The sequence below is a fragment of the Lepisma saccharinum genome, chromosome 20 (assembly GCF_977018435.1).
Source record: "Lepisma saccharinum chromosome 20, izLepSacc3.1, whole genome shotgun sequence".
In the NCBI taxonomy this organism is placed as follows: domain Eukaryota; kingdom Metazoa; phylum Arthropoda; class Insecta; order Zygentoma; family Lepismatidae; genus Lepisma; species Lepisma saccharinum.
The window spans coordinates 29202540-29263509 of record NC_139248.1 but is presented as its reverse complement, the minus strand read 5'-3'; the positions used below and the strand labels follow the sequence as shown (position 1 = coordinate 29263509).

At 37.6% G+C, this 60970-nt stretch overlaps 1 protein-coding gene across 2 annotated transcripts; it reads right to left on the bottom strand.

Moving 5' to 3' along the window:
- Nucleotides 1–302: 302 nt before the first annotated feature.
- LOC146003842 (elongin-C) lies at nucleotides 303–29315 on the bottom strand. Of its 2 annotated transcripts, none has more exons than XM_083142291.1 (4): nucleotides 29164–29315; nucleotides 18624–18667; nucleotides 14939–15129; nucleotides 303–2097 (listed from the first exon to the last, which is right to left on the bottom strand). In XM_083142291.1, the coding sequence occupies exons 2-4, from the start codon at nucleotides 18651–18653 to the stop codon at nucleotides 1956–1958; spliced, it is 363 nt and encodes a 120-aa protein (XP_082998417.1). In that variant the 5' UTR covers nucleotides 18654–18667; nucleotides 29164–29315; the 3' UTR covers nucleotides 303–1955. The 2 variants fall into 2 exon arrangements, with proteins under 2 accessions (XP_082998417.1, XP_082998418.1); XM_083142292.1 differs by lacking the exon at nucleotides 29164–29315 and adding an exon at nucleotides 28831–29151.
- Nucleotides 29316–60970: the final 31655 nt, after the last annotated feature.

Sequence of the window (60970 nt, the reverse complement as noted above, 5' to 3'; positions counted from 1 at the left end):
GGCTGGTAGTTTAAATGCACCGCATGGAGCTGGGTGTGAATGTGTTAAAGAGATCTCACTGTGGTGAAAATTTCAGATTTTTCCTTAATTCGCATTTGGATTACAGAATGTCAAACTTTTGATTTTTTCAAAATTTTCAATTTTGAGGAACTTGTAGGAAAAAAAAGGGGGCTCCAGACATCTGGCACCGCAAAATAAAAATTCAAAATATGGTTGAGGTATTTTATTCCCTTCATTGTGTCCCAAAGATGAGAAAAAATATCCATCAGATGTATTGTCGTATTGCATGGAAATTACTAATCTGAGAGCAAAAGTAAAGAACATTTATTTCTGAAGAAAATGGTTATTGAACCATTATATTTGGAATTACAAAATACAAGTTACAACAATTTTTATAAATTTCTGAAAATGTTAAAAACACCACATGTGGCTAATTGAAAATGCCTGCCAGATCCAAACACTAGCTCCAAACAATTTTCAATGGTGGTTTGGAACACACAAAGGATCTAGAAATAAGAGGTTCAATTTAAACATAAAGCAACAAGCATTTGTTGATATCTCATAGAATGAGCCAGAAAGGAAGTCTTTCAACTGCTTATGAATTTCACTGGCACAAACCTTATCACACCCCACACTTGGCTGGATTCTCAATTTTGTCGCATGTGTTCAGTACTCAGCTCGATATCATACACATATCCATCTGCACCATCTTGCTAGTCAAATGTTCCTTCCTTCCAGAAAGCACTTTGCCATGGCATTTGAACTCTAAGAGACTGTCACTATACAGTTGAATACATTGGCAGCAACAAACTACAATGACTACCAACAAACTGTTATAACACTATGATAAGTGCTTGAATGGGTATGGTGAATATATGCAAAAATGGAGTATGATGTGTAGTTTGTGTATCATGAATTTTTTTGCACACATCACTTGTATTTTACAACAAAATGTCCCCTTTTTTTCTGGATGACACTCGCATAATGCAGGAAAAATTTAAAATCAGGGTTCCACTGTATCTTTGAGTCTGACGTTTGAATTGTAATTTTAACTAGGAAAAAGAGATCCGTGCTACTTGTTGGATAAGGAAATATCGGAGTCCACAAATCAATGGAGTGGTTTGTTCTGCAGTCTGTATTCTCAACCAGTGGCCCCTCTCTTGACAAGCACAAGCTTGTTTACAAGGGCCATTGTTGTCATAATATTGGTACTGTTGATATTGATATCAGCATCATCAGTCAATATTGATATCAAGATTGGTATTATCAATGCTGATAGTTTTACAATATCAATGCTCTTGATATTTTAAAAATATCAGCTCCATATCGATATATTGGAATTATCACACAGCTCTATCCACTTCAAAATAATTTTACTTGGAAGTGACAAGCAACACATGTTGCATAAGTCTGCATTTGATTGGTTTTCTCCATTTGACATGACTCCATGTCCCTAAAAATGGAAAATTTGATCTGCTCACCTATGTTCTTAGGTTTTTATACAGAATAGTTATTTGCCTGCATATCCTCCAGGAACAATAAGTACTACATTATTTATGTTTTGAATTAGCCTTTACTATAATAAAATAATCACAAACATTCAAAATATTAAGTTATTGCATAACACATTACTTCAAATACACATACACATTTGTAAACCATAACAGTTTTTTGTTGTTGTTGAAAAGGCATTCTTCAAACTATTCAACAAACTCATTGAAAATTAGTTATTTGAACATACTCTTTTAAACTGAGATACAAGAAGGGGAAACAAAGACATCTACATTTGTCGTGTTACGCTTTTGTAACTGAACCAAGCCAAACAGAAATATTATCAGAGTAGAACGTCTGGCTTTTCCCATTCTCTCTCATAAAAGAACCAGATCAGTTTTTCTGTTGCTGCCAACCGGCAGCAATTAGTTGAACCCATTTTAACATTCCACAAATTCAATAAATTAACAATCCAAAAAGTTAGCTGCCATCAGCAATTCTAAAGCAATCTCCGGAGCAATTGGAAATTCTGGAATTTCTGTTGAGCTGTTAGTGTACCTGACTTTATACGTGAAGTACATGCAGACCTTTTGAAGTACATGAGAGCTGAAAAAAGACAAAAAGCATTTAATTGTTTCAACAACAATGCAGTATCTTCTAGGGTGTTCCATTCACACCTACAATAGCGGAAAACAAATTGCAAGTATTGATTGGATTGCAACCTGTGCCAGAAGGAAAAAATTAAGTTTAGTTCACGACTTTCAGTGGTGGTCATATTTGAAGTATTCCTACTCAGCGCCCTCTGAAGCCCGTTCGAAGCATCGGGTTGCACTGAAACTTGGTATAGAGGTGATGGAAAAATAGTTCAAATTTTCACCACCAGGTGTAAACGTGGTGTTGAAATCCGGGGCACAGTTTATTAATCACACTGTCATATGCTTCCAAAGGGTCATTCACATTGATGGCACTCATATTGAAGACTTATGCACTGACAAACTAAAACTGGCATGTCTGATTTCTGGTGGTTGTTATTCCAGTGCCACATTTCCAACTGGTGGTGAAAATTTGAATCCTTTTATGATCAGTATTTGCTTCCCCATGATCTCCAAAGTTTCACAGCAATCTGATGTTTTGAACATGCTGTAGAGGGTTCTGAGTAATTCTACAACCTGGTACTTACTAAGTGGCACCAAGAGCTTGTGAAACAAACAGTGTCAACCTTAAGTATTAAAAGTAAGTGGCTGAGTGAGGTGGAAGTGAATAGTTTAATGCCATTTCTCTCAATTAAAACAATTTCTTTGCATCATACATCATTGGAGTGCCCAGAGTAAATTAATGTAAATTTGAAACGGTGAATTACAACTCTCTCTCTCTCGAAATTGCAAGCTATTATTTATTGACACTTGTGCAATGATAGATTTGAGTGCTATGAATGGAACAACCTATATCACTTACTCATAACTTAACAATAACCAGGTACCAATTATTGTATTTGCCTTCCACACGTAAACAGGGTGGCTACAAACAAGCAGAAATGAAATTCCCTGACTTTTCCAGGTTTTCCAGGACAAAATTTACATTTTTCCCTGACAATTACAAACTAAACTAAATCGATGTTTTTGCGAATGGAAATAATAAACTCATACAGATCCACGTATGGTTTTGTTAAGTACCAATATTATCTTCTATGAAATTGACTTAATTTCTCTATTCTCTATGATTTCAATTCAAACTGCAAAATAGTGAATTTGGAAAATTATTACAATTCACAAGCTACGGAAGGATTACGGAATTTTGTCATATGCAGTAAGTTTAAAATAAAATACTTGATTATTTTTAAAGTTACGACTAAATGAGATAAGAGTGAAGAGTGATTGATTAATAAATACAATTTGTAATTTATCAGTCTCTTGATACATTCTCGGTATTATATGTTGATATTTCCACTGAGGTTTGGAACCCTCTGCTTGCAAAAACTATGAGTGCGGACTCATTTTTCAATGCATAATGCTACTTCTCTCTTCTCTGTAAAGCACGTTCGTCGAAGGTAACAAACTGTACATGTTGCATCCTTATCATCCGTACTACAAGTTTCTCCTCGATGGCACGATTCAGATAAACGAATTTTCGTACTGGTCTCACGGCAGAAAAGCTAGCGTTCCCACCATGAACTTGATATCGAATCGTGGTGTCCAGAAAGCAGGAAACATTCCTCTGGCACGTTGGAACGAAACGCGCAACATATATGAAATACACGAAGACGAAGATCTTACCGTTTTCGACGTGAGTGCCGGCGATAAGCTGATCATTCAAAACACGAGCGAGGTGCCACCCTCTTTGAATCCCATCACGCTGGTGCTTCTCTTCAAACGTAATCTCTAAAAAAAAAAAAAAATGTCTAGGCAAGTCATCGTCGAAGAATTGCATAAACCTGCACGCCGCAACTACGAACGTTTAGCTGTGGTAACCATGGGCATCGACGACCTCTGGGAAAGCAACCTCGTCGAGATGAGTAGCGGCAAGTTAAAAAATGTACATAAATTGAACAAGGGCAACAAGTACCTCCTCACCGTCATAGACACATTTTCGAAATTCGCATGGGCTCTACCTTTGAAGGCGAAAACAGGAACATGCGTCACGGAAGCATTCAAGACAATTTTTCGCGAAAGCGGCGGCAGACGACCTCGATTTCTGCACACGGACAAGGGGAAGGAATTTTACAATGCCGTATTCCAAAAGTTTATTCGGAAACACGACGTTCAACATTACTCGACCTTCAGTGACGTCAAAGCCAGCATCGTGGAAAGATTCAATCGGACTCTGAAATCGCGCATGTGGTCACGCTTTACGCTTCAGGGAAGCTACAAGTGGGTCACCATTCTTCCGGAACTCGTCAACGACTATAATCACACGGTGCACAGAACGATAGGCATGAAGCCAGCTGACGTTACCAAGTCCGACGAACAGCGATTAATTTCTACCGTTTACTGTCCAAAGTACACACCCACGACAAAAAAAGCTAAATACAAAATTGGAGACCAGGTGAGGGTCAGTAAATTGAAGCGAACGTTCGACAGGGGTTTCACACGAAACTGGAGTACGGAACTTTTTACCGTGGTTCGAGTTTTACCTGGGAACCGTCACACGTATATAATAAAGGACAGTGGCGGTGAAATTTTATTGGGGCGCTTCTACGAGGAGGAACTCTCTAAAACTAAATACCCCGACACGTACCTTATCGAAAAAGTTTTGCGTAAGAGAGGTGACAAACTTTTGGTGAAATGGCTGGGACTTCCGGGAACGAGTTGGATCGATTCAAACGAAGTGATTCTATGAGTACGTGGAATGTCGTGAAATGTTTACCTGATTCGGAAAGTCAAACGGAGAAAAGGAACGGCGAATTGCTCCCCGACAGCATACGATGTCTGATCGTAGGACCTTCGGGGTGTGGAAAGACGACACTGCTCATTGATAATTTTATCCTCGCACCCAATTGGTTAGACTGGGAAAACAGACACCTCTACGTATTTTCGAAAAGTCTCGAACAACCGAAATACCAGCAACTTATGAAACTGTACGAGGGACTGGGCATTGCAACTTTCGCATCCGAAATCATTCCACTGGACGATTGTCTCGAGAATTCCATTGTGGTGTTCGACGACATGATCTTGGAAAATCAAAACGAGATTCGTAATTTTTTCACTCGAGGACGTCACAAAGGATTGGATTGTTTCTACCTGGCACAAACTTTTTCCAAGGTTCCGAAACAACTGCTACGCGATAACGCTAATTTTATTTGCTTGCTTCGACAAGACCACACCAATTTAAAACACGCACACGATGATTACGTAGGGGCTGACATAAATTACAATCTATTTCCTAAATTCTGCTCCCACTGTTGGAACAGTGACGATTTCGGATTCGTGACAGTAGTGCATATTTATTGTTTCTACGCAGTACTTTGTAGGTATCCTTTTTTTTATCAATTGAAAATCAGTCTTTGACATATTTTGACAATTTTTTTGTCGATGTTTTAGCGTTTAGCGATGTTTTAGTACAAGTTTCAATGCACAACTTTTTTTCCCACCTCGTACTTGTAGGTATATCACGATCTTATGTGATATAACTTAACCTATCCTTTTCTCTTACGATTTTTTTTATTTTTACGATCTTCAGTGATATAACTTAACCTAAACTGCTTCCACTTACCGGCAGTTATTGCAGAAGTAAAGTTTTGCCGTTTACACGTAATGCTACTGTTCGCTCGGAAAAAGCTTCTCTTCTGGTGGTGGCTAGCATCGAAAACGTGAGAGACAGCAAGTGATTCTCTACTCAAAACATTTTCAGTTTTTGTAGTGCGATTTGACCCAAATAACGAAATTGCGATGCACGGAAAAAAAAATGACCAGGATGTATAGACGATAGCCCCGCCTGCTGAATGCAGTATTCAACAAACAATAGAAAAAACGGTACGACAAATCCAAACTTAGTTTTCTGCCGTCAAACAACAGCAGAGGGAAAAAGGCTTGCTCTGCATGTGTTTTCTGGGTCGCGATAATTTTTCGCACCGACAAAGCATCCCGAGGAGAGTCGGTTCAACACGAATGAGCTTCGAGTCCGAGGGGAAGCCGATCTCAAACTCGACCGGCAAGCGACAGCTCTAGCTGCCGGCGAAAGATCCTATCATCTCCGCTCTCCACCCAGCACACATACGAGCTTCCGCGGTGATGTTTTCTAGGTCGAAGCAAATTTCTGCGCCGCGAGAGTTCCACGCGGATGAGCTTCGAGTCCGAGGGGAAGCCGCGACCGGAGAACGAGGTCTCAACTGCCGCCGATTGGACTCCCTCGCACTTTCTCTCTCTGCCTCCCGACCAACAAAGCAGAGCCAGCAAGCAGCTTCCTCTCCTTTTCCAGTTTTTCTAGGTCGAGACAGAACAGCGGTCGGGGACGACATAAATACCGGCAGGCCACAGCACGAACCGCCGCCAATAGATCCCATGAATCTCTCGCACTTTCTGCATCGTGCTTGTTTCTCTGCGACCCAGTGAAACATTTGCACCGACGTGCGCAGTCGAGTCTGGATTGGTGTCAAGTGGACGAGCATCTCGAGCCCAATGCGGGGGAAAACACAACACCGGCGAATGACAGCACGAACCGCCGCCGATAGATCCCATGATTCTCTCGCACTTTCTCTCCGACTCCATGGTGGTTTGAATGTGTTCGAAATCTCGATAAGCCTCCAATTGAATTTTTATGTTCGCGACGCTTTTACAGATGACCTGCAGTTCGTCTGACGATGGTAGGTTCGTCATGGTATCTTCCAAAGTCTGCAACTTGGATTTGATTTCTTCCAACGTGCTGGTGAATTCTTCTTGTAATTTGGAAACGACGACATGCAAGCGTTCCACATCGATATCGTTCACGACGGTTTGAAGTTCAGAGAAATTCTTTTCGATTGCGGAAGTTCGTTCTTCGATTTCGAGTTTCAATTTTTCCAAATCTTCACTTTTCGATTGAAATTGCTGTAATTTGAGCAAATCATTTTGAAGCGAATCCACGCTCAACTGTATATTTTGAACGTTGTCGTAAGAAGGTACGTCGACATAATTTTTTATGAGCGTTTTTAGTTCGGAATCGATTTTCAGAATGGGGTTGAGACATTGCGTTTGGAGCGTAGCGATCTCCGACTCTAAACTTTTGTTTAAGGTCTCCTGCAAAGCGATCAAATCGCTCCTCAACTTTTTGACTCGAACGTCCAACATGAGAATCTCTTCTGCGTGGTCTACACGCTTGGTGTGGCCGAAAATGTCGTTAGGCATTTTGGTTAACGGTTATTTATAATAGGATAGACTATTCGTAATTCTACGAAGAGAGGAACGAGTTTGTCGTAATCTCCGAGGACTTCCACGTAAGGACAATCTCCTGCAGAAACATCGTACGTAATGTTAGAAAGCATCTTGTTGTGCTTGATTCGAAAAATGTTCTTGCCGGTAGATATTTTGATTTCGCCTACGTTTTCCGGATTCACGGTGATCCGAAGTTTCCCGTCGATCGGAATTTCGTAGAAATGTAAATTGTTATTGAAGACGTAAAAAATCTTGCCACGTCCTCATCCAATTTAGTCCAAATGCTGTTGAGGTGAATGATCAACAGACCGTTGAGTTTAGTTAACACGGAAGGTAGAAATTCATGATCTGTCGTGCGGTGTACAGTTTCCATGTTGGTTTGCTTTCGGAAACCAAAAAGATTCATTGTCCTTGCTAGTTACTTATTGTGTATGTGAGACAATTAAAGTTTTTTTTTTCATTTGCATTGCCTACAATTTTTACTAATTTCTAAACGATAGTGTCCCCAAGGCAACGTGTGGATTCCACAAGACAAAATACATCTTTTATCGTCATGCGGATCTAATGCTACTTTCCTAACTTCGTTTGTTGTAATCACATGGTCTACACTTTGGATTCTTTGTTCTATACTTAGTATCGTCGATTGTGAGTAAAGGCAATCGATGTAATCGTGGAAGGTGAGTTTGTTCTCCACCGTATTCTTGCCCACACCTTTTGCTTCCTTCGTGACGCTACTCTCTGTTCTCATGGCATACATCTTCGAACGCAAACCCGCGAACTCGACAATAATATCACCGTTACTTTCATCTTTCAGTTTACCTAGGACTTTTTTGTTGAGGGAAGGAATTCCAAATCTGTTGGGTTGAGGATACGCAGAAGTATCGAAATACTCAAGCATGGAAGGATTTTTTATGTCTTCATAGAGGTTAGGTGCTTGTATGCTGTAAATGAAGCTGTCGGTGTCCGTGTACATAAGTGACATCTTATCATTGAAGAAGGGTTTCATCACGTCGTAATGAAATTCGAACATGTAAAGTTTCGACAAGTCGAGAACCGTTGCGCCAACGTAAATTGGTTTTCTGAATTTCGTCAATTTTATATCTAGATTGAAAAGTGCCAAATTTTCATTGTGAATCTAGGATCGGCCACCCACTTCATGCATTTATTTTTATCCGAAACCAATTTCACGTCTACGTGATTCCGCACGTTTTCCATCGTCTTACCATACACCGCGTTATTCATCAATTTAAAAAAATCTTTGTCTAAATCGGAAGTGGCAACCGTCCTATGTTGCGTGTTTGTTTCAATGTACGGTTTGAGCCACTCGGAATTTTTAAACCTGAGGACTCTTCTAACATTCGCTACCTTAGCACCCTTCCCGATCAAGAATCGGAGATTCGAGTAATGAACAATGTATCTCTTCTTCCCCTCTAGAGTCAATAAAAGCTTGCATTGATTAGAATGAGGCGAAGATTTGAACTCGGATGCCGGTGGTAAATCGCTGAACAGATCGTGTAAATGGTCAGGGAATTTGATATCCACCTCTGCGAAGAAGCCATACTCACTATCATCGAAATTTTCTATGTCTATTGATGCCCATTCGAATCCCCCGTAAGGAAGTTTCTGTACCATGGCATGTCCGTAGAGATTATTAACGTCGGCGTAGAAGATGTAATTCGATGCTTGATTTGAATCATAATCTTCTTTCATGTGCACGTTGTTGGCCTTTGCATATCTCTGTACACATTGTACCATCCCGCCCCGAATCCCCCTCTCGATGAAAAGTAACATGTCCACGTCCGATATCAGTTCCAGCTTGACCTTTGTCTGGAATAACATTGCCGACCACGCTAATCCCGGTAGGCTGTAGAAATACGCTGGATCTAATTTATAAATATTCGTTGCCGTTTTCCTGAACGCTTGAAAAACATCCGCGAGTATCGTCACGTCTAAATGTAAGTAGGCATCGTGGTAGTCACCGAGTGTCCTACATCCTAATTTCTCCCACATGAGTTGCGCGTGTTGGTATTCTTCGTCCGTGATTTCTTTCTCTCTGAGTCTGCTGTAAAATTCTCTTGGAGGTGGGAGAGCGTCGTAGTTAAATTTAGAACCATCACTAACATATTCGTAAGGATAAATCCCTTTACGTCTAACGAGTTCTATGTCTACGTTGGGAAAACTAGCTTTTGTAATTTTGAATTGTTCGTCTAAAAGTTTGCTGGCAAGAGCGTCCAGGCTGGCAGAGAGAAATCTGTACGAATCCAGAAACCTCATCTCGATGGTACTTTTAGTCTCGGGAATCATAACTTTCTTACTTATAGAGATGTATCTTTCTTCGTTTTGAACAAGAATATCTATTTTTTGAGCGTTGTATCCAAGTTTCCTGATCCTCGACCTTCTTTTCGAAGAAGCGTTCGATTGCATCGGGTCCTCGGTATACGTACGGTTCATCTATTTTATCCCGTCGCACGACAACGTAACCGAAACTGTTTGGTTCGTGAAGCTGGTAAGGTGTGGTGGAAGAAACTTCGGGATCCGGATCGCAGCACGAGAGTGGTTTGAGGAACGCCTCGAAATCAGCAACGATGATTGCGGGATGTTCCAACAATGCCTTGTGCATTTTGAATTCTTCCACTTCGTTCTTTTCGGGCATCAACATTCGAACCGGTCTGTTGTTGCCGCAATATATTTTATGTTCGGCAAGTTTATCGATAGCAATCTGACGTCCGGTGTATTTTCGATAATCGGATTGTTGTCCATCGTTGAACGTGGTTAGACATCTCGGGCAAACTTCGATTTTGTTTGCATACTTGGTTGATTCACCTTTTGACCAAGCGTGATAGTGAACGAATTAGTGTGTAGTGATGAACACTGTCGTTTGAAATAAGAAGAAGATTAATCACACGAGCAAAAAATCAATGTACCTACTAATTGGTAATTACTTTCTGGCCACCCCTCGTATAAATCAGTAGATTGAAAGTGAAAATTTAGCAGGGCTGGCAGAGAAAAGTCAATTCTTGAAGTAAGTGATTTGCTGTTATGACTGAATAATTCGAGTAAATATGATATTAAAATATTTACGTATTTATTATTAGTATTTTATTTCATAATATTGGACATTAACTTCACTGAGAGATTTAAGACCATCTCTCACGAGATTAAACAGACAGGACAGAGAGTGGCGTTAATTTCATTGCAATACTAGTGTTGCAGTAAATTTGACGTTGGGAGCATGCACTTGCCAATTTTTAAAACGTTCACCAATGCGGATTTATGTTTCACTTTTTCGTGACAGTATTCAATATATATCCCGTTTGGTTGGATTCTTCTTGATATCTAAGAATATTGCAACGTCATTGTAAACGTATGTTAACTTGTGCGAAACCAGTAATACGTCAGGATGATAAAAGAAAGCCTTCGTAAGGACTGCTACATTCAATAAGGTGAAGTGAACCAGAAGAGTAATAAAATTCCAGCAGCATATTTGCAGTCTAAAGCTCTTCTTGTTTATGCATGCAATTTTTGTTGGATGTTTCAGTCCATGCAATTTCTGTTGCATGCTGTAGCGAGATACTTTGTCGGGTGGTGATATTCGACAAAAATCGTATGTATCAATGGAACATATTTGTTTTGATGTTCCTTCAGTTTGCCCAACAAAATGCCTTACTACGATGTCCGACAACTATCGGATGGCACCACCCGCTCCATCTGTCGACAGGTCCCCTTACTACTCCCATACGGACAAGAAAACATGATAATTCAATGCATTTTCCACATAATATTTAGAGGTTTAACCTTTACTCTTCCGATGATACCAACCATATGGTATCATCAGAGTAAGGTCGTACTGGCCCGATGATACCATATGGTATCATGGTGCTGATTACGAAATGAATGTGCTTTTTGGACCTTCATACTCTTATGTTTGTGTGGAAACTCGGACACAGGTCTGGAGCAAGCCTGGGAAATTCATATTGATGACCAACCAACCTCCTCCCCCCCCCCCCCCCTCGGCAACATATTCATGCCACATTTCCGAACAGAGTTTCTTTCACATTTTGGCTCATTATTCAACTTGTATGGCACCAAAGAACATGAAACATGTTTCATTCTCTTGAGAAATGTTCATTCTTTGAAAAGAATACTAAAGTTCGCACCTTCTTCCCAAATAGCGGGAGATTTTTATGTTGTTGTTTTTTTCATTGAAATTCGGTAGTCGCTCCCCCCAAACCCCCTTTCCTCGGTTCGGCGATCTGAATTGTACACGGTTGCATGCTATGATGTTCTATCTGCAAAACAAAACATATCCGAAGTAGATTGCTCCCTTAGTGCCAGAGTTATAACAATTTTCCTCCAAAAATGCAAGTTACCTATTTTTCGTAAAAAAAAAAAAAAAAAAAGGGCTTATTATTTAACTTGTATGGCACCCGAGAACATGAAACATGTTTCTATCTCTTTGGAAACGTCCATTCTTTGAAGAGAATACTAAGGTTTGTGCCTTCTTCCCAAAATAGCGGGAGAAGAGGAGGTAAACTCCCGATTTTTATGTTGGTTTTTTATTGAAATTTGGAGGTCGCACCCCCAACCCCCCCTTCTTCAGTTCGGTGTTCTGAATTGTACACGGTTGCATGCAATGATATTTTAGCTGAAAACCAAAACTTATCCGAAGTAGATTGCTCCCATAGTACCAGAGTTATAACTAGAGCCCGGAAGTTCAGGCATTTATTTTCGTTACAATAGGCAGGCAAAAAGGCATTTATAATGTGGAAAATAGGCACTAAAAATGAAAAAAAGGCAAAATAAACAAAAAAAGGCACATTTGGAAGTCGCTTACTTTTATCTATAATTTCTGGCAAAATGTTAAAATCTACATTGGGAAGAGCATTTCAATTTTCACCAAATTCACGCACGTAACCATGTAACTTACTACTTAATGGCATACTAAATTTTGGCATGATGACAAATACACGATCGTTTCCCTCCAAAGTGCAGAACTAAACTAAAGATAGAGAACTTGATTTTGGAATGCATGCAAAGACCCTTGGGCATTAGTGCTGTTTCTTGTCAATAACGTCCTGACACGGACGCTGGACGTGATGACGTAATTGTGCAGATGTTCTGCAACAGGTTTTCAGCAGTCAATCATGCACAAGGAAATGTTAACCGAAAGCCAATATCCTAACTCAGAATGAAATACTTTTCTCCTTCAGCAATGTTGAAACATGTGTGAGTTCAATATTACTTAAATAAAGCGAAAATTATTCACATAATAAACGGAAGAAAATTAATGCCAACAACGTTTTTTGGGAGAAAAATAATTTATATACACACTTTTTTTTTAAAAAAATGGTCCAATTTCATTGAAAAAGGAAAAAAAAAGGCATTATAATTAAAAATAGGCAGTGGGGTCCCAAATAGGCAAAATGAAAGGCTTCTAAAACATTCGCAACAACATAAAAAATGTATATCCGGAAAAATGTTATCAATATATCCAGTAGATAAAAAGAGGCATTTTGCCAATCTTCTGGGCTCTAGTTATAACAATTTTCCTCCAAAAATGCAAATATTTATTTTTCGTAAAAAAAATAATCACATTTTGGCTTATTATTCAACTTGTATGGCACCCAAGAACATAAAATATGTTTCATTCTCTTGAGAAGTGTCCATTCTTTGAAAAGAATACTAAAGTTTGCGCCTTCTCCCCAAAATAGCGGGAGAAGAGGGGGCAAACTCCAGATTTTTGTTTTTTCCATTGAAATTCGGGGGACGTGCCCCCAAGCCCCCTTCCTCGGTCCGGTTTTGTAAATTGTACACCGTTGCATGCACTGATGTTTTAGCTGAAAAACAAAAGTTATCCCAAGTAGATTGCTCCCATAGTGCCAGAGTTATAACAATTTTCGTCAAAAGAGTGTTCGAAGTCAATGACGACGAAATTCCCTGACTTTTTTTGACACCTCAAATTCCCCGACTTTTCCCGGTTTTCCAGGTCTGTCGCCACCCTGGTAAATTAATTAGTTACCACACACAATAATATAACCGTACAATTTTAATATTTCAAAATGCTTCACCTCAACAGTCCATAATGTGGGCCAGCACGTGAATACTCCATTTCAGAAGCCTCTCAACTAAAATGAACCTAGTATTTTCGGTAAATGATATCTGGTATAAGGAACTTGGTACATTTCAAAACTTTTGTGGTTCATCTGTGTACAGTTTAAGTACAATTCAATGACACTATTAAAAATGTCAATTTTAAATTGCCATGGATCTATTTTTTGACCAGGACCGAGTAAAATTCAATGACACTATCAGAACCTCAAAATTCGAAAATGTTCCAGTGAAATGATCCTTATTTGTGTCCTTATTATTTGAGACACAGAGTCTATGTGGACTTTTGTGGGGATATTGCAAATTTACCACTTAATGCACTCTGCCATTGAGCCAGACACTTTGCGACTTTCATCACTACAAAAGACAAGAAAAGAAAACAAGTTCCAATATTCTACCAGGATACATTAAAAACACTCTTCAATCCCCTTCCTGGCTGTATACTGCAGTAAAAAATAACCTTTAACAAACAGACAGGATTGGATAAATATATCGCAGCACCACGTGGTAGCAATGAACATGCCTGTCTTCAAAAACGCACACAATATTTTAGTTCTGTATTTTTCATTAGTATACATATGAAGGTATGACATACTTGATTAAAAAAACAATATATCCATTATCATTATTAATAACAAGCAGGGTTCTAAAAAGTATTTTGTTTCCCTCTTGGTATTATTGGATAGATTTTATAAGAAGGGATACACGGACATTACATATTCTAAAAGACTGGTCTTTTGTCGTGCTTCCCTCCAAATTTAATCCACCCATCATCCACAGGGCCGACACTAGAAGCAAAATTCTGAAAGCTGGCTTTACTGTGCTTGAATAACACCCCCTCCCCCCCCCCCCAAGAAGTATTACTCTCTTTTCAATGAAACTCTGCATGGTTGTAGGAATGTACCACCGCTACATACAATTATTTTTTTTGTGGCAAGACGAGCACCGGGTAAAAAAATACCAGAAGAAAAATTACTTCTTAAGTATGAATTTTAATTGTTTAAAGCTTCATTTTTTAATCTAATTTTATTAACTTTTGAACATTTGAATTGAATCACACAATTGATAAAAATTAGAAAAAAAGAACATGTTGAAATACTAAACTGAAATGTATGTGTGTGTATTGGGTGAAATTTGCCCAGGCAGTGTTTCTACAGCCCTGCGAGCACAAACCAACTAACAGCCGATTCAAGGTCCCAACACTCGAAAGAATTCACTGTAAAGTTACTGAGAAGGATGGCCTCAGGCATTCATCGAAAGTTATCAAGAAATGTGCTTCAAAATTGCCTGGGTAAATTTTACCCCCATGTGAATCCTTGCTGGTTAAGAACAAACATTGTTTTCAAGGCTTACTAAACCTAGAACAACCCACAACTTTCAAACCTCTCATATCTTTCTTTCAACTACATTTGTAATACTCTAAGTTTTGAATTGCACTGAAAAGTACAACAGAATAGTATGTCGAACAATATAACATAAGACATGGTACTTACGGTATTTCGCGGAAGTTAACCTCATTGGTTTCATTTTCTGCAAATTGACCTGGCCCACTAAGCATAGCTTTTATCGTCCCTGATGTTAATGCATGCTCTCTTTTTACAATGAACTCATGTCCATCTGACGAGATGAGTTTCACGTACATTGCATCTGGGCCTTCACATCCTCCATACACCTTCTCCTCATCCTACAAAGTCAGAATCATTTTTAAGAATCTGCACACATCTACAACATATGCAAATCACACTACTCTACCACACCCAATACAGTTCAATATAGAATTTAGGCTGAATATTTATTTGTGATGTCTCTATCAAATAATCAAAGTATTACTTTGCCAATTGTAATGAAATCTAGCACACCTAGACATCATATATATAAGGTGTAATTGGACTCCCGGTTTCCCTTCATTCATCCAATCTCTCTCCGTCCACGGGTACCTTGAGAGCAGATTAACAGTAACACCAGAATTTCGGAAAGGGTTATAAATCTAAATTCTATCTATCCCTAGGTTCATTTAACACACTACATTAATGCAGGAAATTAATATATAACTTGTAAATTGGCAGTAATATTCTCTTGGAAGGGTCATCCCATGCCAAATCATCCAGAACTTTGTGAAAATGTCACCCACCATCCCCAATTTTGATGAAATTCGGTATACTTATAGAACTTTTAATGCCGATTACAAAAATGACATTTTTTTTAGATTGGTCAAGGGGTTCAGAAGTTACACGCTTTTTAAAATTTCTGTGTACGCCACTTGCAGCTCCACTTTGAAAGTCATGCATTAGGTTATAAATGGTCATATCGTCTCTCAGGTTTGCCGTAGAAACTTCAAGTTTGTTTTCTTTTGTTCAGAACAGCGTATATAAGCTTTCATTTAAATAAGGTTTCAGATGAGTGTATCAATAACCATGTATTTTTATATATACAGAGGATGTTCAGCATATATGTGACCAAACGCGATTCCTTCCCCCTGCACTCAGAATTAACTCACCCAACCTTGGTCGGGTATGTTTGTCAGTGTAGTGTGTGAGCTGTAAAAGAGTGGTTGTGTTTTCTCACTGGGCCAAAAATCCTGCCCAAACTGAGTCACTTTTGGGAGGAGTACGTTGTATAACTTTTCCAAGTGTTTGAGTTTTCTGGCTGGGCCGAAAATGCTGCCAAAACTGAGTTGCATTTGGGAAGGTTAAGTTGTAGACCTTTATGATGCAAAGTTCAGTGTGTCAATGATCAGGAAGTAGTGTAAGGGCAAGGATTGTGACGTTCGTTTGACTTTATTCAAGAATGTGACCGGCAAGTATAAGGATTGCATGGCCCCAGCATTCAGTTCTCCAACAAAGCGGACGAGAACACAGCCATGCACACAAGCCACCACCAGTATGCAGGCAAAACTTCGCAGAATGGCCATGTAAGAGAATCCACCGACCCAAAGACAGATGGCGAATCATCTAACTATGTCTTTGGAAACTGTTAACCGCATCTTGCACCTGCATACTAAAATCTCATGTACTATGAATTGTGCCGTTCACATTTTAGAAGAATATTTTGGCCATTTCAAAACACACTAAAGTATCTGACCTATCACTATGTACATATGCCATTCCATTTGTGTTGTTAATGTCCACTGGACAGAATACTTTGTGGCCAGTAGGAAGTTGATGGACCAAGTGGATGCAAGAATTTAATTGCTGCATTTCCTTTTTTCACGTGGACTTTTGACTTTTGAAGCAATCCTACAACAGTCAAACCATACAGTTATGCAAAACATATTTCATCAGAATTGACTGTTAAACAACCAGTGTTTCGAAGTAACTGGTTACTTTTAAAAGTAAATAACTATTGTTAACAACGGTAACATAGTTACTTTTTGCAGTAGAGGAAGAGCTAAATTTAACAATTCTGTTCCCAACTATAAAAAATATAGCTATATGTACCTTCTCTGGATGCTATGTAAAAGGATTTTCTTGGAATTGCTGGCCTGGCAAGGAAGCTATGCTTTGTTGCATGTTAACTTTAGAACATGCACACTTTACTTCAATTCATTTCTAATTATGTAAAACTTCAGTGTTTTTGGTGGATTACTGCATTCGTTTGGAATACCATGGTGGTGATTTTAACGTTTTTTCATGAGTTTTAAGGGTTTTTAACAAAGGTAGTTTTAAATTTGTAATGTCGAGCACCATGAAGTGTTTTCACCCCAACTTTTTACCTAGTATCCTCATTTGACACTTCTCAGACATGGTTTGATGTTCCGAGCCTAAAATACGACCACCTGAAGAAGGAAGCAGTAAAGCTTCCGAAACATAGTTTGCAACGAATATATACTCACTTATGTAAGTAGACGAAATTTAATAGTCTTAATGTATTTTTGTTTCTAGATAGTGAGTAATACGCACGTAACCAATATGCAATTTTAAATAATTGAAACTAAAGCATTACATCAATTTACAAGTGAAAATTCCTTGCCTTCCCTTTGCAGCTAATATGCCATGCGTTTATTTGCACATGTTATTTAGTTTTCTCTTGAGGCAAAAAAGTACATGACTCCTAATTCCCTAGTTTCTCTCGTTCAGTATTTGAAACATAAACTCTCAACAGCTCCAATCATATTGTCCGAAGTTTTGTAAGGGTAAAAGATAGATACCTGGTACTGCTTTTGAACGAAATCGGTCAAGGAATTTCACATTGAAGGGCATAAGACTTCAATATGAAATTCCTTGACTGATTTCGTTCAAAAGCAAAGCAATACCAGGTATCTATCAAACGTACATCCCAACTTCCCACTATATTCTAGTCTTCATGGTCATGATCTAAATATATAGAGTTTCACATTTCAGTTTGTGAATCATTGTTTAAACAGATATTTGAAAACACCAGCAGAATTTGGAACTCACTGGCAACATAGAGCTATTAAAATTATATATGTGCATATTTTATAACTGAAGCTAGAGCAGGACATGTGCTGGGTGAAACTGAACGAGCAAAGCAAGATTGTAAAGAGTAAACATTGTGGCATACTGTGAAGTGAAAGTATTGTCGCTATGTTTTATTAATAATATGCATTATCAGTTTGCAAAGAAATAGTTATAAAAATTTTCTTGCTTGCTTCAGTCGCCGGAAACATCTATAAATAAATTGAATTAGGGCGAACATTTTAAAAACTGTCCAAATATGCACTTAACATCCCCATCAGCAGAAAGTGTTGCCTCTTCTTTCGGAACACAGGTTGCAGATTTTCCATATACCTCACGAAGACCTTGATGACACTGTCATGCTATACGGCTGTGGCACATTCAATCTTTATCCAACTCCCCTGTTCCTACTTCGAAACATTGTTGTGACTACACAACTTAGACTGCCAACTCCAACAATACATTATTCCTCTTGTCACTGTGCATGCACCTAGTTTTGGAAGGAAGAGTCCATTTGCTGGGAGGTAGGTTAAGAATCAAACCACAGTGCGGTATAAACAAGAAGCTCCGGTTCAGTTTCATGGCGTATATACACACAGCAGTGTTGCCACTATTAAATCTCCAACACACTTATAATTATTTTAATTATAAAAGGAAGGGAAGGAGATACTTGGTCGGACACCACCCCACAAAAAAAAAATTCTAGGTATGTGTCTGATACACACTGATATTATTTTGCATTTAACAATAAAATTTCACTCACCCTTTTCTCATCACTAATTTCAGTAGACATGGTTGAACGAGTTACTGAAAAAGAAAGGAAGCCAATGTTACATATTTGCACTGCCATTTACATGCAAAAACATAAAAGATAATATTTTACAGTGCCAACAACATTTTATTAAAGTGTGAAGGTGGAGGTAAAAAATAACAGGAATTGTTTATCACATTTCAAGTTTATAATATGCCATTCAGGTCTCCCTTAACCTTCAGTGGATTTTCTGACATGCAGATGCTAATTTGTCATTATTAGGGCAGGAGTGTTAGGTTCAATGGTGTTAGTAATTTGACATTTACGTTACGTTATGAGAGTTCAGTTTGATGATAATGGCATTTTTCTGTGGCCTTTTGCTTCATGGGTGTACTACAAATGGAATTCTGACAGAAAAAAATAGTGAAAGTGGCCTTGAATGGAGTTTTTTTCACTTACACAAGTGATAGTTTCACATCAAATATCTCGGTAATTAATGGTTACCTGACATAAAAACCAACTTTAGGTTACTGAAAACATCAAAATCACATTGAATGTAATTCTGGAGAGGGGTTTGTCGGTGAAGGACCCCATAAAATATGGACTTATGCTTAATACAAAATATGATTTATTTTTCTGTTACCCGGCATTGTCTAAGTAGTGAAACAAATTTCCTCCTGTTCCCCCAATATCAGATATACATGACTGAAAGTGCACTCAATATTGTATGAAGTAATGGGAGCATATTTAAGATATGTAATGCATTTCACCGTGTAAGCTGGAGCTTGCATTCCCTTTTGTCTAAATTTACAATAAAAAGTATAAAACGAACAGACCCTTTGGTATTATCACAAGAAGGGCAATGCGGTAATACCACAAATATGGAATATATGTTGGAAAACATGAAAATTATATACATATAAAAGTTACTAACATGTAAAATTTATGCTAAAAGATAAGACATGTAATACTATGGAAAAAATAGCATTTTTGGAGCTTATATACACCATGATTTGCAAAAATTATACAAAATTGCACTGATTTCAGCATCAGCCATGTATTTACATATAAATCCGTAGGTTTTCTGGAGAATGATTCTCCTCTTCCACATATTCCATCCCAATTTCTTACTGACCAGTGATTTTAAAGTACTTGAAACAATTGTGAATGTAAGTTTGTGAAGCTTGGAGAAACTAATTACCACAGTTGAAAGCTTCACTAGGTTATATTTACAAGAGAAATTATGATTTCAAAACTAGCTCATATGAGCACCCTTGTTTTCCAGCAAGCAGCCTTTCTTGGTTCACAGTCATGCCAGATATACCTGTAGATTTTCACATGATGTTCAAGGAGGTTCTGCTTGAGACCAGATATTACACGATCAGGTCTTGGAGGCATTCAGGGGCATTATTTTAATGCTAAGAATACCTAAACTTGACTATGTAATCTTAACCACACAAACATTTAGGGACATCCCTTTGCACCTTATATCACGTTGAGATAGTAACAAATGGTTGTTAGCAAACAAACATGCAGTAAGTAATTTGTAAGCTAATGAAATGGGTATTAGCAGACATAAATAGAAACTGAACCATGTAAAAATCGTATGCATAACATGATTACTTTGGAATTAAACAATAGGAACTTGTGCTGGTTATTGCCCTTGAGAAAATTTAAGTATATTGAAAACCACAACACTGACAATTTAATGTTTGAATTTCCACTATGAATTCAAATATTAAATTTATGCTTGAGCATTGAATATCTCCAAGTTCAATTTAATGTATCCAACCATTCACTGTAAAACAAATTAAAATTCATGAGAAATAATTTCAGTTTCTAAAACTGCAAACTTTTACAAAAAACTGGGACACTGCTTTTTTACTTATGATTTTTTTTTAATTTATTGCAATGCATCAATTACACTTACATGGCACTTTTGCCTGAAAAAAAAAAGGCTAATATTAACTTTGTGAATTATTTGGAGAACAACCCCACAATGCAGAATTCTTTAACCGTGCAAACAAACTGTGGTAACAGTTTGAACTAGTCAAAACAGATTTCTTAATTTTTACACAAAAAACTACTTACGCAAATCACTTTCTGTAGCATTGTTGAAGTTCACGAATGTATTTTCGGTCATTGTTTCATCTTTTTTAGCCATAATTCATGTTTTCATCTATTAAAATATCGCAATTGCAGTTCCTTCCATGTACTTTCTCTACCTCAACCGGATGTTCCATGCGTTTGATGACGTAACCCCCTGTCACTGTTTCCAACCACTCAGTCTTTTTCCAAAAAGATTATGTGACCCCAAATTTTATCTATGCTTGCCTAACCTAACCGTGAATTGTTTGTGGGGCTACCCGTGCATGGTTCTACGTATTAGCATAATTTAAAACCCGGAAGTAGGTATTTTTTCGTTTACAAGGTTAGAAACACTGCATACCCACTCCAAATCAACAAAACACAAGTACGACAGGCAATGATCCAGAACGCTTGCACCATATTGCATGTCAAGCAAGTGAAAAAAAGGAACAACAATAATTACTCGTAACATGAAAAATTGGAAGTTATCTCGTAAGAAATTCATAATTACACCTTATAGAATGATCCGCAATGCAGAATAAGTAAGTATCAATGTTAAAAAGGACAAAATAAATGAGTTATAGGTGTTTTGACTACATTAAACTACTTGGTGCATACTGAAAGTTGTGATCAACTTTTTATTTCAGACGTAAATGTTCACGTAGAGCGATGCGCTGTATAAGACAGTTAGAACCATCTATTGTGACAACATACACTTGAAAGTGGGGTGATCGGTGCAGTATGTATGCGCAATAGCGAGTAGCGAGTAATGGCTCCGTTTGACACGTCGTTTCGCCAGCGTGCAGTAATTGAATTTGTTGAAGGAAGGTGCATCGGCATCAGATATCCACCGCAGATTGCAGGAAGTGTATGGTGATCAGTGTATGGCTGCCAGTAGCATCAGGCGATGGATAAAACATTTTAGAGGTGGAGACACAGACATCAGTAATCTCCCTCGCACAGGCCACCCGAGAACTGCCTCGAACAACAGGAACGTGGCTCGCGTCCAGGAAATCATCCAGGGGAACAGGCGTGTTTCGGTTAGGGAACTTTGAGAAAACTTCGTCGTGCTATTCGTGAAAAACGTCCTGGCAGGGATAGTATTATCCTCCAACATGAAGTTGCCAGATTTGGGTGGGAACTCCTTCGACATCCTCCCTACAGTCCAGATCTGGCTCCTTCAGACTTTCACTTGTTTTCTTTTCTGAAAGAACACATGCGGGAAAACAGATATGACACCAACAAGGAAGTGGAACTTGCCGTTAGGAGAATACTCAGACGTGCCCGAACGGAGTTCTACAACAGAGGAATTTTCAAACTTCCAGAACGTTGGCAAAAATGTGTTGATTTAGATGGTAATTATGTTGAAGAGTAATAAAGGTATGTACTTTAACAGGCATATATTAGATTCTTTTTTGTACAGTTTACTTCCTTCTTGTAACATGTTGATCACGACTTTCAGTACGCACGATAGTAGTCAAACTGTAAAATGAAAACCTGTCTAGTGTGGCATGTTTTAAAAATTGATACACTCGAATATAAGGAGCATTCACTCTTGACACAAGCCTTTGTATCCTTATGCACCTAGTTTTCAACCTTTAACCCTACAATTCATGATTTTTTTTAATGAAATGAAAAAATATATTCTCTTCTCTAGACAATATATACACATGAAAAAATGTTTAAAAAAATGAAAAATATTAACTTTATGATGAATTTTCGGTAACGGTTCCGATTGTTTTATGATTCTCCTACCACAAACACTAATTATCGTAGAATTTTGAAAATCATTGTCACATGAAATTTGAACCTTCCTTAAAGTAATGAGAACTGTTTGGATTCGAAAAAAGTTATTTATGTTGAAAAAAAGAAAATTGAAAATTACCTTACGCACTTCTCATAGACAAGACTTTTCCTTCGACAAGCGACAGTAAATATCGTAGAAGCGTCTGAATGAATGTAGAAGTAAATCAGAACCTTAGTAAAATGCATTTAGGGACTTTATTTTAATGCTAAGGGAACCAAACGTAACTTGCCTAACCTAACCACGAAAGCATATATTGAACAAAACCTTAAGTAATCAATAAGACTCCGCAGTATGCGTTAATAAACGTACATCAAAATCGAACCCTGTAAAAATTGCATTCCTAGCATGATGAAATCGCAATAAAACAAAAGGAACTTGGGCCTATACAAATTTCAACATAAAACAAATACAAATGAAGTTTCATTCGAAAAATAGTGAAAAATATTAATTTTATGCACAATTTTCATGTGACAAATGACAACATCATGCATTGAGTTACTTCATAACTATTATATAAGATACAAGTTGAAACATTGTACAGGGTTGTCCACAAAAAATTGGCCTGCCTCATATCACTTGGTCTGAAACAAAACTTCCTTCTAAAACCTAAGTTAATGTGCTCTAGAAACAAGTACAAGAGCAGATACGGGGGAGGGGTGACGTGATGGGGAAATTAATGGAATGGGCATATGTAGATGAATTAATAGTTTGTGAATGTCTGACAAGGAAAGGCAGTCCAGTTTTATTGTGCCCAACCCTACACATTTCGGATTAAAAGTTGTGTCCACGTCACTGTCATCGAAATCAAGATCAAATTCACTACCACTGGGGATTTCTAGTATAATGCTTTGTGTCAATGGCCTCACACTCACGTCGTCATCCACAAAGCATATATGAGGAGGTGCTGAGAATTATTGAGACTTACCCAGAAAAAATTGAGCTAGGAGGCTGTAACTTGCAGGGTGTACTCGTCAATTCTTCTATATGTAATGCTGCAAAAATAGACTTTCTATGATTTTGACTTCCCTTTGTTTTTCATGTCCAATGTGAAAATGGCAGCAACTCCAGAAAAGCTCTCCAAAGACGTCACCCTGTTCCATGACCATGCTTCGCCACACACTGCAGGTGAAACAATGGCAACACAGATCTCCTTAGGCTTTCATGTGTTGCCCCATCCACCTTATTCGCTGACCTGGCTCCAACTGACTATTATCTGTTCCCCATCTGAAAAAACACCTAAAGGGACAACGATTTGCAACATGATGATACCCTTGCAGAGCTTTTCTGGAGGTGCTGCCATTTTCACTTTGGACCTGAAAAACAAAGGGAAGTTAAAATCATAGAAAGTCGATTTTTGCACCATTACATATAGAAGAATTGACCAGTACACCCTGCAAATTTCAGCCTCCTAGCTCAATTGTTTCTGGGTAAGGCTCAATACTTATCAGCCTCCCCTCGTATTGTCAACACTTTGCTCTATTGTCCTGGAACACACCTCACACACAGCTAGATAAAGACCCCAATGTTCAATAAACAACTACAAATTTCGTGATGACACCACATTCGATGCTCACAGGAACCAGTACAGATGTGCTACAATGCTTTACTTACTGTGGTTACAGCTGCTACTTCTTGCATCATGTTGCCAATCGGCAACAAGTACATTGGAACTGTAAAAGGTCCTGACCATATAATGTTGCCATTTGGAAACAAGGTTATTATCGTAACAATAGCAACCAAATGAATTGTTGCTACATCCAGTCACATAAAGTGAACTTGAAACCTTCAAATTATTGTTTGTTTTTTTTGTGAACGAAAAAAGTAATTTTATTGTACATAAAAATTACTAAATAATACGTAAAATGACCATGACCTTGACTAACATGGTCATGCTACATTATTTAACATTCATGAGCCCTTAAGTTCAATTCATGACATCTAGTGCTGCAAACACAAATTCATATTTCAGAGAATACAATGAAGCCACACAACTTCCATCTAGCAATTAGTTGACATAAATACGATGCTTCTTCTTCTTCTTCCTGATCCTCACCAGCAGGGAAATGGCAGTCCTGCTCGAAGATCTGAAAGTGTTGACTTGAATAATAAGCACAATATTAACGAAGTTGGAAGCGTACTGAAAACTGTGCACTCCACTTCACATTTACTGTATCGCACTTATAACTTTTTAGAAACTTCAGAATTGCATCTCGCATTGTCGGGCAAAACTATACAATATCCACATTTGAGCAGGTGATGGGGACGATAACGGCTAAGGTAATGACACGGGAAAAGGTACCTTGGCTCTGTGGAGTCTATGAAAAAGGGCGTTTCTATTTTCGTTCCATATCAGGCATTGGAAAAGGAGGTGAGTTGGGGTATCATCGTGGTATTCCTCTTAACCCTAGGAAATGCTGTGGTTTGTTTATCTGTTCCACAAACACAAATGGGGAAGGAAGTTTAATGTACCCTTGCAAGGTGTTCATTCGTGCAAACGAGACCCGTTTGAAGACGAAATGTGAAGTTTATCACTTCTTGTGGAATTTTGAGTTTATGAAACCCAAGGTCGAGTGAGCATTTTTTTGTGTACCATTTATAAGTGGTTGTATTATTGACTTCAGCCACCACCCAATTTCCCACTGGGAATGGAGTTTGATTTTAACTCTGCGTAAAAGGTCTGTGTAGGATAAACGAATAGGTGATTGAGGATAATTACCCTTAGCATTTTTTGCATAGAGATCCATTAAATCTTGATATACATTAAGGTTACTATGAGCTTGGTAACATTATCGTATGGGTAAAACGGATTCCTTCAAATTTCCTTCAAATTTACAGGAGAAAGTACTTACGGAAATCATTTTCTTGAGCGTTTTGGAAGTTCCTGAATGTAGATTTGATCCATTTTAATGTGAATGCGTTTTGTTTTCTGCGAAAATCTCTGTCCGACACGCTGTTTCTGCTCCCGCCATTAGCTTTTTGCATGAGAGTGCAATGTTCCGTGTGTTAAGACGATGCAACCCCGTAGCCAGTGTTTCAGCCTCGCCGTGTTTTCACTAGAACCACCTGTTGAGTTCGGAACAAGCCATTTTTCCCAAATGGGTGTCACTTATCGCACAACATTGTAGCAACATTGTGTTCGGACGTCACAGGAGAGAGCTGTTTTTACAATTTTTCTTTGTATTTATGCTAATGGAACCTAACCTAACAGGCCTAACCTAACCACGTAGGCATTCCTCGTCTGACGTCAATATTCAATGTTGCAAGATTGTTGTGCGTACAGGAAGGAGAATTAACGAATTACGAAAGAAAGATGGTTCCGACCCGAATGGGTGTCACTTATCGCACAACACTGTAGCAACATTGTGTTCTGATGTCACAGGAAAGATCTTTTTCATGTTAGGCAATACAAGCTAACGCGTCTCTTAGCGAAAATAATAATTTTTCTTTGTATCTATGCTAATGGAACCTAACCCAACAGGCCTAACCTAACCACGTAGGCATTCCTCGTCTGACGTCAATATTCAAGGTTGCAAGATGGTTGTGCGTAAAGGAAGAGCATTAACAAATTTCGAAAGAAAGATGGTTCCGACCCGAATGAGTGTCACTTATCGCACAACACTCTAGCAAAATTGTGTTCTGACGTCACAGGAGAGACCTTTTTCATGTTAGGCAATACAAAGGTAACGCGTCTCTTAGCGAAAATATTATTTTTTCTTTGTATTTATGCTAATGGAACCTAACCTAACAGGCCTAACCTAACCACGTAGGCATTCCTCGTCTGACGTCAATATTCAAGGTTGCAAGAGTGTTGTGCGTAAAGGAAGAGCATTAACGAATTGCGAAAGAAAGATGGTTCCGAATTGCTGTGTATGGACAATGAACGTGGTAAATCGCAAGGTTATTTTACAAGTTCTACACGTAAATGCGACGTATTAGCATAATTTCAAATAGGGGCACGAAAGTAGATATTTTCCGGTGAACGAGGTTGCACCACTGCATAAATCGACAAAACACTCTCAGAACGCCCCCTAAACCAGTATGCTATCACGGCCATAATGTGTTACAGATTCGAAACAACAAGTAACAGTAAGTACTCGGGTACTATTATCGTATGGGTGAAACACCTACGAATCATATATTTCGGACTTCTTTACATTGCTAACGCGTTGCGGAACATTTCTTAAGGCGAAATAATGCATTTCTAACTAAGATAATGTTTATTTTCTCTATTTACGAGTACTTACTATTACTTGTTGTTTCGAATCTGTAACACATTATGGCCGTGATAGCATACTGGTTTAGGGGGCGTTCTGAGAGTGTTTCGTCGATTTATGCAGTGGTGCAACCTCGTTCACCGGAAAATATCTACTTTTGTGCCCCTATTTGAAATTATGCTAATACGTCGCATTTACGTGTAGAACTTGTAAAATAACCTTGCGATTTACCATGTTCATTGTCCATAAACAGCAATTCGGAACCATCTTCCTTTCGCAATTCGTTAATGCTCTTCCTTTACGCACAACACTCTTGCAACCTTGAATATTGACGTCAGACGAGGAATGCCTACGTAGTTAGGTTAGGCCTGTTAGGTTAGGCTCCATTAGCATAAATACAAATAAAAAATAATATTTTCGCTAAGAGACGCGTTACCTTTGTATTGCCTAACATGAAAAAGGTCTCTCCTGTGACGTCAGAACACAATGTTGCTAGAGTGTTGTGCGATAAGTGACACCCATTCGGGTGGGAACCATCTTTCTTTCGAAATTTGTTAATGCTCTTCCTTTACGCACAACCATCTTGCAACCTTGAATATTGACGTCAGACGAGGAATGCCTACGTGGTTAGGTTAGGCCTGTTGGGTTAGGTTCCATTAGCATAGATACAAAGAAAAATTATTATTTTCGCTAAGAGACGCGTTAGCTGGTATTGCCTAACATGACAAAGATCTTTCCTGTGACGTCAGAACACAATGTTGCTACAGTGTTGTGCGATAAGTGACACCCATTCGGGTCGGAACCATCTTTCTTTCGTAATTCGTTAATTCTCTTCCTTTACGCACAACAATCTTGCAACCTTGAATATTGACGTCAGACGAGGAATGCCTACATGGTTAGGTTAGGTTCCATTAGCATAAATATAAAGAAAAATTGTAAAAACAGCTCTCTCCTGTGACGTCCGAACACAATGTTGTGCGATAAGTGACACCCATTCGGGAAAAATGGCTTGTTCCGAACTCGACAGGTGGTTCTAGTGAAACCACGGCGAGGCTGAAACACTGGCTACGGGGTTGCATCGTCTTAACACACGGAACATCTCAGTCTCATGCAAAAAGCAAATGGCGGAGCAGAAACAGCGTGTCGGACAGAGATTTTCGCAGAAAACAACACGCATTCACATTAAAATGGATCAAATCTACATTCAGGAACTTCCAAAACGCTCAAGAAAATGATTTCCGTAAGTACTTTCTCCTGTAAATTTGAAGGAAATTTGAAGGAATCCGTTTTACCCATACGATAATGTTACCAGTACTCGTAAATAGAGAAAATAAACATTATCTTAGTTAGAAATGCATTATTTCGCCTTAAGAAATGTTCCGCAACACGTCAGCAATGTAAAGAAGTCCGAAATATATGATTCGTAGGTGTTTCACCCATACGATAATAGTACCTGAGCTTTTACATAGGTGAAGTGTACTCGTTGATCCTGTTTTCAGAGTCTGACAGTTGCCTGTAATATTAAGGTGGGAAGAATGGCCATGCGATACGCTTCTTTTCCACAACAGGCAAGGGTGGACAAGACACTCAATGCATGTCAGAATTAGGGTATTCTCGTAACCTGCTTCAAGGGCATGTATTAGGGCCTGATATATTGCGTAACATTCCACCGAAATAATAGACATGTCCGGTGGTAATGAAAATTGTCGGACTATGTTGAAGCAGGATACGTAAAATGCACAAGCTAAAACGTATATTCTGGTCATTCTTTATAATATTCATGTCGACCCAAGTGGTCATAATTGATATTGACAAGTGGCTCGGTGGGGATTGGTAACTCGTAAATCAAAGGAGATTGAATGGTAAAACTCATGTGGTAAGCATTTCTATCGAGATTGTAACCATAACTACGATGCAGTAAATTTGATGTAGCCAGATCGGAACGCCATGCACTGTAGGGTTAAGTAAATCAAATTGCACATGGTGAAAAGTTCAACACAGAATTGCATAAACTAGAACCTGTAACACATATCCTTATATAATTAAAAATAACTTATTGAAATACATACACAAAAAACAACCATCGTAATCTGAGATTTGTTTATCTTACCACAGGAACTGCCTTCAGAAAGATAATATTCAACTATTCGATGCAATAAGACTTCAAGGGTGTCACGGACGCCAAACAAAAAATATGCTTTACGGTTACACTTCCCGATGTCACTTTCTTTTTCCAGCAGATAAAAGACAGACTATACAGTTGAAGTTTTTCTTATAACATTTGTGCCCATTTGCAATTAGCTGCTTCTTGCTTGAGAGTAAAGTCAAAGCGCCTGGAATTTGGTTATGTAGTGGTAGCAAACGATTCAGTCAAAAAGAATAGATGTAGATTATTTTTTTCCGACGTGTCTCAAAGGAGTTGTGTTACACTCAAAAATAATACCTGATACTCTCTTCTCTTCTGGGAGATTGGCTAATCGTAGTGGCAAATACGATTGTTGCAGCACCCAGGTAGAAATCAATTCCCAGTAGTAGGTCTGCGATGAGCTTTGTGAGTTATTTGGACGCCATGTTTGGTGGTAGTGATGTTAAAAATTTTCCTCCTCTTTCTGACTGACACGGAGCATGCGGAGTGTTTCTTCTTCTTACTGGCCCACACCGCTTTCCCTGCAGTCTCTGGCCAAAGTTGTTATTGTTTTTGGAATGTTTCTTCTACTTCTCACGAAATTCAATGGGGCACGGATTGCGAGGTGAGCGCTAAGACATATTGAAGTTGTAATACACTTATCCTTCCACGCCTCTTCGTAACATTTCACATTTAATTTGTCTACGGATATGCTGCAGGATTGGCATGTTTAAAACAGAAGTGTTTTAAACACACGGCTTTGTTTTTTCACAATTGTTTAAAACGTTTAAAACAATGTGCTTTAAACATGTTTTTTTTAAGACTTGTTTAAAACACATTCTGATACTTGATGTTTCATAGTTTGTGTTTATTTGCGTATTTTGTAACTATGCCTTTTCATCATTCAATCCGTGTCATTTTGTTTATTGTGCATAGATATCTGTTCCGTGGCTGAAAATGTATGTTGAATTAACGAAGAAACATATCGTTATGAATGTCCGTGGACCTAAAACTCCTGGCTGTTTTTTTATGTGCTTAAAACATTTTTAAAATTGAACACTATATGGATAAAACCGTTTTATTCCTCACTTAACAACTGCACATAGTTGTTAATGTCAATATTTAGTTGCATTCACGATAAAATTTATTTATGAAAAAAGCAAAGAAAAAACATTAGCTACCACGTGGGCTAAGTGGGGCCTGGCAACTGTGGATTAGTTGAAGACTCTCGTGGCCGAGTGCACCAACGCCGATTATTTCGAAGTTCAGATGAGCGGGATCAATTTTGATCCACTCTAAATGAACTTGGTTTAAAGATTTGCATTGCACCAACGAAAAACGACGTTCAAGAGATTCCGTTCAAATGATCCGAGATTAATTTGTAAGGCTATACCTGATTGGTTGGCTAAAACAAATGACAATCAAGAACCCCACCGAATAGTGTGATGTGTTAAAGTATCAACGTGTAGGAGAAGAAAGTAATTCGGGCTGCAAACTTATCTGAATTTGAGAAATGTACTGATCAACCTTGTCGACGAGTACAAGGATGTAGTAGGGTGTAAAGAAATAATAATCTTAAAAAAGAACTGACGGCATAAGACAAAAGAATAAGGAGAAAGCATGGAACCTTCTTCTACGGGACTTCAATGACTTACGAAATACATTCGCGAGAGAACAGCGTACGCTGAAACTCGCCCGCTCAATAAAGATATTTTATTATTATTATTACTGTATTGTGGTAAGTATTTGAATTTTTCATTTCTTAATTCTTATATATTTATATTGTCATGTCGTGTAGCAACACCATGTAGCAATATCGTAACATTGCTCTGTTCTAATTTACCTTGCGCTTGCATATGTTTTGTGTTCTGGGATAGAAAGTACAGTATTTAGAAAAATTTCGACTTTGCACCACAGAACCACAAATTATTATTATTATTTTGGCAGTTTTTAGTTTACTTTATACAACTCTCGAATTATCAGCATTGTACATCCAACATCTCTAGCGTTTGCACGCCCTCGATATCACTTTCCGCTTTGTTTATATTCAAAAACAACTGCCTGCAGTCGAAGCGTCAGTATCGTGAACCAGGATCGGCCACCAAAACGGTCTCGAATGGCCGTTCAGAAGATAAACTCGTTTTGATGTTCCTAGATCGCGATCAAGTGTTGAACCGTCTTCTGGCCGAGTGCACCAACGCCGATTATTTCGAAGTTCAGATGAGCGGGATCAATTTTGATCCACTCTAATGGCCGAGTGCACCAACGCCGATTATTTCGAAGTTCGGATGAGCGGGATCAATTTTGATCCACTCTAAATGAACTTGGTTTAAAGATTTGCATTGCACCAACGAAAAACGACGTTCAAGAGATTCCGTTCAAATGATCCGAGATTAATTTGTAAGGCTATACCTGATTGGTTGGCTAAAACAAATGACAATCAAGAACCCCACCGAATAGTGTGATGTGTTAAAGTATCAACGTGTAGGAGAAGAAAGTAATTCGGGCTGCAAACTTATCTGAATTTGAGAAATGTACTGATTAACCTTATCGACGAGTACAAGGATGTAGTAGGGTGTAAAGAAATAATAATCTTAAAAAAGAACTGACGGCATAAGACAAAAGAATAAGGAGAAAGCATGGAACCTTCTTCTACGGGACTTCAATGCCTTACGAAATGCATTCGCGAGAGAACAGCGTACGCTGAAACTCGCCCGCTCAATAAAGATATTTTATTATTATTATTACTGTATTGTGGTAAGTATTTGAATTTTTCATTTCTTAATTCTTATATGTTTATATTGTCATGTCGTGTAGCAACACCATGTAGCAATATCGTAACATTGCTCTGTTCTAATTTACCTTGCACTTGCACATGTTTTGTGTTCTGGGATAGAAAGTACAGTATTTAGAAAAATTTCGACTTTGCACCACAGAACCACAAATTATTATTATTATTTTGGCAGTTTTTAGTTTACTTTACACAACTCTCGAATTATCAGCATTGTACATCCAACATCTCTAGCGTTTGCACGCCCTCGATATCACTTTCCGCTTTGTTTATATTAAAAACAACTGCCTGCAGTCGAAGCGTCAGTATCGTGAACCAGGATCGGCCACCAAAACGGTCTCGAATGGCCGTTCAGAAGATAAACTCGTTTTGATGTTCCTAGATCGCGATCAAGTGTTGAACCGTCTTCGTGCAATGGAATTTTCCAGTGATCCTTTCCCGATCCGAGTTTAAAATTTGATCTTCGTTCGTGCACACGGCCATAAATGAACGTGGTTTAAAGATTTGCATTGCACCAACGAAAAACGACGTTCAAGAGATTCCGTTCAAATGATCCGAGATTAATTTGTAAGGCTATACCTGATTGGTTGGCTAAAACAAATGACAATCAAGAACCCCACCGAATAGTGTGATGTGTTAAAGTATCAACGTGTAGGAGAAGAAAGTAATTCGGGCCGCAAACTTATCTGAATTTGAGAAATGTACTGATCAACCTTGTCGACGAGTACAAGGATGTAGTAGGGTGTAAAGAAATAATAATCTTAAAAAAGAACTGACGGCATAAGACAAAATAATAAGGAGAAAGCATGGAACCTTCTTCTACGGGACTTCAATGTTTACGAAATGCATTCGCGAGAGAACAGCGTACGCTGAAACTCGCCCGCTCAATAAAGATATTTTATTATTATTATTACTGTATTGTGGTAAGTATTTGAATTTTTCATTTCTTAATTCTTATATATTTATATTGTCATGTCGTATTGTCACACCATGTAGCAATATCGTAACATTGCTCTGTTCTAATTTACCTTGCACTTGCACATGTTTTGTGTTCTGGGATAGAGAGTACAGTATTTAGAAACATTTCGACTTTGCACCACCGAACCACAAATTATTATTATTATTTTGGCAGTTTTTAGTTTACTTTACACAACTCTCGAATTATCAGCATTTACATCCAACATCTCTAGCGTTTGCACGCCCTCGATATCACTTTCCGCTCTTTTTATATCCAAAAACAACTGCCTGACGTATCGTGAACCAGGATCGGCCACCAAAACGGTGGCGAATGGCCGTTCAGAAGATAAACTCGTTTTGATGTTCCTAGATCGCGATCAAGTGTTGAACCGTCTTCGTGCAATGGAATTTTCCAGTGATCCTTACCCGATCCGAGTTTAAAATTTGATCTTCGTTCGTGCACACGGCCATTCGTGCAATGGAATTTTCCAGTGATCCTTTCCCGATCCGAGTTTAAAATTTGATCTTCGTTCGTGCACACGGCCATCGAACAGCCTAAAAGCGAGATTTAAGACTAACATAAATATGTATTTAAAAAGGTTAGTCAAGCGTTTATTTTATAACTAGGAACACAGCCCTTTCTTGGATGATTAACAGATCCCTATTATCTAGTCTGTGCCTATTATTATTAGAAAATAAGTCTTCTTGACATTATGTTTTAAACGTTTTATTTGTTTAAAATATCTTTTTTCAGTTTCTGTTAAAGACACTGTTTAAAACATGTATAAAACAAAAGAAAACTGTTTTGTTTCTTTTGAAAAAAAAGAAAGAAAAAATTGGCAACCCTGGAGTGCGGAATCACTAAATGTCGGTACCGGAATCGTCTTTACGAGGCGGAGGAGGTTATGTTTTCGGGCGAACTCGAATAAATACACATGAATTCGAGATTAAAATTGTCCGATATGCCATCTGGTGGGATTTTCCGGAACTACTCTATGTAGGATACTTGTTGTGTTGAAGTCGTTCAAAGCATGGGAAATGTTCGAAAGAGTAACGTCTACTGTTCAGTTTTTTGCTCTAAATCGTTTTGTGGGTCAGGACAAGTGACACGTGTTTCCACCCCGTGGAATCAACAAAATGAAATTTGAAAATAAATCAGGGAAGACAGAATTGATTGAGAGAAAATTGGCGTAGGGGATAACATTGAAATGCCGAAAGGAAATTACGAAGAATGCACGAGTCTGTTCACTAGTAAAGTTCACTCCGAAAGTTTTAAATTGTTGTATATGAATAAAACCTTTTTTCAATTTGTTGACATTTTTGTTGTCTTAAGTCCACTTTATGTACAGGAAGGCTAATCGGGACTGGACCTACAGTTTAAAGTGGGATACGAACCACCATGTGCCTCCACTGGGTGCCTCCCTTGATTACAATGCGACGACGTTAACCACTACGCCATCGGGGAGGATACTTTTTTTTTTTCGAAAACAATGTATTATGTTAATGTATGAAATTTGGAACTTTGACTTCCACTGGACGCCATAAGGACACTTTCTTCAAAATGCTGCCCTGCGCTTTCGCCTAGAGCGTCCCGCCATAAGCCTGTAATTGTTTCACCAGGTTAACGGGCCCAGTTATCTTCGTTGAATTCCTTTGTTTCCTTACTAACACTTTCGGAACGCACCCTATATACAGCGTGTATCATAAGTAATAGCGCAAACTGACACAGTTGAAAGTACACACAACAATAGAAGCACAAAAGTCTCAGTAAACATGTGTCCGCAAAGGAGCAGTTTTCGAGATAATTGCGAATGTGTTGTTACAAGCCGCCACTGATTACATTTTGTAAACACCGACTGCTTTACTCCTTGCGCGTTCCGAGGTTTGCTCTTTGTTTCCAAAGAGAACATTTCCGAGAGGTGGCGTTGTAATCAAACAGGATGGATACAATCAGTACAGAGAATTGTACATGCTTGTGACCAATTCCAAAATGAACCGGGGGTGTTCGAAAGAATTCGAAACTTCATTGTGGAATCGCGTACAGTATTGCATCCAGATGCAAGGACGACACTTTGAACACCTCCTTTAACAGATAGGAGTATACAGTAATTGTAACATGTAACATACTAACGTTTGTTAAAGTAAGTAGAATGTTCAATAAAAGCAATGAGATCTCCAATGACTTTTCTTACTGTATTATTAGCATTTTACCAACTAGGACGACGTTTACAAACAATGAAGTCAGTGGCGGCTTGTAAGCACACATTCACAATTATCTCGTAAACGGGTCGTTTGCGGACCCATGTTTACTGAGACTTATTTGCTTCTATTATCGTGTACTTTCAATTGTGTCAGTTTGCGCTATTACTTATGATACACCCTGTATATTTGCAGCTGTCTGAAGAGAACCAAGAATGTCGACTCCAGTGTTGTTTCAATAATGCTTTACTGGAGGTATAACAAATCGGGTTTCATTCTAAATATGTGTAACATAAGTATTAAGTTCACAAACGCAAGTTCACCGCACTTTCCCGTAATGTTAGACAATAGGCGTAAAACTTGTAATTGTGATTTACAGACATTCTCGAGTGAAGATTTGCAAAAGCGGTCCTTAGCGTTTCATATTGAAATAAAAAGAACAATATAAACAAAATATATGAAATTCGGCGGACTTCAGTCTACAGTGTGGTCAGGGGCATTTTCTCCTTCAACCTTACACGGAAATGAATTATAAGGATAACAGACAAGAGGGAGCAACCATTGAAGTAAGAAGTAGGACTAACAAAATAGCCTGTCGAAAGAGGATATTGAAGATGGACTTAGTTTTAGGAAAAACTGAAGCCGAATATCGACTGTCGTCTTGAAATCATACAACTGTCTCGTTCATATGACTATAGGCCTATGCTACGTGATTTGCGCCAGTCACTGAACGAAGACGAACTCATACAGGAACAAACTTCCAATTTTATACAAGGTTCACCCACATAAAAACCGATTTTTTTTTTAGGAAAGAAAAAGAGTAATTACCTTCAAATAACTTTATCACCTTCAAAATAATCACCAGAGGAGGCAATACACTTTGACCAGCGTTTGTACATGTCTTGGAAACACTTTTGATAGTCATTGACAGTAAGTGTTCGCAAAATACGCGTAACATTTAATTTAATGTCCGCGACGTTGTGAATTCGTCGCCCTTTCCTAGCGGTCTTAAGCCTAGGAAAAAGGAAAAATCAGCAAGCGATAAGTCCGGAGAATATGGAGGGTGATTGATCACTGTCACTGAATGCTTGGCAAGGTATTGTTGTACAGACAATGCGGTATAAGGCCGAACATTATCGTGTAACAGAAAACCATTGGCCGCTTTATCCTGTTTCTGAGCCGACCAAGCACTTCCTTGTAATACCACTGATTGATTGTTTGGTTTTCAGGGACAAAATCATAGTGAATCACCCCTTGGGAACTTTCTCCACATTGTCGTCATTCCTTGACGTTGAAGGGCGTCCTGATGTTGGTTCATCCTCGACACTTTCACATCCACCTTTGAAACGATTGTACATATCAGTCATACACCTGGGTTCTTGATAATGCTGCATCACCATACACTGCCCTTATCATCTGTAACGTTTCGGTAAACGATTTTCCCAATTTGTAACAAAACTTTATGCTGTAAAGTTGTTCCATTTTGGTGCGCGTATTATGTACGCCGCCTGCACACGACCTGCATCTGACGCACGCTTGCCCCGATACCGACTGCTTGTAACAGGTTGAAAAATGCACTGACGAGAAGTTTATATATAGCTCTTTGCAGTGTTGCCAGAATACGGTACCTTTTTACTTGGTTTGATTTTTCTTTTTACAGTTCGGTTTCTTTATGGGCGGACCTTGTACAATATTTTTTTTATCTTTCTCTTCATCGTTATTAATTACATATGATATCTACTATTTCATACATAATTTGTACGTGTGTGGTAATACATGATTGCACTTATGTGCAAAGACTTTATATTTTTGTGCATTTTGCTTTCTGTTTTAAATCCATTCATTTTACGTATACTGACACAAACATTAGATGTGTAAAATATCTCCGCGATATTTGTTTTGATTCTTGAGAAATAGGCCTTCAAACATCGCTGAAATTCACGTCATAAGTCACTGAAGTAAGAACGTCCACTGATGATTGTCCTGACGTCATCAGTTATGAAGGCGTGCGGGCTGGGCTTTCTGCTCGTCCCGCAAACTTAGCGCAGTACCTTCTGATTTTCAGCGCTGAAGCTTCAGTTGACGTCATCGCCTATTCCACCACTTAACGTTCGAATTTTCATCACAAATTGTTTCAAAATGGAGGCTATAGTTGCTCTTTTATCTGCAGTTTCGGCTGTTGCTTCTGTTTTATGGAAACACCGTTGTTGAAAGAATTTAAAAGAACAACTATAGTTGTTTTCGGCTTACAAGTGCAATGGCAAAACACACACATTTATTCTGTAGATTTCCGGCCCGTAATTCACTTCCATCGTTTTCATTGACGCCATTGTAGCTCATCGTTAGCAGACTACAATTACCCACAATTCCTAAAATCCACCGCTTGCACCAGCCCCTGTTTGTGGTGGAAGAGGTGGAATCTGATGGATTCAGCGCTGAATCCATCGGTGAATATCCGAATGAAAATGCTTAAGCGCTGAAGTCAGCGCTGAAAACCCGAAAGTGCGGTTGGGCCGTGAAAGCGACAGCAAAAAGTCATGGCAAGGCTGTGTATTCTATGATCCAAGCTAATATTTAATTTCACTCTGACCAGTAAATGTTAGATTCATGGCACTGAACCCGCATTCACATTGAGATGTAGATATTGCTAGAATTTCAATTGAATGCACGTAATCTATGAGTGAGGTGGAAATGTGTTTTGAATTTTCTTTATAGATGTGATTTTTTTTTTTAATTATACACTGGTGTGCAAAACCTAAGGACGAAAGTAAGTTTCGCATGCTGTGTCAGTTACAAGCAGCTTAGATCGGTGAAACTTGAACCATACATACAAAGTAATGTTACAGTATGATACAGGAAAGAACAGAGAAAAACACGTGATGATCAGAACAGAAAATGACATTTTGACGCATAGACCGGAAATTACACGGATGATGGCCCCGTGACATTACAGAAGTAATGAAATGGTCCTTAGAAGGGTGTGTGATCACCACGGACAGCGATGCATGCTCTGCAACATGCTCCCATGCTGCTCACAAGGTTGGTAATGAGATCTTGTGGTATAGTAGTCCATGCCTCCACCAGCGCTGTTGTCAACTGTTGGATGGTTGTTGGTGCATATGGACGTGCTGCAAGACGTCTCCCCATTGCATCCCACATGTGCTCGATGGGATTCAAGTCGGGGGAACGGGCAGGCCAGTCCATACGCCGAATATCCTCTCGTTCCAAGAGCTCCGCCACTTGCGCTGATCTATGCGGTCGCGCATTATCATCCATAAAGATAAATTCGGGGCCGACTGCACCTCTGAAAAGATGCACGTGGGGAAGGAGAACAGTGTCACAATAACGTTGACCGGTGACTGTACCGCGTTCAAAAATTTGGAGGTCGGTACGTGCATGCAACATTATGCCTCCCCACACAAGAACACCTGCACCACCAAAACGATCATGCTCGACAATGTTCCTAGGTTCATTGCGTGTTCCCACCTCTCGCCAGACGAGTGTACGTCCAGAATCACTACTCGAACTGAATCTGCTCTCGTCTGAGAAGAGAACGCGACCCCACTCCTCCTCGGTCCAGTCCTGATGTTCTTGGCACCACCGCAAACGGTGCCGCCGATGCACGGGTGTCAACGGAACACAACGTAATGGCCGTCGGGCAAAGAGACCACACCCATGCAGTCGATGTGTCACTGTGGATCCTGAGATTGGACGAATCGCGGTCCTGTTAAATGTATTTGCAATTCCACCCGCTGTTTGACGTTGGTCCCTGCGTGCCTGTTGCACAATGTAGTGGTCGTCCGCTGCTGTAGTTGACCGTGGTCGACCACCACCTCTTCTTTGCACAGCAGTGCCTGTGGTTCGGAACGCTCTCCATGCACGTGAAACAATGCTGTGGGCAATCCCAAACTCCTGGGCCACACTCATCACGCTTCGTCCTTCTTCCAGTTTCCCGATGATTCTTCCCCATGTGAACGCATCCAAATGTTGTCTCCGGGCCATGTTGTTGTGAGTAACACCACCACAATGCACCTTAACAGCCCTCTGACTCACACACACTGTCTCGTCCCATTCATTCAACTGCTTCGTGTTGTTGGAGCTGACCCATTCGGCGCAATGGTCACGCTGGCGTCATGCCATGCAACTTCTTGGTCCCTGTGCATGTGTAGTCAACCTCTGGCAACATGCTGCTGGGCTTTCATTCATTTGCACCGACTACGAAATATTTTATGTTACTTTATCTATCTCGTCCTTAGGTTTTGCACACCAGTGTATATTTTTTTCAGTTGGAATGTGCGGTTCAAGGACATCCACCCAGCTCCGCGCTTCCCTCCTCATTCCCACTCCTATGCATTTCCCGTGCAGCACCCAATGAACAGGCAGAAGGCGTGTGTTGGTTGTGTTTGAAGGGGAACAGGTGTGTGGGGAAACAATGCCGTGACCTTGAAGCGCAGTTTGGAAATGAAAGCGGTATAGGTGGGTTTCATGTGACGTCAGAATTCGCACCACCGCCATGTTTACGGCCGAGTTGTTTGTCGTCTACAAGGAAATACCCACCACGTAGGAAAATAGGATCGATTCTCTTTGCACGTAGCGTTTGTTATACCTGAGCCCAGGGGTGCCCACAGGGGGGTTTCATGACGCGCCTGAGTCATGAAATTTTTTTTGGGGGGGGGACAAAATTTTATACCAATTCTATATATCTTCACACAAAAATGGGGGGGGGGTCGTATTGTTTGATTGACTTGTTATTGATTTTTAGTTTTGGTTATTATGTATAGTTTTTCTACCTACCTGTGGGCGATCGTGGCCATAGGGTTAAAATGAAACACCACCTCTTATGTCTTTAGAATCGGTTTGGATGGAGGGGGCGTGGTATTCGCATTTATACAAGGTTAGTCGAACAAACAAACTATGCAGAATAGGTTGACTAACAATGGCAGTGAGCCTAAAATATCTAAAGTAAACATATAATGCTTAAATAAGTCTGTACTATACAGTGACGCAACCACGGGGAAGGCAGGGGTTATTGTCCCCCCCTAACCTTCCACGGAATGACTGCCAAGGGCACCTGCAGGGGGCACACAGGAGAAATTAACCCTTCGATTTGAAATTTTATGCAAATAAAAATTCGTTTTGCAAAATGTTCTTGCTTGCTTCGCTCGCATTACCTGCTTTTCTTCTTTTCGTCAAGTTCAGAGCTGCAGCTAGAGGCGGCGGGAGTCGGCCATGGGCGCCGAATGATCTAAAAAAATGTTGTAAAAGAGAGAATGCGATGGCGTCCAGTGAAATTATTTGCGCCCTAATAAATCAATAATGTTTTCAATTGCAAAAATTGTATTTAAAAATGTTCTTGCTCGCTTCGCTCGCATTCTACTTGTTTTCTGTAATGTAATGTATGTAAAAAATATGTGTTGTATATTGTAATATCGAATAAGCTTTGAATACGTACACAATTTAGCGTTAGCTTGTTGCATATGTATTTTCTATTTCATATCGCTCCATGTTGCATATGTGTAAAACATATGTTGTACATCAAAGTTACACATGTATCTTCGGAATGCATTTATCATTCATTTTCTGCCATTCAAAAATACAGTTTGTATGCTTGATTTCCATTATTAGCTAATGTGAAATTGACGGTGTTGAAAAAATATTTCAAATCGTTTGTTCCAAACAAATGCTTTAGCACAGATCTATCCCCTTTTGCGTAATTTATGAGGATAATGACGTCTTTGATACTACTACTACTACTAATGGTAATAATAATAATAATAATAATAATAATAATAATAATAATAATAATAATAAAGCCATTATTATTAATGTTATTATTATTATTATTATTGGTACGTTTATCCTGGTACTTGCCCCCCCCAGACAAAAAGTCGTGGTTGCACCTCTGGTATTATATTTTTCCGCAAATTTTGTCTGACAAAAATAATTTGAGTAATTAATTCGGAATATTTTACCTTGCTCAAGATAGGGACAGATGGAAGGCCTGTGTTTCTGCAGCCATGAACCTTCGGGTTTAAGAAGGCTAGAGAGTTAGTTAGTTAGTTAGTTAGTAATTAATTCGCCATAAACGAGGGGGGATGCTCTACCTTTTGAGGGAGTGCGTCATGGGACTTGGGGGGGGGGATGGGCACCCCTGCCTGCGCCAACTGTATGTTTGTTGTTAGTACTGTGGAAAATTTCGGTAACATTGCATACAATTAATGACAATTTTGTGCCATCTGGAAATGGCTGTAATTTTTCGTGTTCAAGCTCTTTGCACAGTCAACACAAAAATGGAGAAAAGACGAAGTTTTGCGGTATAGATCCATATGAACTGGACGATAACGAAATGAAAAGGGGCCTAAACCCTTGCCCAACTCTAGTTCACGTGTGTTTAATTACTTGACCCAGCTACCTGGAATCAATTTGTTTTCGTATTTATTAGTGGTTCGGATTCTGCTTGAAATATTTACATCCAGTACAGAATTACTAATATTTTCAAGGCTCTCTGCCATTGACGACTCTGCAAGCGCTGTAACTTAAAATGTTGAGTTGCTCAAAAAACAGTAATTTCACTCCTTGTTTTAACAATTTTGGATATGCTGGCCTCCGTGGCGGAGTGGTTAACACAACTCTAAAATCGTCGCCAGTACCTTGCTTTTTGGCGCTAAAATTTCTTTACTTTTGCCACAAAAAGGCAAAAATAGGCGGTAGCGAAAATGTTGATACTTTATCATTTTGTTATTGTCTTTCAATTCAATCGCTCAAGCCTCTTTTGATGTATCAACAATCTGCGGCAGATCATGTGCGTAAATGGTTTGCGGATGTTTAGTTAACGTAAAATATGCATCTCCAACATCTGTCCCCTTCCCAGAGACTTTTCTGCCCTTAAAACGGACAAAAGACGTAGTTTCACTGTGCAATGTTTTTGGGGGGTTGTTATGTTAATAATTTACCGTGCTAGTAGATGGTATCCGCGCTAAGGACACTTTTCTTCGTGGGTGGTCCTTTATTTGCACGTACTTATAACTAATTTGCACGGGTGTTAATTAATTTGCACGTAATTAAGAACTAATTTGCATAATATGAATAAATTAGCATGTACTTAGAATACTTTACATTTATGTATTTGCATGTTTATAACTTTTTATGAATATATAATTATTTATTTTATGAAAAATATGTATATAGAAGGTAATTAGAGGTACTAAACGCTATGCATATGGTTTTATATTCATTACTGCAAAGTATGTAATGTATCAATCGATAATAATTAATGTTTATAATATTGAAAATAAGTTTTCTATGGTTTATGAACCGCTATGAACGGTGGTAATGGCTGTAGGTACAGGTCCAATTACGATTGGGGACGGTCCCGGTACTCGAACCCACGATATGTAATAATATTAATTAGTACTATGTAATAATGTATGTTATTATGGTATGAAACACGGTGGTGCAACACGCTAGACAGAAGACGGTGAACTCCGCGCTCCGCGCTGAGGGTAGACGAGAAAGGAATTTGGGAGATATGCGGTCAAGGTCAAATGACGTCACAACGTCAGGACAAAGAAGGAACCCGATTGACCAATCAGAGAATGCGTCGGTAGATTTTCAGAACCAGTTTTTTCAAGGTTAACCAGTACGCAAGAACAGGGGAAAGCTATGCAATGCTGTAGGGCAGGGGAGGGATTCAACCAGACAACAAAGAATGTCTGGAAATACGCAGCAAAGGTTAAATCTCTGAAGCTATGCGTCGCTTGTAGAACCGGTTTCCGCCGCCAATTAATATTCCGCTCAGGTTTGCCTTCAAGGCACAGGACGCTTTAGCGCAGGTTTTTTTTATCTGTACTATGAAGAAGGGAGAGCTATTAGGGACGGGGCCTACAGTTTTCACTATTTGCTTTTATCACGGGGTAACGAACCTAGGACCCTTTGATTATTGATTTAGGTAGTAAATGTATGTTACTGTGTGCTATTTAACTTAATTTTGAGTTTATTTTTTACCAAACTTTGACTTTATGTCAATCATTTTCACAGCTTATTCTTATTTTTACCAAAATAACACTATTTGTACTATTCAAGCAACATTTTTTATTAAATTTTGCACTCACAAAAAACATTTTTTCAATTTTTAACTTATTATTTTACAATTTTATGTTAATTTTTTTACTCAAATAACACAATTCTATGTTCAGGAAAGACTTTTAGTTACATTTTCGACACACAGAGTGTGTGATCTCAATTTCTATCTGTTTATTTCACAAGTTTAGGCTTATTATTACCAAAATAACACAATTCAATCTGTTCAGGAAAGACTTTTAGTTATATTTTCGACACACAGAGTGTGTGATCTCAATTTCTATCTGTTTATTTCACAAGTTTAGGCTTATTATTACTCAAATAACACAATTTAATCCAGTCAGGAAGGATTTGTTATTATATTTTGGATGCACAAAGAGATGTTTTCAACTTTTTTACTGATTTTTTGCAGGGTACGTATTAATTTTTATTTATTTTGTTTTGTATACATTTACAAATTTTTAACTTAGAGTTTAGTATTTATTTAATTTTTTCAAAAACACTAAAAAAAAGTACTTTTAGCTAAAATGTAACCCACAGAATATATTATTATTATTATTATTATTATTAGGGTTTACTGATTTCCACTATGCTATTTTTGGTTCTGTATTTCTATATGTATTTATTTAGGGCAGGTTACGCCTGCCACGTAGGAAAGTTTGTTTATTTTAGAGTTTGCTGAGTATTTTGTTACTGCTATACTAGGTAAAAGTTTTCTAAATATACCAGATAGGGCTCTATATATTTTTGTTTTTGCTATTTTGGAGATGATGCGATCAGCACCAATCTCCATCTGCTTTTTTATTTTATGTACCCAATATTATTTTGAGGCTTAGTGAATTCTAGAGCCTATTTACGCAGGAGAGAGGGCTTGAAAATTTTGATTTCAGATAACCCACAACTATTTGTCAGAGTATTTTAAAGGATATTTTATATTTATTATGTGCCACTAGAATATCAAAGCTTGCTTAATTTTTATGTCTGTAACGCATTTATTGTATTTCTAGCTAAGGCTTACTGGATAAAGTACACGAAATGTTTAACATTTCAACTATTTGCTTTTTATACGAGGGCAATTTTTTAGTGTAACGAAAATTATGATGTGTCTATGAGGTCTGAAACCCCTTTACCGATGGGGTCCATATTTGGACGCTTACTAATATTGTTTTTTCCCCTTACATATAACAATTTAACAATATAATTACAATACGAAGTTAACAGACGGCTTAGGGGCCTAGGTCCACTTTCCAAACTTTTTTACTATTTTAGAAGAATTATTTAGCTTTATAGCCTTTTTCAAGGTATTTTTGAAGTATTACTGGCTTCTTTGGGTGCATCAACACTTGGGTTATTTCAATTTGGTTTATTATACGAGGTTTATTTTTTACTCTAAGATCAATATATGTCTCCGAGGACTAAAATACATTTATTGAAGCTAAAAGCTTAGGCTGTAACTAGGGACTTAGCATGTATATCGACAATTTATAGGACAACACGAACCTTACAAACGATTATAGGTGACATACGACCACACGCCAGAGCTTTGTTAATCTGCAAGAAGCAGTTGCAACTAATGCTATGAGGATATAATGTTAATTTTTCATTGTTTCACAAGGAGGCTATTTTTTACACAACCAATATTTGCTTTTTCAAGTAACTACATGTACCAGAAGCACACATGCCAACACTAACTAGATTTTGATTTATACTATCTCAGGTGCTAAATGTATCAAGAACACTGATTGTATATATGTTTGAGAATCCAACTATATCAGGATTTTTCTATGTAAGTATATTTTTATTGACTGGCTTATTTAACAGATCAAACAGAAAGACGGCAAAATTCACTAAATGTAGGTGATTGCATGAAAATAACTAGATCAAGGGGTGACCAACAGTGAGCTGAATGTATATATAGAGGGTTGCGCTCTATTATTCTCACCTTCGCTGGATTGGCGAAGGAACGCACTTGTGGGCGGTAGAACCTGAACGGGCTCCACCATGGCATCGGAGACTCGAAGCAGATGTTTTGGAGGATGAACCCAAGTAGGGTCATAGGCGCTACGACCAATTTGGTCATTGCTTTTTATATGAGGAACCAATTTGGCCCACTCCCAAAATTAACTTAGATTGCTTATAACTTATGAAATTTGAAGTCTGCACAAGATCCGATGACAAAATCTAAAATTGTAACAACCCTGCCAGGGACTTGAACCCTGGACAGATAGGTTAAAAGCCTAGCGCTATACAAACTAAGCTACCTGCATTTTTAAAAAGTTAGTTATGTTAAGAAATATATTGAAACACCTGAGAACACTCTTGGTCTGGTTCGACAGAGAAGGAGACAACATTTCCAAATTTTTACAGACTGGGTGTATTTTTCCACTATAGAGGCCTTCACTATATGTAATTCGAAACGCTAAAGTTCAGCTAGCTTCCAAAATCCAAAATTGAGGTAAAGATTGTGTTTGGCGAGATTAACAAGTTACAATTATATCCAGTTACGGACAAATAAAGCTAAAACTCTCAGATTTACTGTACTAGCCAAGTTTTAGTAACATTTTCTTCACTTTAGTACTAATACCAAAGAAATAGGTATATTTTATTTATAATTTGACAAAATGTACTAGTATTTAATTCACAAAGTTAGGTAAAAAAACAGTATTTTAAAAAAATATTGTTACTGCCTTCAAATTTTATGTTATTTAGCCACTAACAACTGGTTTACACTGTTTGACATCCTTTAAATAGCAAAAGAAGGAATTATTTGTTTAGTATTTTTACTACTTTATATTTATTTAAGAAAACAATACTACGGTTTAACTTAATTTTTAACAAATTGTTACTAATTTATATATCAAAGTTATGTTATTTAGAGTGTTTGAAGGCGTATAAAGTTAATATTTGTACTTATCAGTGCAACTAACAATTATATTTTACACACAAAAGATAATGTTTACAGTTAAATCACTTGAATCAGAGAATAATATTTTACAGTAATTGATTCATTCACCACTAGTCAGTACTTTTATGCATCAGAAAGTTTTCTTAATTTTCTATTATGCATGCTATTTTGTGCTGTTCTTAAAATGTATTTCTAAGGCAAACTGGTTTAATTTTCTGCTTATAATGGAAAGTTGACATAGTTTTCGCACAATGCTTTGTACATTTGTTATATTCACTACTTACAATTCAAATATTATGCTTATTTAATGTATAACTAACTAACTCTCTAGCCTTCTTAAACCCGAAGGTTCATGGGTGCAGCAACACATGCCTCTCATCTGTTCCTGTCCTAAGCAAGATCTATATACTCCTTTCCTTCCCTACCAATTTCCTTTAGGCCCAGCTCTACATTATCCCTCCATCTTTGTTTTGGTCTTCCTATTGGTCTTTTACCATCAGGTTTCCCAACAAGAATCCTGTATATTTTTTTTCCTTTCCCATTTGTACCACATGATCTACACACCTAAGTCTTCTTGATTTAATTATTCTAATAATATCTGGACATGAATACAAATTATGTACTTCTAAATTATGTAATCTTCTCCACGCATCTGCCTCCTCATCTGTTTAAGGCCCAAATATTTTCCTAAGGATTTTATTTTCAAATATTCTCAATTTATGTTCCTTTTTCAATGTAAGGGACCAAGTTTATTTACTGTATTTAACTTTTATTTTTGTAATTAACAAAAATTAAAAGCTTATACTGTAGTTATTATATTTTTTTCTATCAGCTTATTTTGAAATTAATATTATTAGGTATAGTCTTTGATTTATAACTATATTGCTTTTTATCAATTTATCTAAGAGTACACGCAGACAAACACATGTGTACACACTTTTATGTAAATAGATATGCCTTTTTTCAATATTTTAGTATGAAGATTGCACTTTAGCTATTTAAGCAAGGGTAGGAAAGGTAGGATTTCTGAGAATTTGTTGCAGGATTTTGTTGTCCAAGTATAGATGAGAACTGAGCTGGGAGACTGTTTTGAACCTTATCATGAGAGTTTGCATGTGAACTGTATGCAAATTGAGCACTATTGACTGTGCATGCTTCTAAGTTTTGCTGTTATTTTACATCAAGTCTGTGAGACTGTAGTCAGTTTTCCCATTTCAAGTAGTTTTTATTGATTGTATTTGTATATGTTGTGGGGACTTAGCAGTTTTATGTTATGAGGCACTTTGTTGTAGAATATTTTTACATGATTGTTTTGAGATATTGAGTGTCTGCTGTTTTACTTGTAATTATTTTCCTTCTTGTGTTGTGTATTTGACTATATTTTGTCCAAGTTCGTATTATTTAGAATAATTGTTATTGACTTGTAGATGTAGGGAGTAATAATCCTTTGCAAGATGCCCTATACTTTAGTCTGAACATTATTCTTAGTGTTCACTTTTGAAGCCTTAGTATTCTGGTAGTATTATTAATGTAGAGGTAAAATAGGCTGAAACGTAGGCATTTTTTCTGATAAATTATACTCACTTAGTTGTTTCAGCAGGTAGAAGTTGCATGCTGGTTTACTGCTGATGATGTTAATTTGCTCTTCTTATGTACTACGTATGATGTAGCTTACTTGAGTAACTGGAATTTTCTACTGAAAAAAGGATTGCTTGTCTATTTTATTCCTATGTTGTTGAGTTTGTCCATAAGCAAGCCATGTTTTTACTCTATTCTATGCCTTGGAAGAATCTAGATATATTGTGTTTGCAGTTTTATGTTTCTCTAAGGTTTCAGCTATGTAGTTTTAAACTGTGCTATGGGTGTGACTATTGATTTCTCTTTCTGGATGCCATGTTGGTTCTGTGTATTCCTTTTGCTGCTTGAATTTGACTTAGGTTGTTTGCTTTTTTCCTTAGATCTTTATTTGTTCAGTATTTTTTATTTTTTTTAATATTCTTTTACATAAAAAATTCAAAGTACATTGTTAAAGTCAAAGTGTGTTAAAATTTAATTTTTCAAAGTCAAAGTTTTAAAAATACAATTTTCTAAAATTAAAAGTTATAATAGTACATTTTTGTTAGTAGAGGTTTTTATACTAGGGTAAATTGTTTTGTTGTTAATTTAAAATTTGTTAGTTAATGTAAAATTAAAGTAATTAAAATTCAATTTTTCAAAGTTAAAGTTTTAAAAATACAATTTTCTAAAATTAAAAGTTATAATAGTACATTTTTGTTAGTAGAGGTTTTTATACTAGGGTAAATTGTTTTGTTGTTAAAGTAAAATATGTTAGTTAATGTAAAATTAAAGTAATTAAAATTCAATTTTTCAAAGTTAAAGTTTTAAAAATACAATTTTCTAAAATTAAAAGTTATAATAGTACATTTTTGTTAGTAGAGGTTTTTATATTAGAGTAAATTCTTTTGTTGTTAAAGTAAAATATGTTAGTTAATGTAAAATTAAAGTAATTAAAATTCAAAAAAAATAAAAAATACTGAACAAATAAAGATCTAAGGAAAAAAGCAAACAACCTAAGTCAAATTCAAGCAGCAAAAGGAATACACAGAACCAACATGGCATCCAGAAAGAGAAATCAATAGTCACACCCATAGCACAGTTTAAAACTACATAGCTGAAACCTTAGAGAAACATAAAACTGCAAACACAATATATCTAGATTCTTCCAAGGCATAGAATAGAGTAAAAACATGGCTTGCTTATGGACAAACTCAACAACATAGGAATAAAATAGACAAGCAATCCTTTTTTCAGTAGAAAATTCCAGTTACTCAAGTAAGCTACATCATACGTAGTACATAAGAAGAGCAAATTAACATCATCAGCAGTAAACCAGCATGCAACTTCTACCTGCTGAAACAACTAAGTGAGTATAATTTATCAGAAAAAATGCCTACGTTTCAGCCTATTTTACCTCTACATTAATAATACTACCAGAATACTAAGGCTTCAAAAGTGAACACTAAGAATAATGTTCAGACTAAAGTATAGGGCATCTTGCAAAGGATTATTACTCCCTACATCTACAAGTCAATAACAATTATTCTAAATAATACGAACTTGGACAAAATATAGTCAAATACACAACACAAGAAGGAAAATAATTACAAGTAAAACAGCAGACACTCAATATCTCAAAACAATCATGTAAAAATATTCTACAACAAAGTGCCTCATAACATAAAACTGCTAAGTCCCCACAACATATACAAATACAATCAATAAAAACTACTTGAAATGGGAAAACTGACTACAGTCTCACAGACTTGATGTAAAATAACAGCAAAACTTAGAAGCATGCACAGTCAATAGTGCTCAATTTGCATACAGTTCACATGCAAACTCTCATGATAAGGTTCAAAACAGTCTCCCAGCTCAGTTCTCATCTATACTTGGACAACAAAATCCTGCAACAAATTCTCAGAAATCCTACCTTTCCTACCCTTGCTTAAATAGCTAAAGTGCAATCTTCATACTAAAATATTGAAAAAAGGCATATCTATTTACATAAAAGTGTGTACACATGTGTTTGTCTGCGTGTACTCTTAGATAAATTGATAAAAAGCAATATAGTTATAAATCAAAGACTATACCTAATAATATTAATTTCAAAATAAGCTGATAGAAAAAAATATAATAACTACAGTATAAGCTTTTAATTTTTGTTAATTACAAAAATAAAAGTTAAATACAGTAAATAAACTTGGTCCCTTACATTGAAAAAGGAACATAAATTGAGAATATTTGAAAATAAAATCCTTAGGAAAATATTTGGGCCTTAAACAGATGAGGAGGCAGATGCGTGGAGAAGATTACATAATTTAGAAGTACATAATTTGTATTCATGTCCAGATATTATTAGAATAATTAAATCAAGAAGACTTAGGTGTGTAGATCATGTGGTACAAATGGGAAAGGAAAAAAAATATACAGGATTCTTGTTGGGAAACCTGATGGTAAAAGACCAATAGGAAGACCAAAACAAAGATGGAGGGATAATGTAGAGCTGGGCCTAAAGGAAATTGGTAGGGAAGGAAAGGAGTATATAGATCTTGCTTAGGACAGGAACAGATGAGAGGCATGTGTTGCTGCACCCATGAACCTTCGGGTTTAAGAAGGCTAGAGAGTTAGTTAGTTATACATTAAATAAGCATAATATTTGAATTGTAAGTAGTGAATATAACAAATGTACAAAGCATTGTGCGAAAACTATGTCAACTTTCCATTATAAGCAGAAAATTAAACCAGTTTGCCTTAGAAATACATTTTAAGAACAGCACAAAATAGCATGCATAATAGAAAATTAAGAAAACTTTCTGATGCATAAAAGTACTGACTAGTGGTGAATGAATCAATTACTGTAAAATATTATTCTCTGATTCAAGTGATTTAACTGTAAACATTATCTTTTGTGTGTAAAATATAATTGTTAGTTGCACTGATAAGTACAAATATTAACTTTATACGCCTTCAAACACTCTAAATAACATAACTTTGATATATAAATTAGTAACAATTTGTTAAAAATTAAGTTAAACCGTAGTATTGTTTTCTTAAATAAATATAAAGTAGTAAAAATACTAAACAAATAATTCCTTCTTTTGCTATTTAAAGGATGTCAAACAGTGTAAACCAGTTGTTAGTGGCTAAATAACATAAAATTTGAAGGCAGTAACAATATTTTTTTAAAATACTGTTTTTTTACCTAACTTTGTGAATTAAATACTAGTACATTTTGTCAAATTATAAATAAAATATACCTATTTCTTTGGTATTAGTACTAAAGTGAAGAAAATGTTACTAAAACTTGGCTAGTACAGTAAATCTGAGAGTTTTAGCTTTATTTGTCCGTAACTGGATATAATTGTAACTTGTTAATCTCGCCAAACACAATCTTTACCTCAATTTTGGATTTTGGAAGCTAGCTGAACTTTAGCGTTTCGAATTACATATAGTGAAGGCCTCTATAGTGGAAAAATACACCCAGTCTGTAAAAATTTGGAAATGTTGTCTCCTTCTCTGTCGAACCAGACCAAGAGTGTTCTCAGGTGTTTCAATATATTTCTTAACATAACTAACTTTTTAAAAATGCAGGTAGCTTAGTTTGTATAGCGCTAGGCTTTTAACCTATCTGTCCAGGGTTCAAGTCCCTGGCAGGGTTGTTACAATTTTAGATTTTGTCATCGGATCTTGTGCAGACTTCAAATTTCATAAGTTATAAGCAATCTAAGTTAATTTTGGGAGTGGGCCAAATTGGTTCCTCATATAAAAAGCAATGACCAAATTGGTCGTAGCGCCTATGACCCTACTTGGGTTCATCCTCCAAAACATCTGCTTCGAGTCTCCGATGCCATGGTGGAGCCCGTTCAGGTTCTACCGCCCACAAGTGCGTTCCTTCGCCAATCCAGCGAAGGTGAGAATAATAGAGCGCAACCCTCTATATATACATTCAGCTCACTGTTGGTCACCCCTTGATCTAGTTATTTTCATGCAATCACCTACATTTAGTGAATTTTGCCGTCTTTCTGTTTGATCTGTTAAATAAGCCAGTCAATAAAAATATACTTACATAGAAAAATCCTGATATAGTTGGATTCTCAAAAATATATACAATCAGTGTTCTTGATACATTTAGCACCTGAGATAGTATAAATCAAAATCTAGTTAGTGTTGGCATGTGTGCTTCTGGTACATGTAGTTACTTGAAAAAGCAAATATTGGTTGTGTAAAAAATAGCCTCCTTGTGAAACAATGAAAAATTAACATTATATCCTCATAGCATTAGTTGCAACTGCTTCTTGCAGATTAACAAAGCTCTGGCGTGTGGTCGTATGTCACCTATAATCGTTTGTAAGGTTCGTGTTGTCCTATAAATTGTCGATATACATGCTAAGTCCCTAGTTACAGCCTAAGCTTTTAGCTTCAATAAATGTATTTTAGTCCTCGGAGACATATATTGATCTTAGAGTAAAAAATAAACCTCGTATAATAAACCAAATTGAAATAACCCAAGTGTTGATGCACCCAAAGAAGCCAGTAATACTTCAAAAATACCTTGAAAAAGGCTATAAAGCTAAATAATTCTTCTAGAATAGTAAAAAAGTTTGGAAAGTGGACTTAGGCCCCTAAGCCATCTGTTAACTTCGTATTGTAATTATATTGTTAAATTGTTATATGTAAGGGGAAAAAACAATATTAGTAAGCGTCCAAATATGGACCCCATCGGTAAAGGGGTTTCAGACCTCATAGACACATCATAATTTTCGTTACACTAAAAAATTGCCCTCGTATAAAAAGCAAATAGTTGAAATGTTAAACATTTCGTGTACTTTATCCAGTAAGCCTTAGCTAGAAATACAATAAATGCGTTACAGACATAAAAATTAAGCAAGCTTTGATATTCTAGTGGCACATAATAAATATAAAATATCCTTTAAAATACTCTGACAAATAGTTGTGGGTTATCTGAAATCAAAATTTTCAAGCCCTCTCTCCTGCGTAAATAGGCTCTAGAATTCACTAAGCCTCAAAATAATATTGGGTACATAAAATAAAAAAGCAGATGGAGATTGGTGCTGATCGCATCATCTCCAAAATAGCAAAAACAAAAATATATAGAGCCCTATCTGGTATATTTAGAAAACTTTTACCTAGTATAGCAGTAACAAAATACTCAGCAAACTCTAAAATAAACAAACTTTCCTACGTGGCAGGCGTAACCTGCCCTAAATAAATACATATAGAAATACAGAACCAAAAATAGCATAGTGGAAATCAGTAAACCCTAATAATAATAATAATAATAATAATATATTCTGTGGGTTACATTTTAGCTAAAAGTAAAGGTAAAGGTAAAGGTAAAGTGTTCCCCTGTGCATAGCACCACGCCATGAAGGCGTATAGGGGGTGTGGGGGTAACGCCCCACACTTTCTTGATCCGGTCGTGAGTGGGGGTGATGTGATCAGCATCACGCCCCTGACCGCCTTTACCCCCCAGGGTTTCCCCCAGGTACCCATGTTATTCGACGCTGGGTAGGCGCCGGGGCCGCTTCCACTTAGCTAAAAGTACTTTTTTTTAGTGTTTTTGAAAAAATTAAATAAATACTAAACTCTAAGTTAAAAATTTGTAAATGTATACAAAACAAAATAAATAAAAATTAATACGTACCCTGCAAAAAATCAGTAAAAAAGTTGAAAACATCTCTTTGTGCATCCAAAATATAATAACAAATCCTTCCTGACTGGATTAAATTGTGTTATTTGAGTAATAATAAGCCTAAACTTGTGAAATAAACAGATAGAAATTGAGATCACACACTCTGTGTGTCGAAAATATAACTAAAAGTCTTTCCTGAACAGATTGAATTGTGTTATTTTGGTAATAATAAGCCTAAACTTGTGAAATAAACAGATAGAAATTGAGATCACACACTCTGTGTGTCGAAAATGTAACTAAAAGTCTTTCCTGAACATAGAATTGTGTTATTTGAGTAAAAAAATTAACATAAAATTGTAAAATAATAAGTTAAAAATTGAAAAAATGTTTTTTGTGAGTGCAAAATTTAATAAAAAATGTTGCTTGAATAGTACAAATAGTGTTATTTTGGTAAAAATAAGAATAAGCTGTGAAAATGATTGACATAAAGTCAAAGTTTGGTAAAAAATAAACTCAAAATTAAGTTAAATAGCACACAGTAACATACATTTACTACCTAAATCAATAATCAAAGGGTCCTAGGTTCGTTACCCCGTGATAAAAGCAAATAGTGAAAACTGTAGGCCCCGTCCCTAATAGCTCTCCCTTCTTCATAGTACAGATAAAAAAAACCTGCGCTAAAGCGTCCTGTGCCTTGAAGGCAAACCTGAGCGGAATATTAATTGGCGGCGGAAACCGGTTCTACAAGCGACGCATAGCTTCAGAGATTTAACCTTTGCTGCGTATTTCCAGACATTCTTTGTTGTCTGGTTGAATCCCTCCCCTGCCCTACAGCATTGCATAGCTTTCCCCTGTTCTTGCGTACTGGTTAACCTTGAAAAAACTGGTTCTGAAAATCTACCGACGCATTCTCTGATTGGTCAATCGGGTTCCTTCTTTGTCCTGACGTTGTGACGTCATTTGACCTTGACCGCATATCTCCCAAATTCCTTTCTCGTCTACCCTCAGCGCGGAGCGCGGAGTTCACCGTCTTCTGTCTAGCGTGTTGCACCACCGTGTTTCATACCATAATAACATACATTATTACATAGTACTAATTAATATTATTACATATCGTGGGTTCGAGTACCGGGACCGTCCCCAATCGTAATTGGACCTGTACCTACAGCCATTACCACCGTTCATAGCGGTTCATAAACCATAGAAAACTTATTTTCAATATTATAAACATTAATTATTATCGATTGATACATTACATACTTTGCAGTAATGAATATAAAACCATATGCATAGCGTTTAGTACCTCTAATTACCTTCTATATACATATTTTTCATAAAATAAATAATTATATATTCATAAAAAGTTATAAACATGCAAATACATAAATGTAAAGTATTCTAAGTACATGCTAATTTATTCATATTATGCAAATTAGTTCTTAATTACGTGCAAATTAATTAACACCCGTGCAAATTAGTTATAAGTACGTGCAAATAAAGGACCACCCACGAAGAAAAGTGTCCTTAGCGCGGATACCATCTACTCGTGCTACTAAATACGAAAACAAAGTTGCATCATTAAAATAGAGAAACAGATTAAAAGTGTAACGAAGTTGTGTATTTTTTTATTAAAGATATATTTTTCAAGATAGAAACCAGGATAATAATATGACTTTATTTAATCTGTAGGTTTCATAGTAACAACATTTATAGTATTGTGTAAAATTTAGTTTGAGATTATTTTAGCGTCTATTGTTTATTTTTAGGTTATTTTAAGCGTTTAGAACTTCATTTCTTTCAGCCTAAAATTTCGATTTTTTTCTCATTTTACATGATCAGTACAAATTTGATTCACATTCTTTGCAAAAGTGTTCAAGATTGCGTATGGAGGCTTTCCTGCACTTTGCAGCAGAACAAGAACGCATGATTTGATGAGTAGACATATTTTATTTCAATTTTCATGTAAGTGAAGGAGCACTACCACTTAAAATGTCGACAGTACATGCACTCGTTTAAAGCGAAATATGTATGATTATCGGTTTCATTCCCTTATTATGTACATTTGTTAAAGAAAAAAACCTAGAGGGATTAAAGCCAAATGAATATAAAACACTTTGCTTTGTGATAGATTAATAGAAACCTTGCGCAGTTTACTGGGATAAAGTATGACATCATCTTAGGAATGATAAGTAAACGAAAGGAAATATGTACCTTGTTTCCTGTACATGAAACAAAGGAAAAGACAAAAGGTGTTTATCATCGAGAAGATAACATTGCAATGGAATGTAAGGTCAAGCGTGCAGTAGGTGCTGTAGTCAGTCAATTGCAACAATGTATGTTTACATACTTTGTAAGATGCATGGAATTGACAAGGGCTATTTCCCCGCATACATTGATGACCTTATGTGCCGAAGCGCCCAACAATTTAAATTCATTCACTCACTCACTCATTGCCAAACAAATGCCAATTGAATGAGGTCCGAGGTTTGCTCTTTGTTTATAAAACAGAACATTTCCGAGAGGTGCCGTTGTAATTAAACAGGATGGACACAGTCTATTCGTACTGTGGGAGTCACTTTTCTTAGTGTAGGCCTGTTATTAGCATTTTACTAACTAGGACGACGTTTACAAACAATGAAGTCAGTGGCGGCTTGTAATCACACATTCGCAATTATCTTGAAAACTGCTCGTATGCAGACCCATGTTTACTGAGACTTTTTTACTTCTATTATCGTGTACTTTCACCTGTGTCAGTTTGCGCTATTACTTTTGAGACACACTGTATATTTACACACACACACACACACACACACACACACACCCCCACACACACACACACACTAACAGCCGGCCCCGTGGCGGAGTGGTTAGCACATCGCGCTACAACGCCAGGGGTCCCGGGTTCGAATCCAGACCTGGGCATGGATGTTTGTGTCTATTCATCAATTTCATCATATCATCTTCGCAAATTAGCCAAAAGTGGCACCAAAAGCGAAGTAATATAAACCAAATCAACCAAAACACACACACACACACAAACATATTTACAAATACTGGCTACCATTCAGGAGTGCTCACAAGGGAGGGGGGGATTATGGCGCAGGATGCGCCATTGAGATTTATGGGGGATTTTTTCTCTTGAAATAATATAAAATTCAACATTTATGTAAAAATTTTACACTTAAATGCACCATATTTAACCCATTAGACGAAGAAAAGAACGTGTTTAAGGGTGTTGTCGAAGATAGGAGGGGGGGGGGGGAGAAATATCCAACTCTTACATACTATATTTTTTTCAGTTCGAATGTGCGGTTCAAGGACATCCACCCAGCTCCGCGCTTCCCTCCTCCTCATTCCCACTCCTCTGCATTTTCCATGCAGCACCCAATGAACAGGCAGAAGGCAGCAACTTTTGATCGTTTGGAGGGGAACAGGCGACTGCGTGGGGAGACGATGCCGTGACCTTGAAGCGCAGTTTGGAAATGAAAGCAGTATAGGCCCTAATTGACACGTGGGTTCTTGGGGGGGGGGGAGAGGAGGCAGTATCCAACTCTTGGTCTTAAATCTATACTCTTAGACTGTTTCGGAAATTCTGGTGTGGAGACAGAGAATTAAGTTTTTGGAGGAGGCAATATCCACTCTACAATATCAACAGTAAGTCTAAAATTGGCATGGCAATTTTGGTGGTGGGATTGAGTATTAAATTTAAAGGGAGAGATAGGAAGCTCTTGATAAAGTGTTAAATCTTAGATTGTCAAGGGATTTCTGTAGTGGAGAGAGAGTTCGAACATTAAATTTTGGAGACTGTATTTAGCAATATGGAGGTATGAACGTGCCAAAAAGAAGCTGGAAAAAAATAAATATCTCGAAAGTATTGACACCCCATTAAATGAATATTCTTGAAAGCCTGCAAAGACATGGATGAAAATATTTTCTTGCTCGCTTCGCTAGTAATAAAGTGTTCCGAGGATGCGTGTTTAGCGCTTTACTGAGGTGAATGTGAGGTTCTATACTATATACCTGCATTGCAAAACATAAGCGATATTCTCGATACTCATTAACAACATCACTTCTTAAAATATAATGCTTAGTGTTAGTATACTGCTTAGTGGGGGAAAGTGACTGAATTTACCAGCCTTCCTATCAGTATCTACTGCTTCGCTCTGGCCAATAGATTTCCCTCGCTTCTCTGGCGTTATGCGCGGTCTTGCTCTACAGGTAGCTGGGACAGGGTATAGTTCTTGGTACATTATGCCGTTCTGGCGAGGTCCGGACCGACATTTTGTTCTCTAATTTCATGTCATCGGCAGACCATTCTCCATGGCCTTCATCTGCAGGCTTCTTCTTAAACTTTGGCATCGGCCCCTGAAATAAAATCATGTCATTATTTGGCCCATACCGCCCGACCGAGATCGTTAAGGAAGAAAATGGCTCTTAAGCAAACGAACAAAAGTTACTGTTTGAAACTCATAGGACATATTCTAGACATAGTACACAGTAATAGTAGTGTAGTATATTGCATTGCTATCTTACTTATTTCAACACAGAAAGCTCTAAAAGTTAGCCGAGAAAGCACGCCGAAAGTTACAAAACAAATAAAATGAAATATCTCCTAACAGACTGCACTGACAACAGCCTACTCTTTGCAAATGGCGGACAGACACTGGCGTCACGTAAGTAGTACTGTACGGGTTTGCTACCTTGCGTCAAATCCTAAAAAAACTTAGTGGGCCGTACTGCCCACCGGACCATACTGCCCACCGTTCCCCTATATCAATTCCTTCTTGGTCTGTGGGGGACGAAGCCCGCGATGACGCTTCGAGGCAGAAGGAGTGCACGCTCCAGTTCACATTGACGCTTAGATTTTGGTAATTAAAATGCAGGCCCGTAGCCAGGCAGGGGCCAAGGCGGGGGGGGGGGGGTTGAGCTCCCCTGACACTGCCGTCAGTCCCATGACATTAGATAAAACTATTTTGTATAATTTGTTTGCAGTGAAGAAGGGTGCAAACGTAGACAGCAGATATTATTTTGCTCAAAAGTTGGTGAAAGATAAATTCACAGAACATGAACAGGATCTATTATATTCGTGCATATTGTTTATGAGCAGAAGTCTAAGTAGTGGCAAGTATTTAGAAGATTCTCTAGACTTTAGAAAGTTATTTCATAGGGGAACTGCACCTTCGCTGCCATAGTTGCGGTCTCCCATTTAGACAGAAATCTGTGACTTTCACGTCATTATCCACATTCCTTCCACATCTGCGTCAAAGGTTAATCCCTCCCAAGGTTTGGGAACGAAGGGGAGTTGTATTGCGGGAATCTACGGTAGGTACCATGATTGAATAATATGCATTTTTCTTGTATGATATAAATATCTGTATCACCAGTAGTATGGAGTATGTAGCAAGGGATGATGTCAGTATCAGTGAATTAACACTTCAAGAGATGTTTTAGAAGATATTTAAAAAATGTAGTATTTGTATGATATTTCAAAATTTTATATTTTATATTAACTTAATGCCCCCCCCCTACCCACCCACCCACCTTCACACACACACACACACACACACACATAATTTGCCTTCATTTAATACCGTTCAACTTTAGAAAACTGGACTTGGTTTATAAGGTCTCTTAATAACCCGCCGTACAGGTCCGTAGCCAGGATTTTATTTCGGGAGGGGCTCATCCCTTATCGGCAGCCACCATCTGAATGCGAAAAAGTGTGGGGAGGGGGTAGAAGTCCTGAGGATAAATTTCTCAGTAGCCTATATTACAAATTATCATACAAGATGTTTAATCCTGCTATGGAAGTAAAATTAATTACCACTATACACTATTTAAATTATATATTTGTAGGATTTTGGGAGGTTTCAGCCCCCTTAGCCCTCTCCCTGGCTACGTGCCTGCCAGCGTGAGCCCCCTTGGAGATAAATTCTAGCTGCGGGCCTGTTGAAATGTTGCTCATTTCTGATTTATGGATGCCATGTTCATATGTGCAAGTCAATAACTGTGATGTAGTGGCGTATTTACGATGTTATTTCTGGGTAAATTTTGTTCTTTTTTCTGTGCTGTAGTGATATATAACATGTGTGTGTGTGTGATTTTGAAATTTTTTACCTACCCAACTCAAAACCGTTCTAGCTCCAGCGTACTCATAGTATCTTTGGTTCTGACTCAGAAATCTACAGCCTCCCACTTATTTCAGGCTGGTGCCGTCACTGGGTATAACCCCTTTCTTTGACCCAGAATTCCTAAGAAATCAAATGCAGGAACAGATAGCAAAATATTGTACCCACTGCTGAAAATCCTATCCTTTTAGAAAATTCTGGGCACAGTAACACCCTAGAGTATTCTTAATCAGTTCTGCAGAGAGGCCCAAAGCTGTTGGTACATATTAATCGTATATTAACATTATCGACCTGTAAATATCATGTAGATACAGTCCCGATTAGTCTATTTATGTTAAACTTTATATTCTTTGGCAATCTGGAAAGTTCATTATCGAAATATTGCTATTTGATGTTGCTCGAAGTTTTTTAAAATTTTTGTTTTCGTTTGTTGCAGTTTCTGTTACTTATCTCTTTTGGGGGAGGGGGCAAGTGCCTCTGTGTACCCTGCTATATCTGCCAATGCAACACAATATATTAAAAATTTCCCCCCCCCCCCCTAAAAAGAATTCTTGGCTACGGGCCTGCCTTTCGTATTTTAAGAAAGCGGGCAAGATTGCCAATTCGTAAGAAATTAGTGTAACAACTTGTAAGAAATAAGTGTGCCAACTCCTGGAACGCCATCATCTTCATTTTGAACAATTTTATATACATATTCCTATCGAGTTTTCTCTTCTGAGCCTGGGCTCCACAGGTAGCCTAGATAGCCTAGAATATACGCCTCTAAATTACTGATATAATCAGTATTCGAATGAAGGGGACTTCAGAATTTTTAAAAATATATAAAAAGTGGGATATTTAGTATTATAGCCTATCGAATAGAGGAAAAAAAGTGTTAATATTTGACTTATACCAAATTTATTATTATTATTATTATTAAATACCCAGGAACAATTTTAGTTTTATAAAAAGTACAATTTTGTTCAATTACAATGGCGGCGCGGCAATTAGTGTGGGGCGTCGGCGGACAGCCCCCCCCCACCCCGCACCAAGAAAAAGTAAACTGTCCTTGCCCCTCCAGTTTTGACACCCAATCGCCGTTACTGCTCAAGTATAAATTACGGTTCCACGGTCTCCGTTCTTTACATAAATATTTGACATGCTGGGAATCAGTACAATAGGATGCATAAATATCAACTGCCAAATTGTCTATCATTATTTTCGTTCTTATTTATTTTTTCCTAGTTATTAATATTACAATATGCCAGGTCCAAAGTTTTGTTTTTATCAAGGGACTTGTTGCAAATTGTAGAACCGTGAAAATAGCAAATATGCTGATGCACCCAGAATTTCAATATCGACCTCGCTGCCCTCTCACAAAATATTCTCGTTTCCCCAAACCTGCCTCTTCACTCACTATTTTGTCGTCTCATCACAAGTTCGAGATGGTGGAATTTTTATGTTCTACCTTATATATTAAAACTGGAGATGCAAGTTATGCTATTTAGAAGGACAGTCCAAAATCAACCCAGCTTCCTCTTTGTTGAATCTACATTAGTGCAGTCTACAGAATTCTTAGGTCCGCTTTATACGGAGGCATTTCCATCAGTGGCGTAGCGTTATAGTACGCCCATACGCCCGGCGTTACCTGATCTAAAATTTCAAAAATACGTAAATGCTGTTAATATAAAGTAAATCTTGACTAATATCATATATGTTTGACCTTCATGGCATTATAATAGCTTTTTTTCGCGATCCGCTTGCAACGCTCCACTAACAACACTCGTTCCAGCATTTTTTTCAATGCCTTTTCTGCCTGGACGCCGGGCAGGTTCGGCGTAAAGAACTCTATATTCCTTGCTGTCTTTCTGGAG

Bases quoted from the DNA above. Each gene is read 5' to 3' on its own strand.
- LOC146003842 (XM_083142291.1), bottom strand. From the start codon at position 18,653: ATGTCTACTGAAATTAGTGATGAGAAAAGG. The intron at 15,130-18,623 runs GTGAGTGAAATT...CTGACTTTGTAG, and splicing joins AAATTAGTGATGAGAAAAGG to GATGAGGAGAAGGTGTATGG. The intron at 2,098-14,938 runs GTAAGTACCATG...GTCTTTTTTCAG, and splicing joins GTTAACTTCCGCGAAATACC to CTCTCATGTACTTCAAAAGG.